The following is a 69,110-nucleotide window of genomic DNA, read 5'->3' as shown; positions in this document are numbered from 1 at the left end:
TTCCTATGGGCTGAGGCCTGTGGCATGCCAGCCCATGGAGAACACAGGGCTGGGAACCACTGGCTGCCAGTGGCCCAAGGCCAGGTGCTGGTTGCCCAGCTCTGTGCACAGCCCTGCTGAAATGGGTGATTTCTCTCACAGAGAAGGGCAGTGCTATTTTCCTGTTTTCCATGTCAATGCAGCATGGCCTGACACTGCACTGATTTGGAGGCCAGAGATTGCCCAGGCAAGTCTTCCTGAGATCTGTGCATATCCCAAGCACAGATCCCACTCTGGGTTTCCTAACTGGGCCATTAAATAAACAAACACAGCATAAATCCAGTGTGGGCAGTAAAGTCCTCAAGCTGGAGAGCCCAGAGACATTGCATTGCTGCAGGGCTCTTCTCAGGGCGAGGGAGGGAGTTTGGAGTTAATGCAGGAGAGGAGGAAAAAGCTGCTGCAAGGCTGGAAAGGAGGAGGGAAACAAAAGCAGGGAAATATCTTGCATTTCTTTATTATGCATTGGATTCTGTAATGCAGTTCACCTGTAACCCAGAGGGACATGGTTGGGTAGGAACAGCACGTAGCACCCTCAGAGTGTGAATCCCCAGCAGCTGCTTGGGCAGTGGGGCAGCTCCCCTGGCTGGAGAACACCAGGGGACTGTGCCAGGAGCCCCTTCAAACAACCAAGCACAGACCCAGAGCTTTTTCAGCCCCTCTGGGCTCGAGGGCCTCTGTCACCAGTGCTGGTGCTGCAGCCCTGCCATGGGTGAGGGGATTCCCTGTGCACAGGGGTCCTTGGGCTGTGTCAGCTGTACAGGCAAACCAGACAGGGAGGGCAGAGCAGCTGCCAAGGCCTTTGTGTGCCCATGGGCTGGTGTTTGGCCCTGTTCTATCCCAGTCCAAGGGCTGTGCTGGAGGCTTTGGGACTGTCAGCTGATGGCTTTCTTGCCTGTGCTCTGGTTGAGCAACGTTCTCAGCCATTCGCTTGGGGCTGGGTAAGAGAGTTTGTGGCATTACTGTGAATAGAGGTCTTGTTATAAGCACTGGGAGGGAAAAATAGACTGCAACCCCCCAGAAAAATAGCAGCTAAACTCTGTTCATGACCTGAAGGGGAGCAGGATATCTTGGGAGTACCATATAGGCAAAAAATCCACCTCTGGCTCTGGTGTGGCGTTGCTCACCCTGCTGCTGTCACACACAGAGCTCCACAGGCCATTCTGCCACCCAGCAGAACAGAGCAACTCACCCTGGAGCAGGTTTTACTCAAAACACATATTCCCAAGGAGTCTTCATTTCTGAGAAGAAAATTTGGGAGGGTTTGCTGCTATTTCTCTGCAGAGCAGCCCATTTTCTCCCTTTTGCAGTAACCACTCACTGTTCAGCCCATGAAGGTGTTTGTCCTGCCAGGAGCTGAGGTCTGTCCGTGCTGGCCATGATCTGCAGCTGTGTCACCAGGTAGGGAAAAGCCTGTCCCATTCCAGGGTGGGCTGCCCCAAATCCCAAAACCTGATGGATTGGCCTTTTCACTTGAGGATTCCTGTCCTGACTTGTGGGCACAAGTCAAGCCATTTGGAAGTGGAGGAAGGTACTGCTGGTTGGTACTGATTTATCTGGGACTGGCACTTAGTCTGAGAATGTTGCTGGATAGAGTTTGGAGAAGATCCCAAAAGTGTTGCTGCTAGCAATGGAATACTGGGATATATGGCTAGTGGGGGAAAATTCCTCCACTGAGAGTTGAGATGTGGCAACCACAATTGCCAGTCTTGGGAAATTTGAGCCACTCATCAATCTGTGATAATTGTCATATTTATGAACTTTTTAGGGGAAGTTATTTTGGAGTGAGAAGCTGAAAAAGTCCTTGGCTTGATGTAAACACTGCTCAGCAACAACTAAACCATCAGAGCGTTATCAGCATAAGTCTTATCCTAAATCCAAAGCACAGCCCTGTATCAGCTACTGGGAATAAAAGTTAACTCCACCCTGGCAAAACCAGGACATATGATGGTGAAAGCTTCTTCAGGCAGCATACTTTGTTCATTTAATATCACATGCAAATGTAGAAACCTGAATTGGAACCTCAGAAAACCCCCAGAGAAGTATTTCTCTGTCTTATCCTCAAGAGGGTGAATGGGAAGCTCTGGCTGAGGAAGAGGTGCGTAGAGATTATAAATTAACTTATGCAGTCTTCTTCTGATAAGCTCAAACTTCAGTCCACATTTCCAAGATTTCATGTCTTGGAGAGCCTGTTCTCCCACTTGCCTGACTTTTGTCCCTTGAATGAGGAGATTTGTTCTGCATCAAGTCACACAGATGAGGCTCGGAGTCTTTTACTCCCAGTAGCAAATAGGGAGTCCCTGTGCATTTCTCTCCTGGCCCTGCCATGGGACTGTGGCTGGATGGATTTGGCAGTGCAGGTGCTGGAGCCTTGAGCATTCCTGCCTGGTTTCACCTGCTCCCCTGGCATTCCCCAGGCACCAGGACTGTCTGGCACTGCTCGCTTGCTCAGCCGCTGTGATTCAGCTGTTGATGCTGTAGTTAAAGCAGCATTTAATATCTTCCTTCAGAACTTGGATTAAAGAGAAATCTATCTGATGTGTGGCACTGGCAGAGGAGGCAGCTGGGTGGTCCCAGCCCGGTGCCTCAGGTGGCAGCAGCTGGCCTGGGGCAGCCACCACGGCTCCAGCTGTGGCAGCAGGGCTGGCGTGACTCTCGGAAGTCGTCTGGGAAGGGTGCAGAGCATGAATCAGTCTGGAGTTCTCTGATGGTTTCCTAGCCAGAGTCTTCAGGCAAATATGTACTTTTGCATCATAACAGCTGCTGCCCTTTCTGCCAGTTCCTAACACTTGCGGTCACCGGCTTGGCTCCCGCTCGTCCTTCCACCCAGTGTAAACAAATCCCACCCATGTTATGTTTGGGAGATGAAAGCAGAGATCAGTGTGTGAGGCAAGGAGCTGTGAGTGGGATGTGTGCTGCTCAGTCATGTGGCCAAGCGTGGTTATCAGGAAGCACGTGAGCTCCTCACCACACCATCCCTGCTCCCAAACCAAGGGTTAAAGGTTGGGCTTGGTGATCTTGGGGGTCTTTCCTTACCTAAATGATTCTGTGAAACTCAAACTCAAGGTCTTGAGCAAAAGGGCAATGTTATTGTTAATGCAAAGTCGTCCCTGTTTAAAATAAGGAATTGAGACGTCTTTGTGGCTTAAACATCATAGCTATGGTTTGCCTCAAGTTTTCCTGGGAAAAGGCATCCTTTGTCTCCTTACTTCAGGGCCTTGGAGAAACTGTTCTTAGATGTCTTCTGATGTCTTGTGCTTATGACTTGAGGGAGCACTAAGCAATTACACTCTGGAGTAATAACTGCTCCAGAGTGTCTGGAGAGAAAAGTATATGGCAGTAACAGATGAGATATGAGAGGGGATTGGGAAAGGGTCAGGGAGGTGACAGAGCAGGTGAGAGAAGGATGCTGCTCCTCTGGTGCAGAAACCAGGACAGGAGCTGCTGGGAGCAAGAACTCTGTAGGATCACCACAGCTTCTCCCTGCCCTAAGAGGAGTGGGAATGTTGGAGTTCCTTACCACGTGTGTATGAGTTGATCCTGTTTTAATGATGCTCAGTATTCGCACATCCTTTTTCTCTCCAGTAATGTGGGGGTTTTTTTTGCTGTGTAAGGCCTTTAAGTGGGTTAAGAGAAAAAGAAGTGTCGATCTCCTATTTTTTAATTTTGCTGCACAGTGATTTCTGCATCTGCACTGGGGGTTTCATTGGTGTTTGTGCCCTGGACTGGGTTGGAGCCTGATGGAGCCAGCCCGGAGGTGCCGGCTGGCTCCAGCCATGTTGGCAGCTCCCTGCAAGGACATGAAGGGGAATATGTTTGAGGAATGACAGTCAAAGCTCTCCTGTGACGGTCCCTGTGCTGTTATCCAAAGGGAATTCCCTGCATTTGGAAAGATTATTCAGGCTCAGGAACTGCAGCCAAGATCCTGAGACAGGCAGCAGAGGTCCCAGTAGCTGTGATGGTAATGAAGGAGCAATAGGGACACTCTTTCCCTGGCTGCAGTCCCGAAAGCATTGCCAGATCAATTCCAGAGAAAAAAAAGGCTTTATACCTCAGAACAAATGGCCTTGGGAGGCAGTTAATGCTGGAAAATTGGCCAAGGCAAAGCTTGCTGCTGGGAGGTTGGTTGTGCCACTGTCTGGTCCCAACCTCAGGAGCAATGGGAATCAGGAGCAAACCAAAACTGGGGAGCAAGGGAAAGGTGGGGAAAGAAATGTGAGATGTGAGAAAACTAATGGCAGTTCTGTGTAGTGTTTTGCATCATCAAAGGGGTCATTTGAGCCCTTTTGCATTTTACTTTGGGTTTTTATGCCCCTTGACTCTCTTGTGAGATGCACACCCAATGTGTTTCTGCAGCCCATCATCACAAGGAAGTTCCACAGAAATTGTGCCTTGTGCAATCCCTTTGCCATGGGTCTGACCCATCCCAACTCCAAAAAATTATAGAATGGTTGGGTTGGAAATGAGTCATAGAATGGTTTCATTTTAAAACTTATCTCACTCCCTGACCTTGAGCACTTCCTGGGATGGGGCAGCCACAGCTTCTCTGGGCAGCCTCACCACCCTCACAGCGAAGAATTTTTCCCCATATCCAGTCAAACCCTGCCTTCAGTCATCTTAAGTTTATTCCCCTTTGTCCTGTCACTCCAGGCCACTGTCCAAAGTCCCTGTCCAGCTCCCCTGTAGGCCCTCTAAGCAAGGCTGATGGGAGCCTCCAGAGACACATCTCAAATTCAGCAGAGGTTTCCCAATTATTTGAAATTTTTTTCCCAGAAAATGTTCACTGGTAGAGAAGCAGTGCCTGGCCACCATTGGCAGCACTTTGGAGTCAGCCATTCCCCCACTCCAAATGTGTATGGGAAACACTTGGAGAGACTGGCAAAAGCAAGGAGAAAGCTTTTTAAAATTACCTGGGCTTCTGGTTTGTTGTGGTCCCTCTCCTGGTTCCAGAACAGCAGCAGCATCCGGCCAGTGGCGCCGTTAAACGTCTGCATGACTCAAATGGTGTTGGGATCTGCTGGGTCAGGAGGGGACAGGTTCAGGCCTGGGGCACGAGGCTGCTGGAGGTGGTGTCCTGGCCAGGAGACAATCCCCTGAACACCCTCCTGCCCGCCCTGCTCGCTGCCCACTCGGCACCTGCACAGCCCCTGGCGCTTTTGGAGGGACACTGGGATAACCTGGGCACCCCAGAGCCGTGCGCGCCCTCCTCAAAGCCACCTTTTGTACCCAAATGCTCCGGTCAGCCTTGGTGAGGCTTCCAGCTCTTGTTCCCACTTGCTCTCTCCCCTTAATTTAATGCTTTTTTCATTGAATTTTATTTAAATTTAACTCCTGTAACAGTCGCCCACTACAATTCTTTGTTGTCCTCTGGATATCCAAGGATCTGTGGGACACCAGGTTTTGCTGGAGTGAGGGTGAGGAGGAGCATTGAAAGCAGAGCTATTGATTAAATAATTAAATGGATACAAATGAGCTTTCCTTGGGATTTTGTTTAGCTGGGTCTTGGGTGGAAAAAAAAAGTAGGTGGCCTGAGAAGTCACTAGTATCTGCCAGGTCTCATTCCTGTTTGGAAAGGGTCTTTGGGGTTTCTCACTGCAGGAAGCTGCATTGCCATCAATAATTTATTTCTCTTTAGCAAGGAGACCTTTTCTATGGTGATGCCTGTGTTAGAGGCCGGTCCTGCAGCACACCCAGCTCCCTTCCCCCAGCCCCACTGCAGACATCCCACTGATCCCAGGCTGGGATTTCTCTGATTCCCACTGAAAACAGTGTCAGAGTCCCTCAGTGGTGGGGAGGACGCCGTGGGTCTCATGGTGAGCACCCTGCAGTGCTTTCATGGCAGCCTCAGCCCCCTGAGTCCCTGTGTCTCCCAGGAGGGCAGGGAGCTGTTGGCTCCATGGGAATCTGATTTTCTGTGCAATAATGCAAATGTGATCAGTGATGTAAGGATGGGTTTGTGCAGCTTTTAGCAGCTTTTGGAGAAGATTTGTGTTTCCTGATGAAGTCTCTGGGTGCTGGGGCAGTGCTGGAGGCACCGCCTCACATTCTTGGAGATGCTTCAGGAACTGCTGGGCACAGGAGGGTCCATGGAAAAGGTGGATCACAGCCCTGGCACGCCCCAGCGTGAGCTGGAGCTGTGCTGACACTTCCCACAGCCTGAATCTGTCCAGTCCCTCCAGGGCTGGCTCTCATTTTGGGTTCACCTGTTAAAGAGTGAGACTCAGACACCTCATGAAATAGGATTGGTTTTGTCCGAACACGCACTGTTCCCTCTAATGTTTCTTTGGAACCCTCTTTTACCATTAAAAACAGCTAAAATGAGGAAAAAATTGCAGAAAGATTTCAATATTAAACCAGGGCAATTTTTACTGTCTTTCCCCCCTTTTTAATTTTGTTTAGAGCTGATGGGAACTGTTTGGGAAAAAAAAGCTGGAAAAGTTAATCTTTGAATAGGAAACGTCCCTGAAGGGAGAAAGGGGGGAGAAGAAAGGGAGAATGGTCCTTTCAAAGAATCATTGACCTAAATTGCACTTTAATGCACATACCACGCTGTCCACACCACCTACGTGTCTCCAGGAATCCTGCTCAATAACAAGCACTCAATGTTTAGTCATTTCCTGCAGCACGTTTGCAGGAGCCGGTGGCTCCGTGCGATCGCATGTGTCAGTGCTCGGCAGCTCCAACAGTTGCTTTCCATATCAGCAGCTGCTGGCTTCCATCTCCTGTTGGGAAAGGTGCCACGGCCAGCCCAGGTTAATGTTTCAGCTGCCTTCCAGCAGGAGCTCCAGCGAAGGCTGCGGTGACGCGGTGACACCTCGCCCCAAACCTGGGCTTTTCAGCTCGCTCTGGGAAATCCTGGCTTCAGAGCCCAGCGGGCTGCACGGCAGGAGATGGGTTTGTCCTTTCCCTAGCAGGGCTTTTAAGGAGGCTTTCTGTGTGTGTTTATGAATCTGGTGAGTTTATGGGCTGGGTGGCAGCGAGTCACGCAGGGGGAAGCAGGGGCTGCTGCGACCTGCGCAGGGATGCCAGGGCCCCCTGCCCCAGCTGCCTGCCAGGGATGCCAGGGCCCCCTGCCCCAGCTGCCTGCCAGGGATGCCAGGGCCCCCTGCCTGTGCCAGGCCTGGCTTCCCTCCCCTCACATCAGCCCCAGCTCACTCCCTGCTCCATGGGGGAGCAGAGAGTCAGGAATTTACGCAGACAGGTGGTGCTAGGACGAGAAGGAATGGTTTTAAACTAAAAGAGGGGAGATTAAATTAGGTATTAGGAAGAAATTATTTCTTGTGAGGGTGGTGAGACCCTGGCACAGGTTTCTTAGAGAAGCTGTCGCTGCCTCATCCCTGGAAGTGTTCAAGGCCGGGTTGGACAAGGCTTGGAGCAGTCTGGGATAGTGGAAAGTGTCCCTGCCCGTGGCATAGGGATGGAAAATTAAATGAGCTTTAAGGTCCCTTCCAGCCCAAACCATCCTGTGTTTCTATTATTTTATAGCCATTAGCTCAGCCGTGCAGGGAGGATGATCTTGCCCAGAGAGATTTGCAGTTTGTGCACTGCCCTTTCAGACAGGCATTGGAGCTGCTTTCTGCCCAAGGAATCGAGGGCTGGATCCTCTCACTTTTTAAAGTGTCTGCCTTCAAAATGGTGGCTGCTTCTCACTTGAAGTTCATGAGAACAGATGGCTGGATCTCAGAGACAGGAGTTACAAGCTATAGGGTGTTTTTCACCACATGTCTTGCTAGTTTCCCTCCTAAAAAAAAAGATCTGTGTGAGAACCCTCCCAACATGCCAGGCCAAATCTGACCGTCTGTTAAGTTCACTTTATATAATCTCTGTTTAGAGCTGAGTGCCCTTTAAAAACCCAGGGAGGGCTCCTCACTGGGAGCTCCTGGAGCCCAGGGCAGGCAGCAGCTGCACAAACACCCCTACCCTGAGCCCAGCAGCCTCTCTGCACAGAGATTTGATTTTTAGCTCTGGAGGAGGGGGGAGCCAGCCTGTTAAACGTGTGGGGGGAGCCTGTGTGCGTGCTCGGGGCACAGCCAGGGCTGGTTGGCAGCATGTGCATCCCACGGGCACATCCAGCAGGAGAGCACGGCGGGATCTCACAGCTCCAGAGCAGCATATGCTCCGGGAGACCTCGCTAGGTTGCATAAGCCTCCCATCCCGGGAGCTGGCTGAGCACAGCACATGAGTCAACAGCACAGCGAGACTTGTGCCGTGGGAGTCACACCTACTCTTGGCTGCAGAATTATCCAGAGAAGCAGAAGGTTAATAGGAGCAAAATAAAGCCTAAGGAAGCCTTAAAGGTTAGTTGCAGGATTTGATTATGCTGGAAAGAGAGAGGAAAATGGGTCAAGCCAAGCAGGGGAAAGCAGGGTAATGCAGAGCCATGGTGTCTGTCTCCTCGGGAGACAGTCCAGTTCAGATCAGTAAAAATGTGATCAATATAACATTTGTATTTTCAAATTATCTGCTTCTGGAGAGGGCCATTGTTAATCACAGAAACAATGAGAAAGAATGTGGAGTAAAGCTCCAGGATGCTCAAGAAATATTAACACTGCATGAAAGCAGTTCTGCAAGACAGGGAATGACTCCTCAAAGTGTAAATATACAGGTACAACAAACACCTGACCCAGAGCATCAGCACCACCAGCACAGTCCTTGGCTTTGCTTCTGCTCTGTAGATCACTGCTTCATCTAGAGATCATTATTTTATCTTGGGACAGTTTCAAAACTTTGATTGAGACAGGAATCAGAACCAAAGCAGGAGCAGGTCTGTCTGTGGCACCTGAAACCCCTGAGCATCTCTGGTCTATGCAAGGCAGGGCTTGTGCTGCTGTGCAGTGCCAGCAATGCATCCACAGAGGAGGGACAGCGGGGCTGGGCTCCCCAGTTCTCACCAGTTTGGCCCCAGTTTGGCCTCAGTACCCCAGGACTCTGACTGGTCTGCTGCAGTTTGCAGGTTGAGTCCCCACTCAGACCTGATCCAAATTTCCCAGTGGGCTCTGGAGCAGGTGGGAAATGGGGATATCCTGAAAAGATGAATTCACAGGATTTCAGTTTATAAAGATGCTCCATTGAGTAAAATTTATCTTGATATTGAATCCTTACTGTAGGCTCACATAAATGAATTTGGTTCATTGCATTTGTATTTGTCAAGAATGCAGTGGGGCCTCCCTGGCCTCAGGAGAAGAAAAAGGGAACACAGAAAGTTGTGTTTAATTTCCAGGATGTTATCTCGGGTTTTGCCCCCTAAAACAAGATTCCCATGGCCAGAGCTGATATTGCCTGTGATGCAGACTTGCCTGCCCGAGGTTCACCTCAGTCCCAAATCCGTGCTGTAAAAACTGGGGATTACCAAGGTGGGAGTGGAAGCGCTCGGAGGCTCGGAGCTGCCTGGGAGTTGTGTCCCTGTGCAGGGTCCTGGCTGCCGGCCACGTCCCAAGGCTGAGAGGAGCAGGGCCTGGGGGAGGTGTTGGGCAACACAAGGGGTGTTTCATCCCTCGCTCCCGGTGCTCTTGCACAGGCAAAGATCATCTTGTGATCAGGGCACAAGACCAGGAGTCAGGCGATGTGGGTCACTGCAGAGCTGGATTTGCCAACAGGAGGGGAGAGCCCCGACACCTCCAGAGGCACGGGCGCTCTGGGAATGTGCAGGTTGCCTGCTGCCCCTTGGGGCTCTTTGTGATGGTCTTGTTGGGGAGGAGCAGCTGGAGGGATTTAGCACAGTAATTTAAATGGTGAACTGTACTGTGATGGAGCCAAAGAACACTTAGTGGCCTTGGGCTGAACTTTGGGAAAAGGGCCCTTAGGATGGCGGATGAGGGGTAATGGAGGGAGGTGAATCAGGTGTGAACAGTCATCCCAAGTGAGAGGACACTTGCAGGGTGCTTATCTCACCATCAAACCCTGCACCCCAGCTCATGACAGTTTCTCTCTCCTGAAGGTGCCAGAATCCCCTTTCCTTTGCAGGAATGTGGAATGCCTGGGGGCCATCACTGCAGTGTGTGTGAGGTGCTGGGGTCCCGCACACACGGGGAGCACAGGGCTGGCTCCCCTCCTGCCCAGGGCTGTTTGGGCAGGAGGTGTCACCCTGTCCCTCTCCCTGACTCCAGCCGTGCTGGGAAGGGGACAACACACCTGGCCAAGCTTCTGTGACAGGCAGGGTCCCTCCACAGGCACTGGGCAGTCACAGGTGTGGCCATCACCTGTCCCCCACTCAGGCCCAGGTGAGGGCACCCAGCTCAGGTATTGGGGTGCAGATCCCAAAGGGGTCCCCAAAGGGAGAGCTGAGCACAGCCTGTGCTGCATCCCTGGCAACCAGCACAGGCTCTGAGCTCCATCCCTGCCATCCCACAGCATCTGCCATGGGTCCTGGCACAGGAGACTGCTCACTTTTTCCTAAATCTGGCTGATCTGTCTCCTGGGAAATCAGAGTCAGCTTGCTCAAGCTCCTGCTTGCATCAGTCCCAGAGTGGCAGCTGGGAAGTCAAAGTCCCTCTTTAGCTGTAGACACACAGAGGAGCTTTCATCCCCAAAATGTGCAAGGTTTGAAATGTTCATGGGAGAAAAAAAGAACATTTCCTTATAGGGGAAAAAAAGGATAAAATTCATTAAATCTGTTTGCTTCCTCTGGGCCTTCTTTCAGGTGCAGACTTGAGGAGCTGGAAGGAGGCAGAAAGGAGGGAGAAATCCCAACTGAGAAGGTTCTGTGTGGTGTGTCCAGGTGATGGGGGCCCGAGCAGAGGTCCCTGCTTGGCTGTGGGCTCCCTCCCTGCACTGCCCAGCTCCAAACCACTGGTCTTGTGATTCCTTTTTTTCCCCCTTCTTTTATTTTTTTTTTTTTAATTCTTATTATTTCAGTCCCATGATTTTGTTTTCACCATTCCTAATTCTTTGCCTTGGGGAAGGGAGGCAGGGAACAGCACAGATTTGTGCTGCTGTGATTTTCGGGATGTCATGGGCCATAACATGGCATTGAAGTGATGAGGCATTGCCAGCCAGGCTGCAGAAATCAGATTTTTGATGGAAAGGGGGTAATGCACTTTTAATGAGGCTGTGGGTTTACTTCTATTCATTTCAGTATTTCACTTCTTCCCTTACTTTACCCAAGCAGTGAAAATCCATCAGTCGTGAGCCCCACAGCAGAGCCCTGCAGTGCTGGCACTTCAGGGCAGGTGCTCAGACACCTTGGGGAGCACAGGAGTGTGCTTGGCCAAGGGCAGGTAATGATGAAATCCTGCCTCGTGCTGAGGTTCCAGAACTGAAGGGGTTATTTTATTTCCAGGTAATTTCAATGGCACTCAGACAGTTTCAAACTTACACAGGGCTTTTCATCCTAAAGAGGCCCAGAGCAGAGAATTCCATACAGAAACTGCATGGAGATAAAATATGGCAATGGAGTGTGATAGTGCCTGGCAAGAAAAGTAAAGAAGAACTTTCTGGTTTGGATGCTGAGGGAAGGGAGTGTCCAGACAGACAGATCTGTGTGATATCTGTACAGGCACACCCCACGCCCTCGTGAGAGGCACGAGAACGAGCCCTGCTTCCCAAACCCCAGCTGGAAGGCAGCCCAGCAGTGCCCCTGTGCCCCCCTGACCCAGGGCCTTCCCCATCCCACTTGCCCCGGGGCCAGGGGGACTGGAGGGACCCTGTGACCAGGCTGAGCTGCAGCCCCCTGCCCTGAGTCACTGCTGTCCTGCTCAGCTGCCCTGGGGGCATGGCCAGGGCAGGCTCCAGGGGTTTTCCTGTCTTGCAATTGGAAAGGAGCAAGAGAGGACAGTGGTGGATCATCAGTGTCCCGTGGGGAGTGAGGTCTCTGTCACCTCCTGCCAGCCCTGGTGGCATCACCGTGGCTCCATGGCAGCTCTCAGTGTCACACAGGGAAAGCTGTGTGTCATTAAAGGTGCCTCTGAGCCAGGTGGGAGAAGTTCTCCAAATGGCTGGTTGTCCTGGGAGGGTGTGATGGAGGTCAGGCCTTCCTTTGGCCACTGCATCCTGTCCTTGGCTGGGACTGGAGGAGATTCCTGCTGTGGGAGGCCAGGTCCAAGTGTGTCCATGCTCTCCTCACCAGGGATGGGGGCTCTGGCTTCCACCTGTGAACCCCGTGTGCTGTGGCAGGGTGTCTGTGTGTGCAGGGGAGGTGTAGGGTGTGTGACAGAGCTGCTCCTGCAGTGGAGCCTGGGAGCATCCCCGTGCAGGAGTCTGGGGAGCAGCGTGTGCTGCACCAGCACCCTGGTCCCTGGCAGTGCCCAGCCTGAGGGGTCTGAGGGACTCTGAGGGAGGCTGCAGCTCTGGCACCCCCAGCTCATCTCCCAAAACCCTCCCCACCACGTTTCCCAAGAAGACACAGAATAGAAACAGAAGCTCCTGCCAGGGAATTTCCACCCCAAATCAGTAACGTTTGAGTAGCGGGAATAAGCCGCCAAAAGAGTTGATTTTGTTGTTGTTGTTTTTCTAATTTCGATTTTCTGGAAAGTTGGCTGTGCAGATGTGTGATGTGGTGGTGGGTGTGGTGACCCCAGCACAGCACAAAGCCTTGCTCATAAGGGCTGCTCAGTGATGCCTCAAAGGGCTGGAGAGAGGCAACAGCCTGAGGGCTCCCAAATTGTTTTATGGCTAAAGGAGATTTCAGAGTTTTCGTTGCAAACGTAAATAGAATTTATCTGTATTCTTAAGTCCCATAAGAAAAATAAACCCCAAGATATCCCACTAACTTTTTGAGGAAGTTACTTTCTGATGGAAATAGTTTGGTATCCAAAATACACAAGGCTCGGCGGCTCGGGGGAGGTCATGGCAGGCAGCTGCGCTGGTCCTGTTACTCAGTGCTCTGGGAGGGGGCTGCTGGAAGTCTGGAGGAGGTTTCATGATGGAAGATTGGGCTAAATAAAGGTCTTCCACCTCCATAATTCCGGCAGCTGCATTTCAGCACAGGATCCAGTCACAGTGTGACACGGCGTCTCGGATGGAGGAGGGAGCCTCAAACCTCGCTGCGTCTGGGGGCAGCCAAAGTGATTAATGGAGCAGCCTCTGCTCAGGTGGGTTGTTCCTGAGGTCCCTGTCCCTGCAGATTATCTGCCATGAGTCCTGCTCCTGGTGAGCTGGCAGTGATAGCTCAGTTTTTATCCTGTCTGTCCCCAGGAAGTGCCTCCTGGTGCACGTTAGCACCGAGAGGGCTGGAGCCTGGCAAAGCCACAGCACCCGGATGTCCAGCCCAGCCCCGTCATTTCCAGTGAAGCTGGGGTTGTCAGGGGCATTCCGCCAGTCATGTCATGGTCTGGGCATCCTGACAGCTCCTGGCTGCTGGCTGGGAACAATACCACTGTTCCCCAGGGATGGCAAACCAAAGTCAGGGTATTTTAGTATTTCCGATGAGTTTGTAAAGAGTAGCCAAAGTTGACAGGCTCCAGGCAGCTGTTTATAGAGTCATGGAATGGTTTGGGTTGGGAGGGACCTTAAGAACCATCCCATTCCACTCCCTGTCATGGGCAGGGACACCAGGTTGCTCCAAGCCCCATCCAAGCTGCCCTTGGACACTTCCAGGGATGGGGCAACCACAGCTGCTCTGGGCACCCTGTGCCAGGGCCTCACCTCCCTCACAGGGAGGAATTTCTTCCTGATACCCAATCTGAATCTCTCCTCTTCTAAGTTTAAAACCATCCCCCCTTGTGCTACTGCAGCAGGCCCAGCTGAAAGGAGAATGTGGTGGGATGTTTTGTTTCCACGTGCAGTTCCTCATGCCTGGCTGCCTCCTTTGGTTATCCATGGGGTCAGGAATCAGCCCCCACTGATCCCCTCAGCTCACCTGGGGCTCCCCGGTCCAGGCTGTGCAGCCAGAGCAGAGCAGGGGTTAATGGGGGGACTTGGGCTGCTGTGAGTGGGGAAGAGGAAAGCCCATCTGGGGCGTAGGAGAGACTTGGAGGTTGTTATTCCCATCAGGAGAGGTCGGGAGAGAGGGACAGCAGGCCAGGTCCCACCTTCTGGCTCAGCCTCCACAGGGAGTTGCTTGTGAGGCCAACTTCCTCTGGGAGGAAGAGAAAGAGAGCCATGGAAGCTGTCCAAACCCTCTGCTGAGAAAGAGGGTGAGGCCAGACAGGGTTGATTTGGGACTTTATTTGGGTGTGCTTGGAATTGCCTGTGCCGGGGAAGCACCGGGAGCCAGAGGACGCAGATAACCCGAGGCTGCTGCAGGGTGAATCACCCTCCCACACCTGCACAGCGCACCTTGCTGGCTGCAGGGGCAGCAACGCTGCTAAACTGGGCTTTTTTGGGATGTAAATAGGAAATGAGCTCTGCAGCTGAGCCTCCGCAGGCACCGGGGCACAGAGGAGGGAGGAGGCTCGGCCAGCGCAGGCACTTCGTTAATAAGCAAATGTATGTGGCTCCATAGGGTTTGAATAACTCCTGGAAGCAAAGCAGTTCTGAGGGTTGAGTCCTTTGCCTGCTCTAAATGACTGAAAATAATTGGGTTTATTTCTCTTCCCAAGTCACAGAACCCAGACATTTCTGTGTAACACACCTGACCCAGCTGGCTCTTGAGCCTGAACCTGGATGTGTTGGCTGGCCCTGGGGCTGGACCCCACTGACTGTTTTTCCAGGTGTTTGTGTGCCTGCTCTGGCTGGAAAAAGGCTTGGAAAACCCGAAACCTGCAGCCTGTGGCTGTGGGAAGGAGCCATGAGGAAAAGGGACTGCTGGGGGCTCTGGCAGCTCTGCCCACGCTGGGCAGGGGCAGGGGGTGACACTGAGGGGCTCCAGCAGCTCTGGAACCCAGCAGGGGCTTGGCCTGTGGCCACTGGCGTGACCAGGGGACCCTTTTCCATGACACCGTATCATAGGGGTGATTCAGCAGCTTTCTAGAAATGCAAGGATCTAAAAGAAGTGAAGAAGGAAGTTTTCCTTCTCTGTTTTCCTTCTCTGTCTCTTTCTACATCAAGAAATAAGGCAACTTGGGTTCTCCCTTCAGGGAAGAGGGAAATTTGGCACCAAAAAGCCCCTCCATCCCTTCCCACATCTCTCTACCACATGTCTCCGCTTCACTTCTCACTTGTTTTGACATCAAGTACTTTCCCCAAAAAATATTAGTCACAACTTTGGCTTCAAGCAGCCAACTCTTAACCTTCCTCAAAGTGGTTTGCAGGGGTGACGTTGGTAGTGTGTGATGGAGATGGGGACGGGTGGGCGGATTCAGTGCTTCTGGAAGGTTCTGCATCCAGGTTTGGGAGCCCTAAAGCTGCTGCCTGCTGCTCTAAGGGAATCCCAAAGGACCTGCCAGCAGATCCAAGGAGCTTTGGTGGGTCCTTGGAATAACACAAAGTGTGAGGCTGGAAAACCAGGACATCTGGTGGGGGTGAGATTGTCAATGGAGGCTGAATGAACAGAGTGTGAGTACGGTGTAAAGCTGACTAATCCGTGCTGGGGGGTGTCAAACTTGAACCAGCTGCCTGAAATCTGGGTTTGGAGCAATAACAGCTCTATTGAGCAATTCAGCACCAACAGGAGGGAAAACCCCAATGGCATGTGGGATCAGGTATGGATTCCTGGGAATTCCTGGGAAGGAAGGGGTGAGGGACGCTTGGGTTGGGCAGAGCTGTGAAATCGTGTTCCAGACCTGCAGCAGCTGCACATGAGGAGCCTGCAGTGGCTGTGGGATCCAGGGTGAACCCAGCCCTGCCTTGCCTGTGCTTCCTCAAGTAATTATTCACACACCTTAATGAGAACCTGCTCCATTTTCTCATCCCTCTGCTCCGTGGCTCTTCCCTCATGGCTGCTCCTTCAGAGCTCTTTGTAAACCCCATCTGCTAAAGGGCTCGGATTTTCTTTTTAAAAGGAGAAATCATTGGAAATTAGTAGTTTCTCTGTGCGTTATTATGCTTATAATCCTCTAATTTGGTAATGGGGCTGTAATCACAGCCATGCAGGGTGAGGAGCAGAGCCAGCCCGGAAAGGTGCCCTGGGGACTCCCACGCACAGCATGCCTGGACAGAGCATGATTCCATGGCAGGAAAGGCAGGGAGAGAGAGCATGGAACTCCCAGTGATGGAAAACCAGAGTCAAACACAGCTCCTGGGTGAGGAACCCTGAAACAAGAGATGTCACCGTGGGCAGCAGCAGACCCTGTGCCCAGAGCCTGTGGCTGTGAGCAGCAATTGAGCTCGACAGCCCCATCCCTCCCCAAAAAGGCAAGAGAAAACAACAAAGTCAAGGGAAAACAACAAATGCTGTCCCTTTGCCAGGGATACTTCCTGCTCAGGAACATTTTTGAAGGCAGGTGAGTTCCCAGGATGCAGAGGAAGGTGAGGTCAGGGATGTGAGTGAGGCCCTTGCAGCCCCAAATCACAACATGCTGTTCCTGAGGCTGCTGGCCAGCCCAGCCCATTCCCACTGCAGGATTTCCCCCCTTCCACCCCATAGTGAGGGAAATTGGTGCAAATATGCAGCTTGCTGAGGGTAGTGTGTGGTGCTGAGCCACACCTGGATAAAAAACCAAGCAGGGACTTCCAGACTGTTAGACTGGAAAGGTGAGGGGAGCTAATTGGGATCTGCAGAGCCTGGCTGTCCAGCAGAAAATCCACCTGTGCTGGGGCTGGTGGCTGCTCAGGGAACTGCTCATTCCCACATCCTGCATCCTGTGAAAGGTCTCCTGTTGTGCCACCCTTGCAGGCTGCAAGGTGCTGGCAGCAGGGACCTTGCTCTCAGCAGAGCTAAACCCTGAGTAAAGCCCTGTAAGCACCATAGAAAGGAGACTGGAGCAGGTCTGGCTGATGTTGGAGATGAGTTATATTCCAAATAATGCTGAAACTCAGTCCCCGTGCAGGAGGGGTGGATGGGAGAGGTTCCCAGGGATTGAAACCTCAGCCCTGATGGGCAAACTGGAGTCAGGGATGTCTTCACTCAGCACAGCTGGCTCAGAGATCCAGGGAAAACCCTGAGCCTTGAGAACCAAGGGACTAGAAATGCAGAGCAGGGATGAAAATGATGAAAATGAGACAAAGTCACCACTTCCCAAAACCTTCACAGTGAAGGAAACACCTCCCACTGTCTGGAGGATCCATGGGAATATTACAATATTTGTTCCAAAAACATGACTGGGTGGATCCAGACTCGCTGACGCAGACACAGGCAGCTAATTGAATTCATACGTAGGAGCCCTGGCCACCATCTGGCCTCAATAAAACGTGGGTCCGGAGCTGCTTCTTAGCAGATGGTTCCTCATTTTCATAATCTGAAATCAAAAGATCATTTTTCTATCTGGAGATCAAAGGCACCTAATGTCTCCTTGGTCGAGGGTTACAAAGGGAAACCTGTGCCCTCTGGTTTGGCATTCGGTGCGAGGCAGACGGGGTTTTCCCCTGAAACCTCTGCTCAGGCTCTGGCAACCACATCTGGGCAGCAGCTGCAGATGTTCACAGCTCTCCAGGGCTGGGCTCTGTTTCCACGATAGGGACGTGCAGTTTGTAAAATCAGAAGGGACAGCTGTAATAAGCTTGTGAGGCCATTTCTGTTTCCCCAGACTACTGCGGTATAGCCCGTGTGAATATCTGGGGATGAAATGATTCCTTTTGCTTTAGAAGAGGAGCTCAGAGCCCTGTCTGACCTCTCAGAGCCCCCAGCCCTGCAGCCCTGTGTGTGGGGCCAGCTCGGTGGCCACTCTGAAGTGGTGGTTGGGGTGTCCTTTGCAGGGCCAGCAGCTGGACTGATGATCCTCGTGGCCCCTCCCAGCTCGGGATATCCTATGATTTTCTGATGCCTGTGGGAGACACCCCTGCAGAGGAATGAGATCAGCCTGGAGCAGAGGAGGCTCGGGGGGACCCTGTGGTTCTGCACAACTCCCTGACAGGAGGGGACAGCCGGGGGGGCTCAGCTCCCAGGGACAGGAAGAGAGGGAACAGCCTCAATTCAGGAGGAATTTCTGCGTGGAAAGGGTGGCCAGGCCTTGGCAGGGGCTGCCCAGAGAAGTCTGGAGCGCCCATCCCTGGAGCTGTCCAAGGAAGGGCTGGATGACAGGGTGGGGATCGAGCGCAGCTGGCACTCGGTGATCCCGGAGGCCTTTTCCAGCCTCGGTGGTTCAGGAATTCCTGGAGCCTGGGCTCCTCCTGGGCTGGTGCGGGTGGGCGAGCGCTCGCCTCCCCGGCGACGTCAGCGCCGGCGGCAGCAGGGGAGGAGAGGGGGGCGAGGTGCGCTCCTGCGCCGCGGAAAGCGCTTCCACACCCACCCCGGGCCCCCGGGACAGACGTGATCTTTGCCACCTCAGAGCCAGAGCTGCGTGGTTACTCCGAGCAGGTTGTAACAAATTGAGTCCTGCTCGCGAACCTCATTTTCCAGCGGGTACCTGTGCGCTCAGGGCCGTTCTCATCGGCCCGGGTGGAGCCCAAAGCCCCTCCCGTGCTGCCAGCCCGCGCTGCCCCAGCGCTCCCTGCAGCTCAAGCTGATGCTCGAGGTGAATATTTGCGCCGGGATCAGCTCCCAGAGGAGCTGGAGCTCTTCCGTGCTGTATGGAAATGATCCTCCCGGCAGACAGCTGAGTCCCACCTCGGTTCCCATTCACCTGGAGATGAAAGTGCTCTGGCTGCCAGTGTAGGCGGGGCAAAACTATTTAAAAACCTCATTAGAGAAAGTATTTGGGGAAGACAGCAACACCCTCAGTTGTGGTTTGCTCCAGGACTTCTCAGCCAGATCCCTGCTGATACAGAGGGAAGGGCACTATGAGAGACATTCCTGTCAAATACTACTCCTCGTGGGGATGCCTTGGGTGTCCTTTGCCTTTCTCTCTGTCCTGGTGGGCTGTGTTTTACCTAAACCTAAATGTTCCCCTCCAGGTGGTGTTCTGGGGGCTGGAATCGGGGCTGTGTTTGGCACGGAGGGGTCCACGAGTGATGTAGGAGGGTCCTCACAGTCAGCAGAACTATGTGTGATCTTGATTAGGCAGAAATCCACCGTGAATATTTCCTATTCCATTTAATTCCTGTTTGTGCTTATTTCAGCTGAATTTGCAGCAGGAGTAATGCCCAAGCCACATCTGGCTCGTGATGCACATGGGATCAGACTGGGAGTTTGGGAGGAGGTGGATCTGGATTCAGAGGTTTGGCTTCTTATTTAGAAAATGACGGGTTGCATTCTCCCACGGCTGCTCCAGACTGCCCCAGAGCTCTGTGATATTCCTGGCCAAGGGTTTTTTCAGTCTGCCTGACAAGGAAACAATGTCATGTGTATGACTTGTCTGGCCTCGTGCACCTGCACTTCCCCTTCTGCCTTCATTTTCTTTGCATCCCATTTATTCCAAGGGCCCAAATATTCATTAAATCCTGATGAGTTGGAGTGCCAGGAATCCCTTTTCCTCTCCCACCCACCTTAAGCAGCCCCAGTCAATCCAGACAACTGCAGCCCTCAGCCAGGTGAGGGACATCCCGAGCCCTCCCAGCAGGTCCCATGGGATCACACAAAGACCAGACTGAGCTAAGGAAGGCCACCTGGGCTTGCTGTCCCTTGGCTCCAGCCACAGGAGCTGGTGGCATCTTGGCAAAGCCCATTGTGTTCCTGGTGTGCCCCTTCCCAGAATCACATGGAATCACAGAATCCAGGTTGGAAGAGATCTTCAAGATCCTCCAGTCCCACCACCCAGACAGCTCTTGAGCACTTTCAGAGGTGGTGACTCCAGCACCTCCCAGGCAGCACTGCAGCCCCTAGCTCCCCACTCTGGCCTGCCACACTCCCACCTGTGCCCCGTGTCCTGAGGAGCAGCCCCTGCTGTGCTGATGGCTTTTGCAGCTTGAACCAACTCCCCCCAACCTGGCCCTCGAGTGCCTCGCACCCCATGGGCAGGGAGGTCACACAGACCTTGTCCCAAATCCTTGAGTTGAGAGGCCAAGCTTTAACTCACTCATGTCCTCACATGAACTGCAGGAGGGACACACTCCTGGGCTCTTCTGCTGCCTGTCCCAGCTTTATTTTATTATTATTTTTAGGGGTGGGTGTGTAATTTTTTTGACTCAATTAGCAAGTTGAGAATATTCTCTATGTTAATAGTTGAGTCAGCCCCGTAGCTGTTGTTACCTGCATCCCCCGAAAGAACAACATCTCTCCAGCCTGGGAGCCTCAGTGGTGTTGATTCCTGCCGGGGTACGTGGGTGCCAGTGGAAAATAAATAACGTGGTATTTTCCAAGTGGCAGATCTGAAGGCACCCTGCTTTCCTTGCTTTGCATACTCACAGAGCACCATCCTCTCTGCTTCCCAGATCTGAAAGCCGAGGCAGAGACATCTGATGGGGCTCCAGCGCTGACTCACTGTTTGATGTGAGGCAGGAGGAGGGATGTGATCAGATCCCATTGTGCAGAGCATCCACCAGACGCCAGCAGCGGGAGGAGAAGCCATTCCTCATCCTCCCTGCCCCTCCAAACCCTGCTGTCACCCCTTGCTGCCCCCTGCCCCACCTGCAGCAGCCAGATGTCACCTCTGAAATGGCTCTTGGGTTGAGGACTCCCATCCCTGGAAGTGTCCAAGGCCAGGCTGGATGGGAGCAGCCTGGTCTGGTGGGAGGTGTCCCTGCCTCGGGCAGGGGTGGAGCTGGATAACTTTAAGGTCCCTTCCAAGGCAGCCATTCCATGAGTCCCTGATTCTGTGGTTAAGCCGTGTGCAGGCAGAGCTGGGGCCTGTGCAGCCCCGGGGTGTGCCGGGTGTGCATGCCCGGGGTTCTTTCTCACGAGATGGTGCAAGAGCCGGGGGGGAACTGGTTAAACAGCGTGAGCTGCCGGGGCTTGGCAGGGCAGCATGTCACCAGGAAGCCTGTGTTTTATTAAACACACTATCAAAGTGGGCTAAAGTCTCTTATTAATGTCCACAAATTCTGCCACTTCCAAACAGTTTCCACCTACATGTTCCTCCCACTGCTGCACTGGGTGCTGGCAAACATCTCCGCTCAAAGAGGGGAATGGCTTTCATTTGAATAGTCCTCGGGCGAGTTTCACTGAGCAATGCCAGCGTCATTCCCCATTCCCGCAGCTCTCACGTGCCCGGCAGCGCTCCAGGGTCGTGCCGGAGGGAGGGCACAGAGACAACAGCTCCTGCTGTGTTTTCCCAGTGCTTTATCCAGCCAGAGCCCATGGCAGCCTAAACCAATGCAATTAAGCAGCGATGGATGCACATATTTGCAATATTAAATCTCGACTTCTGACTCGTGACGGTTCCTGACGGTTCCGCGGCAGTGAGCACGGCCAGCTGTGCTATCGAGAGTCACACAAAGCTGAAACCGCCCAGCTCCACACCAAATCGGGCTTTTGCAACTCCCAGAAGGCTGAGGCAGAGCCTGGTGGGTGTCAAACTGCTGCTCACACCCTGCGCTGTGAGGTCCCATGGTGTCCCTTGGGACCGGCTGTGGCTGAGGGGTGTGAGCTCTTTCTCCCACGCCTGCCTTGGACACTGTGGGTGGGAAAAGAGACGTGCAGCTCTCCTGGGAGCTCCTGGCTGGCTGCATCCCACACTGACCAGGACTGTGCAGGACACAGACCCCGTGGGGATAGAGGCCCACAGTGCCTGCAGTGTGCAGAACACAGACCCCATGGGGATGGAGGCCGACACTGCCCTCACACTGTGCAGGACACAGACCCCATGGGGATGGAGGCCCACACTGCCCACACTGTGCAGGACACAGACCCGTGGGGATGGAGCCCCACACTGCCCTCCCTGTGCAGGACACAGACCCGCGGGGATGGAGGCCCACAGTGCCCACACTGTGCAGGACACAGACCCCATGGGGATGGAGCCCCACACTGCCCGCACTGTGCAGGACACAGACCCGTGGGGATGGAGCCCCACACTGCCCTCCCTGTGCAGGACACAGACCCGCGGGGATGGAGGCCCACAGTGCCCACACTGTGCAGGACACAGACCCCATGGGGATGGAGCCCCACACTGCCCTCCCTGTGCAGGACACAGACCCGTGGGGATGGAGGCCCACACTGCCCACACTGCCCGCACTGTGCAGGACACAGACCCGTGGGGATGGAGCCCCACACTGCCCACACTGCCCGCACTGTGCAGGACACAGACCCGCTGGGATGGAGGCGCTGTCCCCCGCCCGAGCCTCCCGTCCGTGCCGGGGGCGGGAGCAGCAGCTGCGGAGCTGCCGGGCTCGGAGCGGAGCCGTCACGTTTGCTGAGCACAGGAGAGAGCCCCAGCTCTGTCACAGACAGCCTGGCTCCCGCAGGAACTCTCCCTGGTGCGGAAAGCACGGGGTGTTCCTGCCCTGCCGGCGGCTCGGGGCCGAGGATGCCGAGCGCTGAGCGCATCCCGGCGCGTCCAGCCTCGGCAGGGCTGAGCTTTCACCTCCGGTGCCAGTAACCCGAGCCGGGATTGCTGGAAACGGGAGAGAGGGAGAGTCAGCGATTTGATTACAGGCCACAGGCACATGCCTGGCCTTCATGGATATATTAAGTAAGAGACATTTTAAAACAAAACCACCCTCAGTAACCTTATCGTAAGCTCGAATCCACAACCCATCTGTTAACTCCCGGCGCTGCCCACATAGGCTTCCATCAGACAGCAGTGCCAGGGATTTTTGGAACGTTTTCCCCCAAATCCCTGCGGTCGGAAGGGGACAGTCCCAGGGAAGGGGCAGATCCTGAGTCTCGGATTCCCAACCCACCCCCAAACCAGCCCCCAAACTCTCACCTTCTCGTGCCTCTGTAAATAACTGCAAATCCCCTTGGACACGAGCTGTCGCGGTCCTGTGACTCCCAGCCCTGCTGGAGGAGTGCTCAGGAGAGCTGCTGCTCCACGGATGGCTGGAGGGAATTCAGCCTTTTTAAACATTTTGTTACTGCCTGAGTCGTGTGGTGTAAAGGAGCCCTCCATGTAGAAATAATTCAGCAAACACAAGCGAGAAGGCAAATTGATGATTGCATCAGTCCTTGCTCATGAAAACTGATCCCCAGGAAAATGTAACTCAACTCTCGAGCAATCTCACTTGATGCCCAAGAATGCCATAACTTCATTTGGATCCTCCTTTTAGGGGGACTCCTAAATCCTTGGCAACATCCCTTAAGGTCATGAGTAAATCCTGATATGGAGAATTGTTTGGCAAGCATGAGAACAGTAAAAGGGCTAAATAATTGGGGATTACCTCTGACCCTGATTTGTGGCTCACCACCCACTGCAGGAATGTACCGAATATCTGAAGGAGCATGCAGGAGTCAGACAATCCACGGGCATGAAGCTGTCCACGTACTCTTGGAGCCTGAACTTCAAATGCAGAGCAGATTGGCCCCAAACCTCATTTTTCATTAGCAAAAGGCTGCAGCAAGCTCTAATTATTTCTGTTGCCTTGGACAAAGGGTCAGTGATGGGACAGATGAAAAATTGTCTGTGTTTTTTTCACCCTTTGTTTGGAAAATAACATCTTTGGTCTTGGGGGCACAGAGAGAACGAAGCGTCTGCTCCAGGGCTCCTTCCTGAGGCTGGTTACAGTCCCCTGAGCAGCAGCAGGGGACAAACACATCACCCCCACGTCTCCTGGTGGTTATTGCAGAGTCTGTTCAGTGCCTGCAGGAAAGAGCAGCTCTGCTGTGGGAGGTCACAGCTCGGAGCTGTGGGTCTGTGCTACTCAGAGCTCCATGCTCAGCCCCAACTCCTCCATGGTGCACCAGGGCTGTGGCACACAGAGACCCTCAAGGTCCTGCCCATGGCAGGGGGTTGGATTGAGATGTCTTTAAGGTCCCTCCCAACCCAAACCATTCTGGGATTCCACGATCCTGGCCATAATCACCGGGTTTGCAGGCTTGGATGTCAAACACTGAGAGGACCATGCTGAGTGGGACAAGCCAAGCATCTGTTTTGTGGGAGCCCCGTGTCACTGATATAGTGCTGTCTGTTCACACTGGAGGGGATTTTGGGCTTTTATAGACCTTACATTTATAGCTAGCATTTTTCTGAGGCTCCGACTTCCCTTGGGATTCTTCCTGGTAACAGCAGACACCTTTGGACAGGGGTAAGCCTTAAACAGCCTGTCTCCATCACCCATGTAAAACCTCTCTGTGCTCTCATGTAGCACCTCCTGCCCTCGGATTCCTCCTGAGGTGGAGCAGCCAGGACTCTGCAGGAAATAGCAGCAGTGCTGGAGCTCTGCTGTTCCCTTATCTTGGTAAATGCACCTTTTATCAGCTGAGCCTGCCTCTACTTGCTCAGCACTCAGCAGGGAAGTGACCACGGCCCTTCAGGAGAGCTCTGCCTTGGCAGGTACACACAAACCATTACCATTGCTCAGCGTTGTGCAACCGCTGGCATCCACAGGCTGCCACGGGCATGGCATCTCATGGAAGGGTCTGGGCTGGAGGGGACCTTAAATTGTCATCATTCCACCCCTGCCATGCACAGGGACACCTTCCACAAGACCGGGTTATTCCATGCAACACTTCCAGGGATCCAGGGGCAGCCACAGCTTCTCTGGGAAGCTGTGCCAGGGCCTCCCCGCCCTCACAGGGGAGAATTTCCTGCTGATCATAGAATCACAGAATGGTTTTATTTGGAAGGGACGTTAAAGCCCACCTCGTTCCAACCCCCTGCCATGGGCAGGGATGGATACTTTTCACCGGAGAAAGTTACTCCAAGCCCTGGATACCTCCTTTGGGATCCTACCACCCCAAAACTTCCCTGCAGCACCACCACTTCCCCAGAGCTGCATTTTATCAACTCTCACTTATTTTATTGTTTCCCCCACATTTCCAAACTTCAGCGGCTGCAGCTTTCTCAGCTTTCTCCGGATCCGTGTTTTGTGCCTGTGTTGCTTTGGGGGGGGGGGGGGGGGTGTGGTGTGATTTTTTTTTCCTTCCCCTATGTCGGGACGCAGCAGTGGTACTGCACGGTATGGCAGGGCACGGTATGACACTGTATGGCATGGTATGGCACGGCATGGCACGGTATGGCACAGCAAGGCACTGTATGGCAAGGCACTGTATGGCACAGCATGGCACGGTATGGCACAGCACGGTATGACACTTTATGGCACGGTATGGCACAGCAAGGCACTGTATAGCAAGGCACTGTATAGCAAGATGCTGTATGGCACGGCGCTGTATGGCACGGTGCTGTATGGCACGGCACGGTATGGCACGGCACGGTATGGCACTTTATGGAACGGTATGGCACAGCAAGGCACGGCATTGTATGGCACGGCACTGTGTGGCACGGCCCGGCCCGGCCCCGCGCCGCCAGCTCCGGCCCCGCCGCGCCGGGACACACGTGCGGGGGGGCCCCGGAGCCGCGGCCCCGCCTCCCCCCGCGCCGCCGCCACGTGAGGCTCATGTGACGGCGGGGCGGGGGCGCCGGGGCCGCCAGACGTGCCGGCGGTCACAGGGCTCCGCACGTCGCTCCCGTCCACCCACTCGCCCGCATTTAACCCGGCCCGCGGCCGCCCGCCGCTCCTCAGCCCGCGCGGCGCGGGCGCGGCATGAGCAGCAGCAGCAGCGGCACCGGCCCCGGTACCGGCAGCGCCCGCAGCCCCTGCCCGCCCTGAGCGCCCCTGCCCGCCCTGAGCGCCCCCCGCCATGGAGCGCATCCCCAGCGCGCAGCCCCCGCCCGGCTGCCTGGGCAAGCTGCCCGCCCTGGAGAGCGGAGACCTGCCCGGGTAAGCGGGGCTTCGGGGGCTCGGGGGGCTCCGGGGCAGCGGCCCCGCCGGCTCCGGGACGGGGGTAACGCGCTGCTCTCCTCTCGCCCGTGCAGGCTGGACTTCGCGCACATGTACCAGGTGTACAAGCCCCGGAGGGGCTTAAAGAGGAGCGAGGACAACAAGGTAAATGGGGGGTGACGGGGTACAGCGAGGGGCGATAAGGTAGATTGGGGGTTAACGGGGTGAACCGGGGGTTAACGGGGTGAATCGGCCGGTGCGTGCCCGTGACAGCGCTCCCGGGGCGGGGGCTCGGCCGCTCCCGGCGCGCTCGGGACGGGACGGGAGCAGCGGGGCTGGGCTGGGCTGGGCTGCGCTGTCCCCCCGCTGACCCGCTGCCCCGGCCCCGCAGGAGACCTACAAGCTGCCGCACCGGCTGATCGAGAAGAAGAGGCGCGACAGGATCAACGAGTGCATCGCGCAGCTGAAGGACCTGCTGCCCGAGCACCTCAAGCTGACGGTAGGTGCGAGCGGAGGGACGGGGCTCCCCTGCGGCCGGCGCTCTGCTGCCGCTTCACCGCCGATTCGGGGTGGGTTTTTATTTTATTTTTTTAAATTTTTTTTCTGTGGTGCCGCACGCCCGGGTAGGCTGTAAGCACATCCCAAACTTCCCCGGGAGCTGCGGGAGCTGCCCGCCGGGCCGTCCCCCCCGCGCCGCTGCCGGGCGAGAGCCGTCCCCGGCCGGGCTGCCCGGTCACGGTGCCAGCAGGGGCTGCAGAACCGATAAATAAAACGCTTCTCTCCGGGCTATGCGGCTGGTCCCGAAGCACCCGCAGGGTTCCCTGAGAGCCTTTTCTGCAGCCTGCTTTTTAACTTATCTCCGTGCAATGTTGCCGGTGGTGATCCTGCCTGCTCAGGTCTCGCCGTGCCCGTCCTCCCGCGGCTCCCGGGAAGGCGCTGGCAGCTCCTGCCTGCGTGGCCGAGCCGGCGGCGGGTGCCAACCTGTCCCTGTGCTCCCAGACTCTAGGTCACCTGGAGAAGGCTGTGGTTCTGGAGCTCACCTTGAAGCACGTGAAGGCACTGACCAATCTCATCGAGCAGCAGCAGCAGAAGATCATCGCTTTGCAGAACGGTTTGCAGGCGGGTGAGTGTTGAGCCGGCAGGGCGAGAGCCTCTGTGTGTGTGTGATGGGCTTTCCCTGGGGAGCCTGTGAAATGCGGTTGTGACACCTTGTTCCCGAGAAGGGAGGAGGCAGGAATCCTGGCCTTTCATGCTGTCATTTTCTCAGGCTTTGCTTGTGAGCTTTCACAAAAAAAGATGCCTTGCTCGAGATGGTCAGTGCAGAGTGCCCTGGGAGTTGTTTGAAATTAAACTGGGTTTTAAGTAGTTTTAGTTACAGCCCAGGTTTGCTGTGAGGTTCTCTCTAAAGCCATTTGGTTCTCCCCATTTGTGTTTGTGAGCTTTAGATAACTCAGTCTGGTTTATTTGGCTGTTTTCTCTGGAAATAGATATAAATCTGCTTTCTATACACACCTTTTTAAGTTTCTTTGTAACCGACCTGGCCTGTGCTCTCCAGGCAGAGGGGACCCGGTGCTTCAGCTTATCAGCCTCAGATGCACTTCCTCCTGCTGATTTCACATGTGGCTCTCACGTGAATTGGATACAGTAAACCCGAATTTTTCGGAGGCACGGTCCGTGCCCCGGCAGCCACAGGGAGTGCAGTGGAGCTGCGGGAGCAGCCGAGTCCCCTGGGGCTGGCGGAGCTGCGGCAGGGCCGGCAGCTCCCTGCCCTGAGGTGCAGGGCGAGGTGCACCCTGCCTTCCCTGGGGGTTTCCTGGAGAAGCCACAGCTTGACTCACTCCCCTCTCCACACTCCAGTACCTGCTGAAAGTGGATTTTACAGTAAACAGCAAAAACGAGCAGGCAGCGCTTTTACTTATTACGTAAAAGTAGACAGGTGGATGTTCCAATGGAATTGTCCTTTTCTGCAGAATCTGGGGATTTCTGTCCATAGAGTCCAGCTTGGCCATCGCGTTCCCCTCAGGCTGTGCTGTAACCCAAGTCCAATATCGCCCGCCTCGGAGCTGGAAATGGAACTATTTAGCATGTTGTTAATTTTTAATTTCTTTCTGTTAATGTTTCCTTAGGTGACCTGTCATCGAGAAACCTCGATTCCAGCCAGGAAATGTTTCGATCCGGTTTCCAGATGTGTGCCAAGGAAATGCTGCAATACCTGGCAAAGCATGAGAACGGCAAGGAGCTGAAGTCGTCGCAGCTGGTCAGCCACCTGCACCGGATGGCCAGCGAGGTGCTGCAGGGCGGGGCGGCCCGCAAGGCCGGGGACATCCCTCCCAAAATGCTGGACCTGAAGGAGAAGCCGGCGCCGCTGGGCGCGGCGGGCGAGGGCCACGGGAAGAACTGCGTGCCCGTGATCCAGCGGACATTCGCTCACTCCAGCGGGGAGCAGAGCGGCAGCGACACGGACACGGACAGCGGGTACGGGGGAGAGCTGGACAAAAGCGACTCCAAATCGGAACAGCCCTATTTCAAAAAGGATACCGACCTCAAGTACGCTGTCCAGGAGAGAATAAGCTCTATTAAGCAAGAGACTGAGGACCCGCCGGCCAAAAGGAGCAGGCTGGAGTCGCCGCAGGACGAGGGCCCTTTTGGCAGTGACATGATGGGCTCTGCCAGCAGCTTCCTGGGCCCCCACGCTCACCAGCCTCCCCTGTGCCTGCCTTTCTACCTGATCCCGCCGTCCGCCACCGCCTACCTGCCCATGCTGGAGAAGTGCTGGTACCCGGCCTCGGTTCCCGTGCTGTACCCCAGCCTGCCGGCCTCTGCCGCGGCACTGACGGGCTTCATGAACCCCGACAAAATCTCCCCCCCTCTGCTGATGCCCCAGAGACTCCCTTCTCCTGTACCGGCCCATTCCCCCATCGACTCCTCGGCTCTGCTTCAAGCTTTGAAGCAGATTCCTCCTTTGAACTTGGAAACCAAAGACTGAGCACAGTGTGACTGGTTTTTCTTTTTTTTTCCTTTTTTTGTTTTTTTTTTTTAGTTTGAGAGACTGTTTCACTTTTATATATTGGCTGGACTGAGGTGTGGGGACGAGGTTCACTGTGCGTAGGAAGCTAAATCCCCTTTTCTCTGACTTGTCAGGTAGCTTGGAGAAGGATGAAGGATGCGCCCAGGTTAGCGATTGACAACTACTTCCAAAAGATTAAAGAAGGATTTTGTGCTTGGCCCCTTCCCTTCTTCCCTCTCCACATCTACAGAGCAACAGTTGACTCGGTCAGCTGTGAATCTCTTGCAAAGCTGTGAAGAAATATTCCATTGGGCGGACCTGGTTTGAGGGTCTGTGAATATAAAATACATTAATATAAACCATGGTACTTCCCTGAGCAGCTCTGGAGGAACGGCCCCGCTGGCTCACCTGAGCTGGGCTGTGTCCCAGTGACCCCACAGGCGTGGTGGTGGCAATGCCACCGTGAGCACAGCAGGAGCAGGGCAGCGGTCACTGTGGTGTAGTGGTGGCAATGCCACCATGCGCACCGGAGGGCAGTGGTCACTGGTGGTGTGGTGGTGGTGGCAATGCCACGATGAGCATGGCAGGAGCAGGGCACTGGTTACTGGTGGTGGTGGCAATGCCACTGTGAGTGCAGGAGGAGCAGGGCAGTGGCCGCTGCAGGGGTAGCAATGTCACCAGGAGGAGCAGGGCAGTGGTCACTGGTGGTGGCGGCAATGCCACTGTTGGCACAGGAGGAGCAGGGCAGTGGTCACTGTGGTGTGGTGGTGGCAATGCCACCAGGAGACCAGGAGGAGCAGGGCAGCAGTCACTGCCTGGTCACACACAGATCAGGCAGACAGACCTAAGACGGGTTTCTCTCCACACCTTTGCTGATACATAGATATTTTTTTACAAAATAAAAGGTAGCTGCTGCTTGGAGCTTTCCATGGCGTACATCTAATAAATAAATTAACCTGCGCCCTTCGTGTAACTTGAGCTGCTCCGTTGGGCCGGCTCGGGAGGAGCTGTCCCGGGATGGCCGGGTCGGGAGGAGCCGGCCCTGGGACGGCCGGGTCGGGAGGAGCCGGCCCTGGGGTGGCCGGCTCGGGAGGAGCTGTCCCTGGGACGGCCGGGTCGGGAGGAGCCGGCCCTGGGGTGGCCGGGTCGGGAGGAGCTGTCCCTGGGACGGCCGGGTCGGGAGGAGCTGTCCCCGGGGTCGCCTCGCTGCTGGCACCGGCCCCTGCGGCTGCCGCTCCCTCGGGAGTCACCGCGGCTTTCCCGGCCGGAGGGAGCGGCTCAGCCCGAGCCGGCAGCGCCATCCCTGCCCCTCCCTGCCCATCCCTGCTGAGCGTGGCCCTGGCAGTGCCTTTGGAGAATGGCAAGGCTGGGATTTCCCAGGAGCCTGATCCCGGCGGGGTTGGAGCAGCTGGATTCCTCCTGGCGCACCTGGCTCACATCCCGTGTTAAGGGGAGAGGGGTCGGGTGGTGACTCTTGTCCTGTGAGCTGCAAGGGGCTTCCTCCACAGAGGAACATCCTCTCCAGTTTAGCTTCTTTTTAATTAAAAACCCCCAAACTTCACTGCTAAAGGCAGTGCTCTTTGGTGGTTTTTTTCTTACTGGTTTTGAGAACTGGTGAGCAGAACCCCTGTCTGGATCCTCATGTCGCCCTCCCATTGCACCAGCTGTTGAGATGCACTATGCTTGATTGCAGATTGTGTTCTAACATTTATTTTGTTGTTGGTTTTTTGGGTTTTTTTGGTATACAGTTGTTGCCTTTATTTGTAAAATCCTGTTATAAATATATATATATATTATATAAATATATTAAAAGTTAAAATGTTTCAGATGTCTATTATTTGTATAACTACTTGAGCATAAAGAAGTGAGAAATATGAATGTATTCTTGTTTCTGGGTTGTCTTTTTTTTTTTTGAAGAGAAGAATATTCCGTTTTTCTCTCGGGAGAGGTACAGTGTTTATATTTTGGAGCTGCCTTCAAGGTGGGATATTGTACATATTTTTATCTTGAGTAAATGTTAAGTAGCTGTTTAAAAATGCTTAATAAAATAATTCTTTTCCTGTGGAAGATAAGGGTTTGCCTCCTTTGCTCTGAAATGTTTGAGCAGGGTCATTCCACATGGTCTGGTCCTGCAGGGGATGGCACCGGGGGGAGCAGGAATTTGGGATGCAGGGGGGAGCAGGAATTTGGGATGCAGGGGGGATGAGGGATTTCAGGGTGCAGGGAGGAGTGGAGATTTTGGGGTGCAGGGGGGAGCAGGGCTCTCCTTGCTCCCCCCAGCTCCTCTGCTGTCAGTGCCTGCAGGAGCTCAGGGTCCCATTACCCGTGTCACCAGGGATATTTATTTATTTTAACTCCCTTGGCACCTTCAGGGATTTTTTTCCTTCCGGACTGGAGGGAGGTGCCAGCAGAGCCTGGCTGGCTTTCCTGCTCTCTCCTGCTGTCACGTTGTGCTCCCTGTGTCTGGCATTTGGCTCCTGGGCCCTGTGGGGAGGAGGCAGCCCCTCACCCAGAGGATGGAGTGTCTCCCCAGGCTTTGCCCAGTTCCTGGAGGATAATGGACTTGCTGCAAACTGCTTTTACTTCAGCACTTTCAGCTGTGTCTGAGGTGCCCAAGCACTGCCAGGGATGGTGCCCAGCAGGTCCCTGGGGCTGAGGGCTGCGAGGGTCAGGTCCTGCCTGTGCTGGAGTGATCCCTGCCACCCCCACCTGTCCCAGGTGTCCCTGATTTGGGAATTCCAGCTGGCACTGTGGGTGGTGGAGCCGCCTGCTGCCTCTACTCTCATGAGCCAGAGGGCAGGGTCCTCATCCCACCACGGCTCCCTCCCAGCAGTGATGCTGGCTTCTGGTCTCCAGAGGAAATGACAAAAACCCCAAACCTCCCCCAAAGGCAAAAGAGAGGTGAACCAAAGGGATGGGTGGGAGGACTCTGTTTCCCAGTGGTGCTGCCTGCGTGTGGATGGGACACGGGCAGTTCTGAGGGGGGATTTGGGATTTGGGATTTTCACTGTGCAGATGAATCACAAAATGTGGGGAGTGGTTTAAGTGTCCAATTGAGCCAGCTCTGCTCAGGTCTGGGCTGAGCATCTCCAGGACCCCACATGGAGGGGCTGATGCTTCTGTTAGACTGTAGTTAGAACTAAAGAAACCTTAGCTTAAGTAATGCTAGAAAAAAGCGCTGCTTGGTTTAATCTATTTGGGGTCTACACATGTCTCAGTGTTCATTTGCTTTAATTAGGGCTAAATATTGATCTTACTGAGGCTGACTGTGACAACCCCATTTGGGGACAGCATTTGGTGCTCAGTGCAGAGGTGTCTCCAGCCTCAGGACCCCCTGGATTTCTGGCTCCTTTCCATGGCTCTCACTCCTCTTTGGTCCTCATATTCTGCCCCCCTTGTCCTGTGGTGGGACAACTTGCAGGATTTCCAGATCCTCAGTCTCAGAGGGAAAAAAAATGCAAGAAAAGTGAAAGAGAGAACATTTACTCAGGAAGCAAAAGATTATTATGGACTGGGAATTTTCCCTGCCACCCTGGCCTGGTGCCAGCAGGACAGGTGAGTTCTGTGGGGCAGGGGCTGCACCCGTGGTGGCACCGGGTGGGGACCCAGCAGCCGGAGCTGCATCCCCGGGCTCTCCATCCCAGCCCAGGAGGATAGATGGGTGGATGGATGGATGGATGGATGGATGGATGGAGGGATGGATGGATGGAGGGGCGACCCCCGGCACGGCGCCAGCCCGGGACAGCCCGTGCCGCCCGCCCCGCCGGGGTGTGCTGAGTTCCCGGGCTTGTTTTCATGGTCTCACCCAGCTCTGACCTGCCTCAAATGTTGACACAATGTCACGTTTCCGACTGCAGTCTTTCATGTGCAGCCGGAGGCTAAATACGGCTGCTGGTTCCTGGAAAAAGACGTGCCTGGCACCCTTTCAGCAGAAACCCGATCCCCATGCAGGCTTGGCACAACAGCTGAATAACACAGCAATAACTCTTTCAGCAGCATTTCAACCCATAAATAGGGCTTCCCGAGCGACTCCTTGAAGTCAGACGAGGAGGATACAATGATTTTGGGCAAAAAATTAAAAATAAATGAAGTTAGTGTGCGTGAAGAGCAGGTGGGAGGGGGCAGCGGGGTCAGGCAGATCAGAGGGTGCCGTGGAGGTGCTGAGTGAGGTTTGCTGAGTGGGAGCGCAGGATTGCCTCAAAAGGAAAGAAATGCTCCTGAATTTTTTAATGTCTCGGTCCTGTTTCATACCAGCCCCGTGGAGGCACAGGGAGAGCCTTCCTGAGAGCCAGGGCCTTTCCTAACCCCGGTGAGGACACACAGACACATAATTTTAGCTTTTCACCACCTGTTTGGAAAGCTCCCGTGGCCGGGCGCAGTGGGACTGGACGGTTTTTACAGGCATGTACCCCGGGAGCTGCTTATTTGCATTATGCATGGACCAGGGCCTAAAATAATCTGCAGTGACGCACTTTTTTTTTTTTTTTGCTGTGATTTTCACCCCCCCACCCCCCCCCCCCCATCCTTTTCCAGGACTCCGTTTTTCTGAACGTGCCGTGACTTTTGAGGACCACGCGTGGCTGCCCAGCCCCGGGGCTGCCGGGCCCTGATTCAGCCGTCGGGCTGAGCCGGGGGGAGCTGCCCCGGGCCCGACACACGCAGGGAGAGGAGAGGAGAAGAGAAGAGAGAAGTGCCCTTGTGCTCCGCCTCGGCTTTCATCTGCAGAGCGTGTAGCTGCAAGTGCGGCGTGTTTACAAATGCAGGCATTGCAAGATCCCTTGAACTGTGTCCTAGTACAAAAGAGGCTTTGAAACGAGAAACACGTTGTCATGGCATGTTCCAGGCCAGCAGCACCAGACTGAACCAGATAATTGCTGTTTCTGCTTCAGCGTGGAAAAAGCAGCAGGTCTTGAGCAAGTCCTTTTTTTCCCCTTAGACATTTCGTGTGATGCTCGGGATGGGAGGAGAGGGCTGGGAATGCCCGGGCAGCGGGGGCAGAGGCGGGATGAGCTCCCCAGGGCTGCCGGCAGAATGACTCTGCTGGGCTCAGCCCTTGTAACCGTAGCCCGCGGGGCTGGTGACACCGACCCTGGCTATGTGACACGGGCTGTCCGTGTTTTGTAACCCTGGCGCGCTGCCGGGGCCGGGAGATGTGGCTCCCGCTGCTCCCTCGTGTTCCAGACCTTTCCCACTGCCCTTCTGCGGGCAGTTCATGGCACTCGAGAACGCTGCCGGTGCCAGGGAGAGCTGCTAATTGCAGTGGGCACTGCTGGCCCTGGGCAAGGCACCTCTGGGAGCGCTGGGCACGGCTCAGGGGTGCCTGTGCCCTGGTGCCCTCACTCCTGGCTGTAAGAAATGGAGGGGAACATTTCTACCTATTTTGGAATAATTTATTTCTTAGACACGTGTCCTTCTCCCAGATGTGTTTCTGCCCCAGGCACGTCACCCAGTGGAGGCAGTTATTGCCATCACAGCCAGGGCCTTTGGAAATGGCCAAACAGGAAAGCTCTGCACGGGAAGGGTTTTTCACCACATGTGCCTTGTTAAAACTGCAAATGGAGCAGGCTGGGTAATACCACACAGCTGATGGAAACAGGAATGCCTGGAAATAAAAGGCAGCTCCCCCAGCTCCTCTTGCTGTCCTTGGGCTGCTGGGAGCTGCCTGGGCTCTGTCCTGGGCTGGTTGTCCCTGGCATCCAATCCTTGCACCCACACAGAGGCAGGCCTGGCTAAGCAGGTGGGTGTTTGCCCTGGGGTGGGCCCTCAGCCCTGCCCATGTGGGGTGGCAGTGCTGATGGGAAAGGGCTGGCTTGCCATTTCAGCCCTGGCCTTGCCCCCAGTGCTGCACTTTCCTCCTCTCTGACCTCTGCTCTTTATTCCAGTACCCAGGAGGGGCTCCCATGTTGTTGTTTTCTGAGCACCAGCTCAGCCCAAGGATGATGGCCATGGTCTGTGGCTGCCAGAGCTGTTGCACCAGAGGAATAATTAGTTTCTCTCTGGAGCACAGCTTTATCCTCCCTTCAGCCCCTGGTGCTGCTGAGGTGCAGCAGCTCTCCCTCCTCTCCGTGCTGTGGCAGAGAGAGAAAAGGCCGAGCTCTACCCTGCTTTGAAAGGACTGATGAATATGCAAACTCTCAGGGCTGAAATATTGCTTATCCACGTCACGGGGTGTGCATGGAGCTCTGCTTGTGCTGCTGCTGAGGCTGTGGACACCACCAGAGTGCAGCTGAGCAGCTTAGGGAAGATTTAACTCCTATTTCTATTCTCGACACCGAATCATTAGTAAGGTTATGGCCATGTTGGGGGCCTTTCCCAGTGCCCTCCTCCTGCTGTGGCAGGGCCTGGGGACCTGCTGCTGGGCTTGGCTGCAGCTATTGATCAGGGTAAAGCTCCAGCCCCAATGGGAGCAGTCACTGATGATTATCTCGTGGTATTAGTGCACGTATTGTGAAATTGGTGTGATCTGAGATGAAATGTGACCTATGGGCATAGGCAACATGTTCTAATGTATTCAGAAATGCCAGGGCTGACGAGCTGTTGCTGCTGGTACCACACTGATTAAACCCCAGCTCACCCTGCTCCCATTGAAATCAGTGGGAGGTCTGTCACTGCCTTCCCTGAGTGCTGGACTGCATCCAGGCTGCACTTCATGGGATGCATTATTCCACAGGATTAGAGAGGCACAGGGAGTGGGATTCCTCTCTCTCACTGATCTCTGTGCTCAGATGTTTGCCTTGGAGCTGGCTGGGACATTGAGCACCCGGCCTGGCTTTGGTGTCAGCCTAAGGAGGAGATGAGTGGTGTTTGCTCCAGGTCTGCCAGGGCTGGGGTGCTGCTCTGGGAAAGGTGAGGGGCTGGGCAGCCCCCTGTGATCCAGAACTCCTGCTGGTGTGGGGATGAAGGAGGCAGGGTTCTCATTGCCTGAACCAAGTGTTTGACCCAGCAGTCCTGGTTCAGGAATGAAAAGCCCAGTCCCACCAGAAGGGCCCTGGCTCTGCACACTGGTCAGAACGTGCCTGGGGAGGGGTTTTCTCAGGTTCTTCATTTCAGACAAACGCTTGACCTCAAAGAGGTGCCAGGGGCTGGATTCCCCCGTGGCATGGGAGGTGCTGGGGCACCTCTCACAGCCCATCCCAGCCCTGCCACACTGGCCCAGGCTGAGCCTTGGGTGGAGGATGACTCAGGGCCCCGTGGAGGGAGGGGGTGGCACTGACCCCCCCAGTGCTGCTGGGGAACTGAAGCAATCTGTTTATCATGGAAAAACTGCTCTTTGCAGCAATTCAAATGGAAACTTCCCAGAATGAGTGTTGCAGAGCTTTCCCCTTGAATCACCGGGCCTCCCAAGGGCCGCTTTCTAAGACGATGCCCTCGGGAGAGCTGTCACCGTCCCTGCTCCCTGCCGTGCGAGCGTGGAGCTCCCTCAAACAGCACAGCCGCTCTCGATCCCTCCTCGGGCCCCTTCCACGGGAGCAGTGCCCTTCCCCAGGCGGGACACGCTCGGGACCCCCGGCCCGCAGGAGTGCCCGGAGCTCTGCTCAGCTGGTGCTGGGGGGCTCTGCGGTGGTGCCACCCCCAGCCCGGTGGAGGCTCCCAGGGCAGCACCCGCTGCCATCCTGCCGGGCCATTTGCCCGTTTCCCTGCCCTCTGGCTGCCCATCACCTTTTCCGTGGCTGAAATGAGTGTCCAAAGGTCACGGGGAATTCAGGCGCTGCCGGGTGAATAAGGAGTGAGTGAGTGAGGGAGTGAATGAGTGAGTGATGCCTGACTCGGTCCCCTCCCGAGGCTGCCTTGCCCCCCCTGTGCCAGCCCGGTGCTGGGGGGCACGGTGCCCGTGTGGTGCCCCCCGTGCTGTGCCCGCAGCTCGGGCTGCCCGGGGATGCTGCCCAGGGATGCTCCGGGCAGGGGGCACGGCACAGCCACAGCTGCGTGTGAGCCCTGAGCTGGCAGCCTGGCAGATCCGGCCGAGATAGCCCCGGGATGTGTCGCAAGGGCTGGGAGGGCACCGAGGCAGGCCAGGGGCAGGGAGGGACGGCAGGTTCGGGCACCCTGGTGATCCCACTGCCACCCGCGGGGCGAAGCTGCTGATTTTTATACATTTATTCCTGTCGGCCCCGTGGTGCTTGTCCCCATAGTAACAGAGCAGGCTGGCACTGCAGCGCTCGGTGACATCCCTGTCCCCAGGGAGAAGCCAAGGACCTGCGTGGTCCATGTCCCCAACTTCTCGGCGACGTGCAGGAGCCGGGGACAGCTTTCCTGAGCCTGTCAGGCTTTCACCGCGTCCCTGCAGCCCCGGGAAAGCAAAGAACTGTTGGCAGGAAGGGCAGAAAGGGCAGGCGTGGGGCTGGGCCAGGACGGGGCAGGACCGTGCTGGGCTGGGGGCCGGTTTGGTGGCGGGTCCCCGTGCCCCGGGGCCTGCTTGGTGGCCGGTCCCCGTCCCCCGGGGCCGGTTTGGTGGCCGGTCCCTGTCCCCCGGGGCTGGCAGCAGCGGCCGGGATGTGCCGCACGTGTGAGAAGCACGGCCCGGCTGGGGCAGGAACCACAGAGGGGTTTTCCGGGCTCCAGCGAGCACCTGGGCACTTGAGGTCAGGAGGCATCTGCAGCGCCAGCTTTTTGAACCCAGCAGCGAGGCAAAGGTGTTTTGAAGGAGACCGGCAAGACAGAGATCTCTGCTCAGATGCTGGAGCCGCTCGGAGGATGAGTCAAAGGATTCCTGAAACAATTAGAGCTGCGAGGTGCAGCAGCAACAGCACATCCACCGTCAGCAGCCCTGCCAGGCGCCCTCGGCCAGCTGTTCGTGCTTTCCCTTTAATAAGGCACATTAGGCAATTTCCCATTTAAAAATGTTTATGGGAATATATAAATATTCGCTTATACAGAGCTCGCCTGGCCCTTTGTGCGCAGAGCGGTGGCGAGAGTGACTGGAATTGTTATAAACCCATCCAGACAGCTTGAGATGGAGCCTTCAGCATGGGGAGAGGGACGTCTCAGAGCCCCCGGCGCACTGAGTCCTGCAGTGCCAGCACGGGACACCCTGCTCCGTGGCACACAGTGTCCCCCTGGGCGGGACAGACCACCCCAGGCTGTGTCACATCCCCTGTGCCCAGCCACAGGCAGCGTGGGCAGGGTTTTCCCTCTGTGATTTCCCGATGGCCACAGGAAGAGCTTGCACAGACCCGATCTGGATTTAATCAAAGGAATTTTTTTTTTTTTTTCATTTGCTGTCTTATGTGCTGACCACCAAACCACATCCTTCGAGCCTGAGCCCAGCACAGTGAAACAAAAACTAGGCCAGGGCTTTTTGCTATGTTTTTTTTTTTTTTTCTTTTTTTTTTTTCCCCTTAGTGCATCAGTTGGGTGCAAAGCTGGCACACACCTCTCCTGCAGCCCCTCTGCTCCCACACAGCCCCTTCCCAGGGCAGCCTGGCATTTCCACCCCCCTGAGCCAGGCACTTGCAGCTCCACGTGAAACCTGGGAACTATCCCGATGATGTGAACTGAGCACAGTGGCAGTGGGAAGCAAATACAGAGGAATAATGAGTAATGACGTGCTGGCAGACCACGTTGGGACCTAATAAGGCACAAGGTGGGGACTGTCCTTGGCTCTCTTGGTTGGTGCAGCCTGCCTGTGGGGTCAGAGGGGCCCCTGGTGCTGGTGGGAGCAGTGGCTGTGGTGTGAGTGTCCCTGGCAGCATCCCACAGCATCCAGGGGCGAGGTGCCTGCGCAGGGAAGTTCTCACGTTCACAGAACAGAGAGCAGCTTTATTGTTGTATTTTGCAAACCAAAACCAGCCGGGAGTTTCTGAAGCGTCTGCCATCCCCGCAGAGAGCTGTTTAGTCATGCCTGGTGTGTGTGCATGTGAGACAGCGAGGGGAGGGAGGCTCGAGGACTTTGCAAAGATTAAAGATTTATGCTGACCCTTGAATCTGATCCAAGGCTACTAATCTGCCCTGATCCTATCATCTGCTCAGGGTGGATCTATTTCACTTTCCTTTATGGTACTCCTGACTCATTCCACTCCCACTCCAGGCCAGTCCAGTGGGAATGGGAAGCGCTACCACATATTTGTTTGGGTTTGCATTTAAAGCTCTGGACCTGTAGTGGGTGCAGCTCATAAAGGAAACCAGTGTGGATAAGATATGGGTGAGCTGAATGCTTGGAAACCACTCCCAAACGCAAGCTGAAGTGGTTTGAAATCAAGGTGGAGTGATGTACTGAAGGCACAATACTTGGCAGCTACGCCCAGCGTGTGAGAAAGGCATTTAAATCCAAGGTGGTGAGGTAGGCAGGGCACCCCGTGTGCTTCCAACAGGACAGCCAGTGCCTTGCAGGGTGTGCAGGGCCAGGAGCTGGTACCCACCCCTGCCTGCCCCCTGCCCTCTCTGCCTCCGTGCTGGGCCTGCAGGAAGCTGTGCCAGGGTTCTGCTCTGCCCTGGCACAGCTCCACCTGGGCAAGGCCTGCTCGTGCCCCATCACCCTGCACTGAAATGGCTGCTGGGGCTTCGGTGTAAGGAGCAAGGTGTGGAGGAGAATACAGACCCGATTGTTTGGAGGGCAGAAAAAATCTCCTCTTCCTTCACAATAAAAAATAGCGTGGCAGAAAGAGAAATAGGAGCTTTCCACCCCTCAGCTCTTCTCTGCTGTAGCCACACGTGTCTGGAGGGAGGCTGGGGATGCCACAGCAGCCTGGCCTGCGTGCCAGCCGGGCTGGGGTGGGTGACAGCAGCGGGCAGCCCCGGCAGACGGGCAAACAGCATCAGTCATAGGGCCTGGCCGCGGCTGGACCGGCCGGGAGGTGGAGTGTGGTGTATCCTATTTCAGATCCCCTGGGACATCCTGTTCTCCTGATAACTGATGATATGTAAATATAGCAAATGCAAAGCCAGGCACTTTCCTAGGGTGCCCGGCCCAGGCTGCTTATAGAACAGGGCTGAGCCCCAGCGGCGCTCGGGAACGCCCATCTGCAACTGCCACACGGGCATCAGGCTTTATTTTTAGTTTAAAACCAAGTTCCTGTTTGTAAGGCCAGAAGGGTTACAGGAAGAAAAATTATGAAGTGGGATCATTTACTGCTATTTTCTTTTCACGTGTCCTTCCTTCCTTCCTCCCTCCTGAGAAATGGGATGTAGCACATCGCTATTCCAGGCTGTGATGTTCGCCGGTTCCTGCTTGCTCCGAAGAGGCCCGTTTAGCCTTGTGTGACAAAAGGCTCCGTCCTCCCCGCCCCGCCAATTACCCCCGGTTTCTGCTGCTGCACGGAGCTCTTATCTCATGGTGCTGACTCGCACCTCCTTTCTCTCTGGGCAGAGTTGGGGCCGGTCCTGGCGGGCAGGGTGACAGACAGGGCATGGGGATCCCTCCTGGCTCATCAATCCCTTCCTCCCCGCGCCGCCGAGCAGCCCCAGCGGCCACGGGACTGAGGGAAACAATGGGAAGTATTTGGTCAGGTCAGCCAAAGGAGCCTCTTTAATGAGCAGAGCCGAGCACTAATTAGTCTGTGAGCAGCCCCCTGGCCCATGGCTGTCCCCTGCAGGCAGGGTCACCGTGCGAGGGGAGCCGCAGGGATGAGCTTGGCAGGTGCCCACATGTGTTTCTCCTTCCCTGCCCTGTTAGGGAAAGGTAATCCCGAGCTGACAGGAGGGAGACTGCGAGCTGCTGACGGGAATTCCCAGCTGAGAGGTTTTGAGAGCGGTGGGAGCTTTGGCGTATGGATTAGGTTGCTTATATATACTGCAGTGCGAAGGAAAGGGGCGGTTTTGCTAATTCCTTTGCACTTTGGTTTAATAAAGCAGGATTTGTCTGGTGGGAAAGCGTAACAGTGGGATTTGGGCTGTGTGAGTCTCATGACTGGTGCTCGCCTGGCTGGGTGGGAAGCAGGGAAGCATCGATTGCATTCTGTCTCTCCTGTGTTCTGGTGTTTTTAAACATGATTTGAGTGCCCACAGCTTTGGATGAGAGCTTTATTTGGGATGGGGTTTATTTAAAAAATCCATATGCAGATACTTGCACTAAATTCTGTTTTCCAGGAGTGTGGTGCCCTTGGGAGAACCAGGACTGCTCAGTTTGTCAATGCCTTGTGACAAAGATTCACCTAAAGTGAGGAAGGATAAAGAGGGGGTGGCCAGGACACAGGGGGAGAAGGGGCAAGTTAATATCTGGTACAGCCTCTGTAAGCAAACAAGATCCTTCTGCTTCTGGTTCTAATGGGAAAGGCCTCAATGGAAATTTAAAATCTGGATCTGCATCAAATCCTCAAAGTTCAGGCAGTTTAGAGCGAGGACTTCAGTCCATTCCATCGCTCGTCAGAGCTGTCTGCAAAATTCACATCCCGATATTTTTTTCCAATCGTAAATTCTGCCAAAGATGCGTGCTTGGATGCGAGATATTTTTCTTCTTTTTCATCCCTTTTGCTAATTTAATTCCCAGATCTAAATCAAGTTTTCCATGTCAGACTTCCAGGAGCTGGGATGCCCTGTTAGCAGCGGGGGAGCTGTGCTGTGCCCTGTGTGGTGTGCTGGGGCTTGGAGAGCTTCACCTGCCTGCAGGTGAGCAAGGGAAGGGAGGCCTCGGGGTCAGGCTGCTGCATTGCCAGAGCCCAAGTTTTGGGATGTGCTAGGGAGCAAATTATTACAGTGCTCCTGCCCTTCTCCCTGTTATTATTAAGAGGATAAAACCCAAGCCATTTTTGGGATATGCACAAATATGCTCCTGATGAGGGCCCTGAGCAACCAGGCAGATTTTCTGAGCAGCCTTGAAGCAGCAAGGCACAGCAGCCACATGCTGGGCTCTCCCTTATTCTTATTCTTTTCTGTTTTCTTGGGTGTACAATAAGAGCTAATCAAAGTGATGCTCTCCAGCAGGCTTTTGTGTATGGCATTACAGCAAAATCCTAAATTCCCCTTCCTGCTCATGCATACAAAGCAGGAAGAACGAGGATGGCTGCAGTCTATTTTCAGATGATTTAGCCAAGGAGAAAATAACTGGATGGCTGGGAGAGGAGCATTTGATAGGAAATAACCTTGAAGCACAGCTCTGCCATGATGGTGTGGGGTGCTCAGCTCCTGCAATGGCCCTGCTCCATGAAATGCTAGCAGGGAAGGTGACTTCCAGATATGACAAAGGACAATACAGACAAGCAGAGCACCCAAAATCCAATGCAAGGGAGACTGCAGAGTGGGCTGGGTGCTCCCTTCTGCTCCTGGTTTCAGCACTGACACACGTGAAGGTCCCCTGCTCAGCTCAGGACTCTCACCAGGTGCTGCTCTCAGCAGGTCATTGTTTGGCTGGAGTGTAAATGAGTGCAGCTCGGCTGGCTGGGCTCGTGGGAGCCTCTTTGTACCTGTAGATTGCTCCTTCTTCCCTCACTAAAAGCAAAGGCACCAGCTGGGATTTGCCCCTCACAGCACCTGACACAGGTTGGATGCTCCTTCAGCACAAGGTGAGAGTGTGGTGACACCTGTGACACCTCTGGGGACAGCTCCCCTGGGATGTTCCTGCCAGCCGGGCTGGGGCTCACACGGGATTGGCTTTGCTGCTCCTGCCGTCCATCTCTTGGGAACTGCTGATAACATTCCTCGCTTTAGATTTATCCCGAAAAATAGAGAGGAAGATTTGCCGGACCCTGTGGTGCCCGTGTGCCAGGGGAGGGCTGGGTGTGGGTGCTGGCACTGCCAGGGCAGGGGCTGTGCTGAGCAGGGAGCCCAGCCAGGGGAGGGTGAGGGTGAGGATGAAGGTGAGGACACGGCTAAACCCTTCAGGGAAGGAGGACGGCTTTGCTGAGGCTGCATCCCCCTCTGCTGGAAAATCCAAGCAAAGGCAGCAGAGCCGCTGGCCAAGGAGAAAACCTGAGAAGAAAGAGGGAAATTAATGCGCAAGGAACACAAGTGGGGCCCGATGGGACATCGCAGCCTCCAGTCTGGGCTCTGCTGGGGTTCTTCCCGTGCCTCTCACAGTGAGAGGGCTCCTTCTGGGGACAAGCTGTGCAGAAACTGGGACGCATCACCTTTGTGCCAGGCACAATCCCATTTCCCAGGGTGGGAAGGGATAAGTGAGGCAGGGGCAGCACCCAGAGCCGTGGCTCAGGCTGGTCCTGGTGCTGTGGCAGAGTCTGACAGCAGGCAGAGAATCCTGACTGGAATAAACGGGATTGCACAGGCAGGCTCAGTGCCATGCTGCTGGGTTCAGAGCAGCTCCGTAGCCTGGGTGGTGCCCAGGGTGTGCCCAGGGGCCATGGCTGATGGGCATGAGCTGCACAACTCCTGGTGGGACTGAAATACACAGGGCAGCCCGGACTGTGGGCACTGGGGCTTGTGGGGAGAGGGGCTGCAGCACTGTTTGGGTATTGCCTGGCAGCTGGGAGGGAGCTCTACCCCAAAGCAGAGGCTGCAGAAATGCCTCCCCTGGCCTGGCACCATGCACATGGTCCCTGCTGGGCAGCTCTTGGCTCAGTCTAACCAAGGAGTCCCTGCTGTGGCCTTCCCAAGGTGCTGCTCCCCCTGAATCTGCTCATACAGGTGTCTGTGCAGAGCTGGAGCCCAGGGCTCTGTGCCCACCTTTCAGAGCCTCACTTGGAGGCTGTTTGTGCTTAGGCTGGAAGAATAGGTTTGTTTCCTTGTAGGTTGAAAATCTAAATCACAGAAAGGGTGAAATGTGGTGACTGGGCTGGCCAAGGCCCTGACTGTGCACTAAATCTGCAAGCGTGGGCCTGGCTTTTGTGCAGGGGGCTCTGCAAGTGCCAAGGTCACTGCTAATAAATCTGACTGGAGGACCAGGAGAATTTTATTTAACTTACTGCTAACAGCAGGCTCCTTTTTAACTATCTTTTTTTTCTTTTTTCCCCTGCTTCCTTCTGCTGATTCATGCTCCTGCTCCTTCAGCACTGGGAGATGCCAGCATTCCTAAAGGTCATCACTTGCATGCAGCAGCTCCTGCTGGGGAATGTTTGCCAGCACCTACGAAACCAAAATGCTGAAGTGAGTGCCATCATTTATATTTTCCCTGGCAGTGACAGACACTTGCACAGCTTGCCAGCCACCAAGCTGCCACGTTTCCAGCCTTGGGGACTGCTGCAAGGTGAAGGAGGTGTGTGGAGAGCGGTGCCTCCCGATGAAGCTGATAGCAGGGCACCTTGGGATGAGGACTCTCACCTGGGCTCACCTGCAGGCAGTCCTGGAGACACCTCGGTGTCCGAGCGTGCACCCCCTGAGTTACACCCGACCCTGCTGCAGGGCTGCGATCCCGTGGCGCTGGGAAATGAGATCCTGCTGCTCACGTCAGGCCTCGCGCAGGAGTCACGCTGCTGCCCTGGCTGGGCTGGGCTGCCCTCCCTGCCACCTCCCTCCCCTCTCCTCCCCACCTGGTGCTTTCCTGGGCTGCAGAAAGAGGCAGGATTTTATGGCATGCTGGCAGCCTGCAAACACCTCTGAGGAAATAAGTTATGGTTTAATTTTCATGGTGCGTCTCACTCTTCATGGCAAAGGAATGCTTCTGGTTTAGCTCAAGCAGTAACAGCACAACTGACACGTTTATTTTTTCAGGGAAGAAGTGAGGAAGACACAGAGAAATCCTACCTTTGCCTCCTCGGGTTATTTAATGACTGTTTATGCTGTGGCAGTACCAAAAATGCTGCATAAAATGACAGGAGGACACTTACAGGCTGTGGCAGGTTTAGGAACCAGCTATTTAATGTCCATCTCTCCAGAGGTGATCACTAATCTTACCCTTTCCTTTAAGAGCCTGTAACATAAGAAGACACATATCTTGTATCTGCTATCATCTGCCTCCGTTTCTTTTGATATTATTTTCAGTGAGCCTTGAAAGAGCAGAGCTGGAGAGAGCCCCCAGCTGCCTGCTGGCACTGCACAGTGAGGCTCCCGTTTGTCCTCACAGCCCTCAGATTCCCCAGATCCAAAAGCTTCTCCCTCCCTCCAAAAGGGAGGATCCTGACCTAGGAGGCACCCGCAGTCTCTAAGACATTTTATAACATTTTTATATTATTACACTTCACATAATTTATATTCTTAAATTAAAATATTATCTATTTTATAATAAATTATATTATTTATATTATTGATATAATATAAATTTATAGAAATTTTAACTTTATTAATTCATAAATTAGTATATGAATAATATCATTATCAATTTATTAATTACTATATTAATAGTTCATATTTAAATAATATATAATTTATATTATTATAGAACAGTAGATAATTCATATATAAATATTATATATTTTAAATATATAATTATATAATATATTATATATAATTATTATAATAATTATATATTATTTATTATACATAATATATAATTATTATATATTAAATATTTATATAATGTTTACTCTATTTTATATATACAATATAAATATATAAATTATTAAAATTTGCATAATTTTATATTATAACATTTTATAACCCAGCTGGATCCCTGAGAGAAAATCAGCACCCAAAGGAGCAGAGGGCACTACCAGGGCATGTGTTTGCCTCCTTAGCGCATGGACTGACTGTGAAGGAGCAGGAGAGCAGAAGCTCGGAGCAATATTGTCACTGTGTTTTGGCTGCAGCTCCTCGCTGGGCAGTAGGGGAGGTGCCACACAGCAGGATCTGTAACTCATCAAATCAATTAGCTCCTTTGTCTGTGGGAGGAGGCGTCAGCCAGAGACAAATTAAAGGAACGGGCAGTGAGATATTCTGCTCTGAGAGGAGCTGTCCTATTTTCTCATACTAATGACAGGCTCTGAAATCTGTGCACAACTTAGCTCGTTATTAGAACTAATTGGTGGCAGGCATTCCATCCTCTCTGATAGGGCTAACCATGGGATGAAATTTTCTGAGTTAATGAACCAGAGAATGCATTAAGAACTTTCAGAGTGCAGTTCATATCTCAGCTTAATTGGAAGGAGTATGTTAGTTGGCTTTTTTTTATGGATACAAAGGAAAGCCGTCTTTTGGGGTGGAAAAGCACAGGCACAAATGCCTTCCCTGCCGCTGGGGAGCTGGGAATTCCTCATTTCAGTGTGGCAGAGCTCTGGCATTTGAGGCAGTGCCTTCCCCAGCCTCGTGAGCCCGAGGAGGGATGGAAATGGGATTTATTCTCTGCATGCAGCACTCGCTGCACCTCCTGTGCAAGGCCCTGTGAGCAGACACCAGTTAGTACCATCCTGTAGGTTCCTTGTGATTTTTTTTCTGCTACCTCTCCATTTGTTTCTGCCTGGCCTCACAGTGCACAAGCCACTGTGTAACTCCCCACGGAGCTGGAGCCACAACATTTGTGAATTTGGGCTTACTTTGACTGCGAATTGAAATAACCCCAGTTACAGTGACAAGAACCCTGGTGAATCACCCAAAAAGTCCATGCAATGCATGCTACTCCTTCAACTCCACTCGGAAGTGCTTCCTGGCTGGAAACTAAAGTGACCTCAACTAAGTTATAAATGCACCTAATGGAGTGGTTTGGTCAGTGTTACCTATTTATCTACTACTTATAGTTTATTTGGCTCAAGCAGAAAATCAGTTTAACAAAGTCCATGCAAAAAACTTCTGGAGAACATGTGGTTTATGTGAGGTTAGGAATAATGAGGTGAAGTGGCTTGTCCCTTTGGTTTTGGAAGTTCTGTGGGCACAAAAAGGTTTTGTATTTCACTTGGGTTAACTGGGAATATTGCAGTTGAAGTTTTTTTAATCCTAATTCCTCTGCAAACTGGGATTGGATTTGTGGGTGGCCATGAGGGGCCCTCACAGCACCGCAGGGATGGCACATGAGGGGTGAGGGTTGACACAGGACGATAGGACACAGACAGAATCTGTGCCAGGGGACGCTCAGGTTAGACATCAAGAGGAATTTCTTCATGGAAAGGGTGGTCAGGTGTTGGAAGGGGCTGCCCAGGGTGGTGGTGGAGTCCCCATCCCTGGAGGTGTCCGAGGAATGACTGGATGTGGTGACAAGGTGGTGTTGGACTTGGTGGCTGTGGGGGTCTTCCCCAACCTAATGGAGCCTTTGATGGAGAGGGCAGGGCAGAGCCTGCTCCATGGTGGGCTCAGGGGTGTCACCACTGCCTGCCCCGCTCCATGGCGGGCTCGGGGTGACACAGGCCTCCTCACCACACCCACCATGGCGGCTCAGGTGTGTCACACCCTCCTCACCACACCCAACATGGCGGCTCAGGTGTGTCACACCCTCCTCACCACACCCAACATGGCGGCTCAGGTGTGTCACACCCTCCTCACCACACCCAACATGGCGGCCCCGTCCCGCCCCGCCCTCTCCCGCCTCGGGTCCTCCGGCCGCCAGGGGGCGCTGCGGGGCGGGGCGGGGCCGGCGGGGCCGGGTGACCGCGGCGTCACGTGAGGGCGGCGGGGGGAGCCGGGCCCGGACGAGCGCGGCTGTCCCGGAGCGGCCGAGAGCAGCGCCCGGCACGGCCCAGCGCGGCTCGGCACGGCATAGCCCGGCCCGGCACGGCACAGCCCGGCCCGCAGCGTCCCGGCCCGCCGGAGCCATCGCCCGGCCCGACCCGCAGCGTCCCCGGCCCGGCCCGCAGCGCCCCCGGCCCGCCCGCCCGCCGCCACGATGCTGGCGCTGCTGTCCCGGCTGCTCGACTGGTTCCGCTCGCTCTTCTGGAAGGAGGAGATGGAGCTGACCCTGGTGGGGCTGCAGTACTCGGGCAAGACCACCTTCGTCAACGTCATCGCGGTGAGCGGGGCGGGCGGGGGCCGGGCCGGGCCGGGCCGCGGGGATGGAGCCGGGCTGGGCCGGGCTGCGGGGATGGAGCCGGGCCGGGCCGGACCAGGCCGCGGGGATGGAGCCGGGCCGGACCGGGCCGCGGGGATGGAGCCGAGCCGGGCCGCGGGGAGCAGCGTGTGAGCCCTCGCTGGGGGGGATGGCTGAGCCTCGGGGGCCGCCGGCCCTCCGTAAACCCTTGGGGACCCGCGGGGCCACCGATCCCGCAGCAGGCTCGGCCCACAGCGGGCTCGGAAGGCGCCTTTCAGTCAGGGTGTCGGTGTGGCGGGGCTCTGTTAGCAGATGTGGAGATAACATTGTGTGTCTTCAGCTGCCGCCTCCCTTTGACTGCTTTTCGGTTGTCCTAAATCATTTAAGTGTTAGCACCTACTCACGGTTCTCCTCTCAAATATTTGCTTATCGATTGTTGGAACCCATATCAAATAATCTCCTTTCTCCTAAGGTGTAACTTAGCTAAGAAGTACAGCTCACAAGCCCATCAGCAGCCCATCAGCACTGGGGCCTGCTGATCTGGTGATGTGCCTGGAGCAGGTAAAGGAAGGGTGTGGGAATACTCCTACACGAAGCTTTTCCATTGTTGAGCGAGATAAAGAGTGGCTTTGCCTAAATGGCGTGTTCAGCTTCATCAGTGCCCTGCTCTGCTGATTTCTGGGATGAAAAACATTCCAGGAGACAAGCTGGACTTTGGCAGCTCCTGAAATCGACAGCCAGGGTGTCTTGGTTTTTTAGGGAGTGTGAGTGACCTGAGTGCAGTGCACCTAGAATGAGAAGGCTGATGTCTCCAGCTTTAGAGTGAGCACACCTTCAGCTTGTCTCTTGGCTTTTGAGGCTGTGTCCTTAGCACCATGGAATACTTGTAAGAATGTATTTATTTAAGTGCCAGTTGAATGAGTTAGTGGCTGGGAAAAGGACTTTCATTCTCTTTCAGTTATGTATCATCCTTGCACACTGACAAACATCCTGGCAAACCATAACCAAGCCCTCGTGTAGCTCAGGTGTGAGCACTCAGTGGGCTCCTGATGATCATGGAAAATGGGTTACTTCATGAAAGGTAACTTTTCTGACTAGTTGTCAGCTAAAAGTTGCTGGAGTAACCCAGGAATGCCAGGAGCCTTTTTTTTCACACTTTGCCAATACATCTGCGCTTGGATTTGTAGAAATGGAACTCTGAGAGGGTTGTACAGCCTCAATCTGTGGCTGCTGAGCTGGTACTGCTTGGAGTGTTTCTGCAGCTGGGGGCTCTGGGGAGGCTTTTCATCCTCTGGAGTCCTCCTGGTGATGGCACTTGACAAAAAATGCTTTGCTTCTGTATAGTAGCAGCAGCACGAGTTTGGGGAGTAACCTGTGAAACTCAGAGCTGCAGTAGCTGCACATCAGTTGAGTCCATCTAAGTTGTCTCCAGTGGGAGAAGTTTCCCTAAGTAAAGCTGGAGTCTGTTTCCAACCTCCTGTGCGGGGGTTGAATCTTGCAAGGTTTCAACCACATGTTAGGATCACACCCAGGCATTTATCTGAGTGAGTGCCATTCAGGGAGCCTTGCAAAACCCCGGGCAAGGAGGAAGCTGCTGGGCGTGCTGACACAGCCTCCTTAGCTGGTTTAGTTTGGAAGCATCAGGTCACATTTCTGAAGTTTTTAATTAGGAAATCTAGTGAGTCTTTACACAAAAAAAGCAGAGGGAAAGGGTTTGCCCAGGTCTGTATTATTGGTTTAAACAAAATAATGGCATAAGTTTCAGTTTCCAGTGCAAAATCACTTTTTAGAACAGTGCAGTTGCAGAGCTGTTTTCTTATTTGCTTCCTTGACTGACTTTAGTTCAGAGTCTGCATCTGGGGATGAGTGCAGGGAAAGAACAACTGCTCTCTGCAGGCCAGTTAATGGTTTGGGTGGAGGAGGCTGTTGGGATTCCTCAAAACTGAAATGAAAGGAATGACACAGCAAGATGTCCTGTAGGACAGCTCTAAAGGCTGGAGTGCTCACCAGGAGCTTGGTGTGGCTCAGGAGGTTGTGTGCTGCCCAGCAAAGGGCTGCTGCCAGTCTGACAACAGCGAGTTTAATCTAATATAAATGTCTAATGTAATCTCTGCCCATCCAAGCAGGCATATGGAACTAGAGGGAAAACTCTACCAGTTACACAGGGAAGCTGGTACAAGGCCTGACTGCTGCTGAAGTGGACAGGCCAGGAGAGGCAGACAGTCCAGGTCTAGAATAATCCTTTTCTAGATTGGTGGTGGGTTTTGATCACATTTATTCCTCCAGTGTAAACTGACACTTGATTTGTTATCAGGCTAAACAAGGGCCTGGAGAGAGGACAAGAGGGAATGGATTTGAACTGAGAGATGGAGAGGTTAGATGAGATATTAGGGATAAATCCTTCCCTGTCAGGGTGGGCAGGCCCTGGCACAGATGCCCAGAGCAGCTGTGGCTGCCCCTGCATCCCTGGAAGCATCCAAGGGCAGCTTGGACAGGGCTTGGAGCAGCCTGGGATAGTGGAAAGTGTTCCTGCTATGGCAGGGGTGGCATTGGATGGGCTTGAATGTCCCTTCTAACCCCAACCAACCCTCCTGTGTTCAGTTTGATGAGGAGGTTTAAAACCCAATGTTAGCAGTGAAATCTCGTTAGAGCTGGATTCAGCTAATGCAGCTTCTGCTTTTCTAAGGCTCTGCATTAGTCACTGTCTCTAATTAGATATTAAGCATAAGTTTTCCATGTGTGTGAGTAAACTTGCTCACAAGGGAGGATATCATTTCTTCCTGGTCCTAATTTCAATAATGTGGATGGCCTGTGGCCCTTCTTCAGAGAAACTGCACGTCATCCCGGGATCGCATGTGGAATTGTCGGCTCCCGAGCCGAGCCCTGGAAATGCCCATTATTTACAGCCTCTGCAGGATCTGGTGGTGTTTGCAGCTCCTGGCCATTCCCTCAGCCTGGCAGCTGGAGCTGAGAGCCACGGCTGTGCTGCTGAGGGGAGCACAAGGGGCTGCTGGGGCCGTGTGAGGCCACTGAAACACGACTCAAGTAAGCTGAGCCTGCCCACAGCCCTGCAGGCCTGCAGCCAGGGACAATGGGGCACCCCTGCAGCTGGGGGACACTGGGGCACCCACCCCTGCAGCCAGGGGACAACGGGGCACCCCTGCAGCTGGGGGACAACGAGGCACCCACCCCTGCAGCCGGGGAGAACGGGGCACCCCTGCAACCAGGGGACAACGGGGCACCCATCCCTGCAGCCGGGGGACAACGGGGCACCCACCCCAGCAGCTGGGGAGAACGGGGCACCCCTGCAGCCAGGGGAGAACGGGGCACCCCTGCAGCCAGGGGAGAACGGGGCACCCCTGCAGCCGGGGGACAACGGGGCACCCACCCCTGCAGCCGGGGGACAACGGGGCACCCACCCCTGCAGCCGGGGGACAACGGGGCACCCACCCCTGCAGCCGGGGGACAACGGGGCACCCCTGCAGCCGGGGGACAACGGGGCACCCCTGCAGCCGGGGGACAACGGGGCACCCACCCCTGCAGCCAGGGGAGAATGGGGCACCCCTGCAGCCAGGGGACAACGGGGCACCCACCCCTGCAGCCTATTGCATGGAAGAGTGGCATGCGCTGGTGTTTCTGTAGAAGTATTTCCTGACGCCTGGTAGGCTGATCCTTGCTCCAGGTGTTTGGCACTGAAGCTCATTAGCCTGATAGTCAGTGAGCAGAGATCTGGAGGAGTGGGAGAAGTTGGACTTTTCTGATACAGTTATTAGGCTCAAAGAGCTAAACTCAACCTGTTTGTAGTGACAGGGTAAATAAGGTCCCTCTTTAGGATTTGTGTCAGAGCCTGAATTAGTGTGGTTGGTTTTTTAACTTTGGAATATCTGGCAAGTGTTGGAATGAGACTGTGGTTTCTAGAGAGAGGCAATTCCTGAAGTGCCTCTCAAAGAAAGATTCGTTTGGCCAGCTGGGAGCTGCAACTTCCTTCTGTTCTCATGACTGTTAGAAGTAACTTTGACTTGAAGTCACACCAGAGAAGTGCAGAAAAATATTGCTCCAAAGAGCTCCACTGCTGTTTTAATGCCTTTTGAACCACCCAGGTAGGCCATAAATCCCGTGTGTTGTCACTTCATACACACCATGGCTAAGGGAGAAGGCTGATAATATTTGAAGTGTTTCTTAATGGCAGAAGTCTCTTGAAATGCATTGCATCACTTCATTAGCTAATAAAGCTCCTAGGAGGTGACTCAGACCCTTTCTTTGAGGTCCTGCTGGCTGTACCCTAGATGGGCTAAAACAGATGACTGAAATCAGAATCTCCTTTTTCCATCTTGGTTCTGAGTTCCTGTAGAGCACTTTGTAAGCAATGGCAGAGCTTTAAGTGGTAACATCTGGATAAGGACATTTTTCTTGACTATCAGAAACATGAAATGTCCTGAGCTCTTACTTGACTGCCTTCTAGACAGACATATGCCTTCTTTATGGTAGGTATTTGCTAAGCAGTCCATGTCCTGTTAAATATTCAATTAAACTCAGGGCCGGGGAAATAAAAATGCCTTTTCTTGTCATATACCACGTTTTGGAATCATTCCTGGAAGTGCTGTTGGGAAGCCTTTCAGGGATTGAAGTTTCTAGTCTGGAGTTCAGGCTTCTGGTCATGATCACAAGTGGCTGGAAAGCTGAAGCATTTCCTAAAGAAGGAAGCTGGACTGTAGAAAGTTGATTTGTCCATTTATGAGGCACTGCTTGGTTGAGGCTATGAGTGTTGCAGAGGAGGCTTAGTGTAGGGGTAGCTTGATATAATGCTAAAATTGCACTGCTTTTTAAATAATTTTTTTAAGAAGACATTTTGGAGACATGCAGCATTTTTTCTTAGTGCGAAAAGAAAGAAATTTTTAGGAATGAGCAGCAGGGTTTAGTGTAATATTCTGGTTCAGGTGGATTGGGAGTGTCCTGGCTGGATTCCATACTCCAGTGGTGTTGTCTCCTACTTGGTTAAGCTTGTTTGTGATCTCATCTAGCTGGATGTAAAGTATTATGATTAAAGATAAAACAATCTTTCCTGTGTGATAGCAAAGTTCCTATGAAGAAATTGGTCCCATAACAGTAGTGAATCATGTCAGCTTTATGAGATGCAAACTAAAGGCTGCCCTGACCTTCTCTGATGATACAAACAATGTCCTTGTGCAGACTGTGGAATCAGAATCAAGCTGCTTAGGGGGCTGACAGCCCCTAGAGCTGTCCAAGGCCAGGCTGGACAGGGCTTGGAGCAATCTGGGGTAGTGGAAGGTGCCCCTGCCCATGGCAGGGGGTGGAACTGGATGGGCTTTGAGGTTCCTCCCAAGTGGAACCACTCTATTATTCCATAACTGCCTGGAATTTGAGTTTCTGGCTGTAGCTTATGGTTTCGGAGAGGCAGATGAAGAAACCCAAATGTGTTTTGTTTGGTTTATGGTTTGACTCAAGACAACTGGAAATGGTAGGTTTAATAAGGTTGTTGTAATATTAATTAAATTATAAAAGGGACCAAACTTGCATCCTTTATACACTTCTGGAATGTCAGGGGATGACAAGTTGTCACTTGTCCAAAGTTTTCCTCTGGGAAATGAGCTGTACCTGTAGCTGGCTTGTTCAGAAATGCTGCAGTCTGTGATTTATTGCTGCCACGCATACAAGGTGAGCTGAACCCAAACTGATCCATGGAATAAAGTCCCTTAGTTCAGTCTGGATGCAGTTTTGCTGCTCTGAATAATAAGTACTCATCTGGGCAAGTGGGTTCATGCTGCACTAAAATCTCATGTTTGGGTTCTCCAGGAGCTTTGAAGGGAGCATCTCTCCAACCAGGAGGCTGAAGGATTAGTTCTGGGGGCTCTTTGTGCATGTGGCCTCTGAAATCGGCTCTGTTTAGTCTCCCTGGCCCTTATCTCCCACAGGCTTGGAATTAACTTTGTTTGGTGACCTTCGGTTTGTGCTGGTGCTGTGCTGGTGCTGCGTGGTCTGTGAGACCTCGGGGCTGGGGCTTCCAGCAGGATCCCTGCTGGGACAGCTCCTGCCCTTCCAGGAGCCTGCAGGGAGCTCAGGGGCTGCCTGCTGGGGTGGGCTCCAGGGCTGAAATCAAGGCTGCTGTCCTTGAGGAGTGTTGGAGCAGCGCTGCTGTGTGTGACAACAGCCAAAGGCTTTCCCATCGGGAACATCGGGAATTGAAAATAGTGCTGTGCATATCACACTTGTTTTAAAGCTGGTGCTTTAGAAGGAGAAAGCATCTTCTTGTGAGCACACAGGCATAGCACCGAGTACTTTGCTCTGGGAGGGAAGGCTGATTCAAACCAAGTGACTGCTAGTAAAAGTATGTTCCTTTTGTGCTGCTCTTCGAGTAGTTTTTGCATATGAATGCTCTGAGTTGAAGCTGAATTCCTGGCTTTTTTCCTCTGAGGAGGTAGTAAACAAAAGCCCTCTAAATTCTGAGTGTAGAGAACAGTTTCTGGGCCAAGGCAGTTGAATGTGGTAGCAGAATCCATCAAAGGAGATCACTGTCTGCTGCTAAAATCCTTTACAATAGTTTTAACCAATTTTTGACCTGTCTTAAAAGAGAAGGGGACTTCCAATAGCTTTCTTTGGGTCCAGTGAGCAGAGGAACACCCACACTCATATCAGGGGAACGTCTTTCAAATGAAGACCTGAGCTGACCCATGTGTTCATCAGCTCTGGATCATCCCTCTGCAAAGCAGAGAACAGCTGAAACTCAACTGAGCGACTGCAGGTTTAAGGGTTTGAGGTTTTAAGCAAGTCAAAACAAGTTAGGGGATGTGCAGCGTGGGTAGTGAGCACTTGGGAAGGAATCAGATGCAGCAGCTTTCCTGAAGATTCCGTAAAAGTTTCCCTGTGGTGGGTCACAGTAATTTCAACATTACATTAAAGATGTGGCAAATGAAGTGCTGCTCCAATCTGCAGGAATCTGGGACCTGAAAGAGCAGTGGGAGAGCATGAAATGGGTACTGCAATTAGTGGGATGACTGGCACAGGGAGTGCTGCAAGGGAGGGCTGTAAACCCTCACAGGGATGGGCAGGGAGGGTTTGGGCAGCCTAGATCTTGATGAGGATCATGATAAGGTGGTTTATGGGTGGGAATCAGGCCAACAAGGCAGATATCCCTGTGGGAGTCTCTTCTAGACCACCCAGGCCAGGATGAAGAGGCACCAAAATCCTCCTTAAGCTGCCTGGAGAAGTCTCACTGTGGCTAGGCCTTGTTCTCATAGGGCACCTCAGCTTCCCACATGTCTGCTGGAAATAAACCCAGCAGGGAGGTGATGAGTCCAGGAGGTTCCTGGAATGTGTTCCTATTGATAAGAACAGCTCTGGAAGGATCTGAGTGGGAATAGTTGGCAGCATCTGGGGTAAGGCTCAGCAGCACAGAGATGGAGGCTCAGGGAGTGCTTGGGAGACGCTGGGATAGGAGCTGTGGGTGTGGGGTGTGACTGTGGAGGTAGGAATGTGGAGGCAGGAATGCTGTGGTGCTTGAGCAACTGGCAAGTGACCCTTCAGAGGCAAGATGGGTTTGAGGAGCTGAGCTGAGCTGCCCCAGGCGTGGCAGCACAGCTGACCACGGGCTCTGAGCTGTGCTGGTCACTCTGGGCAGCTCAGGCCCTGGCATTTCGGGCAGGAATGGGCATTTCCTGGACTGGCATTCCCATTGGGCACCCACGCTGCCAGAAGGGGTACAGTGGCTTCTGAAGCAGTGCTGCAGGGTCTGACCCAGGCTCCTCGTGCAGCCCTGGTCCTGCTGCCCACACTGTTCCTGATACGAGCCAGGAGCTGCTGCCCTTCGTGGCCAGCTCAGGCTCATGCTCAGGCTCATGCTCAGGCTCAGTTGCTCTGTGCAGCTTGAGGGCAGTCAGGCCCTAACTCTGGGTGGTGTGCATGCTTCAGAGATCCCAAAAGGCTTTGAACCCCAGGGAACTTCTCTGGCCAGTGGCAGGGGCGAGATGCAGACTTTGCTGCTGTGATACCAAACCCTAATTAAACAACTGAATGCTTTGGGATCAACCCTAATTTTTCCAAATGTGCTTGACTGTCTGGTTCTATTACACATAATGGATGTAGTGAGCTTCATAATGGCCACTGTGGCTGATTCACCTTCTGCCAAACAGCCAAGGGAGAAATCTGTAGTAGCGTTAGAAACTCTTGTTATGGCTGCAGGAGATAGCTGGGAACTTGGCTCTCAAGCTGCTGCAGATGGAAGTGTTACAGACAGTCAAACATCTGCCACTGGAGAGGCTCTCCAGTGCAGTGCTGTTTGCAGCAGTTCTGTCCCAGCTGGGAGTGCTGTTGGAAACAAGCTCAGATCCTCTGGAGCTGCATTTGCCACTGCTGCACATGTTGGACACTGGCCTGGCAGGAAGCTGACCCGGCCCGTCCTTCCACTTTGCAGCCTTTCACACTCCTCAGGGAGTCACCCCATACCTGTGGGTTGGAGGCTTCCTCCACAGGAGTGATTTATTGCTGCCAAGGCTGGCCAGAGAGCAGCTTGCATCAGAGGGAGCCCTTCTGGAAATTTCTAGCTCCCAGGTAAGTGGGAGATCCCGACGGGCAGGCTTGGCTCCAGCAGAAGGAGGTGAATGGCTCCTTCTCCCCTGGCCCTGGCTGTCCATCTTTTAAGCTGTGCAAAGCTCTTTCCCAGGTGACTTTGCTCCCCTGGCTGCCTCAAGGCTTGAGAAACGATTTCAGTGTTTGTAAGAAACGAGTTGTCTGACTTCACACAAGCTCCAGTACACATGGATTTAACATCCACGACTTCTTGGCTGTAAAACCTTCAGTTGGAAGGTGAATGGTTAGAAAAAGCTTGTGATATTTTACTATGTAAACCAGTTGTGTCAGATAAGCACTAAATTTAACTTTCTCTTTTCTTCTTTTTCCAGTCAGGTCAATTCAGTGAAGATATGATTCCTACTGTGGGCTTCAACATGAGGAAAGTTACAAAGGGTAATGTTACAATAAAGGTATGTTGCCATTGTTGACTGTTTCCTTTAGGTTCTGGTTTGAAATTTACGTGTTTGCTCTGTTTTGCTTCCAGCCTTGAGACAAATATAGAACACTGAAGAGGCTCAGCTAAATCTGTCGAGTAGCTTAAGAAGACATTTATGTTTATTTATGGAGTTTCTGAAATGAGAATCTGTGTGTGATTCCCAGGTTCATGGACTAGTTAAAGCACTGTTGTGATAATGCTGTCTGGCTTAGATCTGAGTGTTTGAGGGCCAGAGATGCTGCTTTCCTGCTCATCAGTTTGCTTAGGGGAAGGGTTTTTAAGTGAATACATTGTGTTTTCTTGTGTAGCTCAGTATGTAACCTTCATACACAGGATGATGTTCTTACATCTGGTGCAAGGTGCTCCAGTTTGCACCTCCTGCTGCTGGGCCCTAAGCTCTGAGCAGCTGTGCAAGGGGTTATTCCTGTTTAAACATGGGAGGGGTCAAGCAGCTGCTTAAGGAGAAAGGAAAAACTGTAGTGATTTCTTGTCTTATCTTTGCTTGACAAGTTTAAACACAGTGCATGGCTAAATTGTCTTTCTCCCCTTGCCTTAAGATTTGGGATATAGGAGGGCAGCCCCGATTCCGGAGCATGTGGGAGCGATATTGCAGAGGAGTTAATGCTATTGTGTAAGTGTCCTTCCTTCAGCTCTGCTTCCTTCACACGGCCTTCTCTTCTCTGGGAGCCTCCCTAACACTGCATGCCTCACTCTCTAGTTCTCCTTGTGGTTCTGAACCTGCACTGCAACCACACTGACCTTGTTCACCCTTCAGTTCAGGGCTCAGGATGGGTTATTTTATCAGTGTCTGATCTGGAGTACTAACTCCTCCCTGTCTGAACTGGGTGGCAGTGCTAACTCAAAGCATCTTCCTTCTGCTCTGGTCTTAGAGAACTTTTTTTAAAGAACTAAATTCTTTGCTCAGAAGTCCTTTTTTGAAAGCCTTGTTGAATGTGCCCAAAGCTGTCAGTGTAAAAGGAAAAAAAAAAAAAAAAAAGAGTGATGTTTCTGTAGGAGCTCAGTGTCACTGACCTAACCTGAAATTCTCTTTAAAGCTACATGGTAGATGCTGCAGATCGTGACAAAATAGAAGCCTCTCGGAATGAGCTGCACAATCTTCTAGATAAGCCCCAGTTACAAGGAATCCCTGTAAGTAACATCACCTTAAACACCATTAAATGTCTCTGAGGAATGTGCATCACTTGAGCAACTCTGAAATCTGCCTTGAACTCTGAATTATAAGGCCCAACCTTACTGGTCAGTATAAGCATGGACAGTGCCTGCCCCTAGTGCCTTAAACCAATTTTTGACCTTCAGTGGTCTTATTTCACTCAGTGCTCACAAAACATAATAAATGCAATTGAAGCAGTAGTTTAGAGGATTCCACAGTATGAGTTTGTGCCATTGACTAAAGGTTAACCACAGTGTAGTACAGAAGTGTAGAGTACATTTGGGGAATCTCAATGAGTATGCTGCAAATATTCTCAGATTTATCAGCTGATGTATTCTCTTGCTTGCTCTTTGCACAGAACAGTTTATTTGTACCCCCTCTTTCCCTGTGACTATGTCACTCTTCTTTCTTGATCTGGTTTAACTGTGAATATCTCATTCCATTACATTTAATAGGCAGATGCAGACTGCTCATGAGACTCCCCTAAAGTTTGTTGGTTTTCTGGTTTTGTTTGGGGTTTTTGTCTGTTTGGGTTTTTTTTTAAGCAAAGCCACAACCATTTCCTTCTCTGGATTTCAGGTTCTAGTACTTGGAAATAAGAGAGACCTTCCTAATGCTTTGGATGAGAAACAGCTAATTGAAAAGATGTAAGTCTAACCCTTGCTAAGAAACATTTCTCTTAATAAATTCATGTACATGGGGTTGTTATTAGATCAGGAAGCTCACATTTATGAGTGGAAAACCCAACAACAGCAGGTAACTGAATACTGTACAGAACAAGTTGTGTGGGGAAGGGGAGGAGCAGCAGCTCAGATTGTCAGTAAGATCCCTTGTGTCAGTGAAATGTGTGCTGACATGTGCTCTCTTTCCTAGGAATCTTGCTGCTATTCAGGACAGAGAAATCTGCTGCTACTCAATTTCTTGCAAAGAGAAAGATAATATAGGTAACTATTAACCCAAACTCCTGAGAATTATGAAGTGCTGTCAGAGGATGGACTGGGGGGATTTAAAGTTCTTAAACACAAACTTCTTGTCTTCAGGAAGCCAGGAACAAATCAAAGACCAGTGTGTGAGTGCATGGATTAAATTCAGTATAACTCCTGATGGCAGTGAGGAGGCCTGACTGGTGTTAAAGTTTTAGGGGTTGTAGTTACCAAAAATGCCAGTCCCTGTGAAATCTGCTCCTTTCTTCAGTCAGTTTGCAGGAAAGAGCTGACTAGTCCATTGGCTTGGCCTGAATGATTTTTTACTTCTGTCAGGTGCTGTCACCTCTGCCTCACTTGGTCAGGATGCCAAGTACTTGCAGCAAGTTTTGTCTCAAGTTTATTTCCCAAGATTATTTCCCTTGAAATAATCACCTTCCCTTGCTATGTTATCAGAGCAGTTTGTGTTGTGGCATCTGCCAGTCCCCTGCAGCCAGAGAGTGCCTTTTTCTGGCACAGACATCATATGCTTCAGAACTTCTGGAGTTCAAAGCAGAAACCATGCCCTGTAATCTCTGGTATTTGCCATAAGCTTTGTGAGTAAACTGAGTAATCTCAGCTGAGTGAAAACAGAATTAACAACACTTTCCACCCTTTTCCTGATGCCTTCTATGGCTGCCATGGGATTAACCCTGGTGCATTGCCTGGGTAACAGGAGTTTGCTGATGAGGAAGCTTCAGAGTGATGCCCCCAGGAGAAGCTCTAAAGGATACCAGGATGGCTTTATAGGGGAAGAAGCTTCTTTCTAGGAAAATGGAGTAGTCTGTGGAGCAGTTGTGGCTTCCAAGAAGCCTCTGTCACCTTAGCATCAGTTAAATGTTCAGACATGCTGGATGGAAGCAGAGAGTCCCTTGTGTGGAGATCCACACAGACTTTAAACAAGGGAAAGGCAGGGCCTTTGCCTTCCTTAGGAGAGCCTCTTCCAGGCAGGGAGGAGCACCATGCCTTGTACCACAGGGCTAAACCAGCTTGGTTCTCATCTGAGCAGGAGCTGCAGGCTGGCTGAAGAGAGCAGTGCTGATCTAAAATTAATTATTGGAGCCACAGTGATGTGTCCCATGAAGGAATATTTTATTCCTGGAAATGGACTGAACTGAGGAAGCAGGATGTGTGGGGCAGTGCCTGCCATTGTTACCTAAAGGATGCTGAACAGTTACAGGATCAAAGCATGGACAGCAAACATCCAGAAAATCATTGTGTTCATCTGCCCTGGGCCACCCTCTAGAGAAGGTTTGGGATATTCCTGTCCCATTTTTGGGACACTGGAATTCCAAAGCCTTGCCACTCATACCAATACAGACACTTGAATGTGGAACTTCTCTTCTCTCTCCCTGTAGATATCACGCTTCAGTGGCTTATTCAGCATTCAAAATCTAGAAGAAGCTGAAGTCTTCCTGGAATCTCCAGTACCAGTTGGCCATAATCTCAATTGTCCACTTCCCTCCATAATGAGATACTACCCCAAAATCCTGTATCAAGAATCTGCCTTTTCACGGTTCATTTCTCATGTGCACTGCTGAAGACTTGTATTCCTATTCTGTCACAAAACAACTAGAGTTGTCATGATAAAGTCAGCACAAATATTTATTTTACAACCATCTGTGGTGGGAGGGTTGTGGGGGGGGCTTTTTAAAGAAATATCTCTACCATGTTAACTACGATGGTACACTCTGTTCTGGTTTTTCAGGGCCAGGTTTTTATATGATTTTCAGCAAGTGTTTTATTTCTAGTGTTTAGTGGCTTGAAGATGCTGATGCTTGACAGCATTAAGATTCTGTAAGATGCCACATACAGTAGTTAGAAAACATTTAAGCGTGAATTGTGGGATACTGATTGATCTCACAGATGCATGTGATGTGTGTATGTAAGCAGAGAAATGGAAACTGTTTGCAGAGGGGAGCACAAGGCATAGATCAGCATCGTTAATCTGCAGCTGAGATCCTGTCACTTGAAAAGGAAAACTCTCGTGATGAATTAGGAAAGTCATCTGTTTAAAATCATTCTGTTGCTTCTGTTTAACATTTATGTGGGGGATGGGAATGGACTGTTCTGTCAAACTTTCAAAAATTGGAGTATTCCAGCATGAAAACAAATCACTAGGAACATCAGGCTGTGTTCAAATACATTTTTCTATCTCCAGATACTCGTGGTCTCTCTCTGAAACCAGAACATGCATTCTGAGCAGCTGCATGACACCCAAATTACTGATGCTCTTGTATCGAGGCAGTTGTTGACCTTTAGCACAATCTGTGTGTAATTGTCAGTGTCTCTCCTGCTCCTGGAATGGCTGGGCACAGTTTCACCTGGTGCTATGGAATACCTGGGCTATTGTGACAACTCTAGACCCGCCTGCTTTCTCGATGTAACCACGTGCAAAGCCTGTCACATGCAATGAAATGTTTTGCTGTGTCAAAGCACAAGAGAGCCAATGAATTGATCCTGTCTCTTGACTAGCTCCTGCAGCTTAGGGAAGTGTGTATAAACTCAAGACTGTAACGTTTCTGTAGCTTTACTTTCTCAGTGACTTCAGCATATTTAAAGGGACAGCCTTGTTGAGACTGGTTTGTTCATCCAGCAGTGTCAGTGTAGCTCCTGGTGTGTGCAGATCCATGTGCAGCTGCTTGTGTTGCCTCACACTGTGTGTGACTCCTCACCTCACGTGGTTTGCATCCCTGGGAGCCCCGGGCTGGGAGCAGCCTTGTCCCCTCTGTTCTGAGAGCCAGTGTTACTGCAGCCTGCCACGGCCTTACTGTCCTGTCCCAGCTCTGGCACTGCTGCACAGACACTACACGCTGCCTGCCTTCAGTCTGAAGTTACATTTTACCTTTCTGGCCCCTTTCAGTTCTCTGAAGCATGGTTTCAATTAATCCATACTCTGGTGCTGTAGACGAGAGAGTGTATTAACTTGCTGCTGTAGTCCCGAGTTCAGCAGAACTGCTACAGTTACTTTTATTTAGCAAACTTGCTTGTGCCTATCATGAGGAAACTAAACTAGAATGTGTGAATCTTTGTGGGGGACCAGGTCACTGTTTAGTTAACTGGCCTATAGCTAAACTTGATGTGTTTGGTGTTTATCTACTTCACTGCTTTCAGCATTTATGGCATCCAAACACTACCAATTGTTAACCTGTGCATTACTCTCTGCATGTGAACAACTTATACAATTACTGAACTTTGTAAATACGTGATTTTTTTTTATTTAGGTGGATGCATATGTTGGTTTACTGCTCTTCAGCTTTATTCAATAAACTTATGTTTTGAGGGTTGTATTGACACTTAACTGCCTGACTTGAGTTGGTGTGGCTGAAATCATGGAAAAACACAATGGGATGTTTGTCTCCTCTGCCAAAGATTCCAGTGGGGGAAGAAAGGATTGGTAAATACCTGAGCTGGTTTATATTCTGTGGTTCAACTATTCCAGTGAAATGCTCACAAAAATACCTTTGAGGCCTGGGGCTTGCTCACCTTACCTGAGCAAGCTCGGATAGTCAGTCTGAGCAGATTGTAGGGCTTTTTTATGTGTGTGAAAAGCACTGGTCAGCTGCAGGGTCTGAGGCAGGGGCAGCCTTCTGGAGCTCAGTTTTCAGGACAGAAAGAAATGCATGTGTCTGCAAGCTTGGTTCTTGTGTTGAGCCTAGAGTAAAACCTTTGTTTTTCTACACAAGTGTCAGATCTTGCAGTGCCTGATCATTCACTGCCAATTAAAGCAGAAGGATTCTTAGCTCAGTGGAAAGTGAGGCTTTTGTTGACTGAGGTCTTGAACAAAATCTTTGCTGTGATTTTAATCTGAAGTTTCACTGATTGTTCTTCCCAAAGGTTTTTGTTGTATTAATTTCTCTTAGGACACTGATTAATTAATAGGAGTGTCTGTCAGTATCTTCCAATTAATATTAAGAAATTGGATGTCTTATTTCAGGCTTGTCTCCATGTAAGCTTTCAGACTTCCTGAGCTGTGTCAGGTTAGTTTTTAGTCCTGAGTGCAGGTCTTTGAGCATCCTTCATGTGTAACTCAGCTGGTGGGAAGGACTAGTGACCTGTTGAAGATCCTGTGCATATGTCTGGGAGTTTCCTGCATGCAAAACAAGCTCCCTGCAGTTCATAATCAAAGTAAAAGGTCTCCAGACAGAAATGTGAAAACAGTGTTAGTGCACTAAGCCTTGTCAGCCTGGTTGGTGTGATAGCAGCACCAGTCATTCAGTAAATCAGCTGTGGTATGAACTACCCCACAGCTCTTTGCTTGATGTGGTACCTCAGTACCACTTTCTGTTTCTAGGAGTAAATAGCAGGGAGAGACACGGGAACCCCCATGATGAGTGTGCTCTGAAAGGAACATTTGCAACACTCCCCAAATGCCCCAGCTGGGTTCCACAGCTGTTGTGGCACTGCTGTGGCAGGAAGGAGCCTTCAGAGTGGCTGCACTTGTTCTGTTTCTGGCCTTGAGTAACTTGCCAGGTACCTTTTCTTTGAAAAGGGGAGGAATTGTTTCCTTCTCAACACCTTCTCAGCCTGGGACTGAAAACAGTACTCATCTGGCACTTTATGTCCAAGATTAAATCTTTTCTGGCCTAATAAAGGTGTGGAGCCCAGCACAGGCATTAGCAGTGGTGTTTGCTGAACTTGGGTGCTGCAGCTGTGTTCTAGAAATGTAATCTTACAGGGATTACTTGTCTCAGGCTCTGTAGGGAGCATGGACCGTAAATAGAGGCTGATCAAATTTCCCATTCTCTTCACAAAAGTTGCTTTTGAGGATGCATTTTAGTTTCATAAATTATTGCATTTGACATCAATTTAGTCATATTTATGTCACATACTCCTGAAACTCCCCTGATGCAGGTCTTGACTGTTGGCATGTTAAGAAAAGCAGCTCTTGTGAAAAGGCAGACACTGTGTGGTGGTGAATAGCTGGGAGCTGGACAGCAGTCCTGCCTGTGTGACCTGGTGGGGTGTGGGCACTCTGCTGTCCTGGGGTTTAATCAGCTCTCAGGGTTTAAATCAACCCTTGATGGTGGCTCTGTTCAGTGCAAGTGCTCCTGAAGCAGCAGAGATGAGATGAGCAGTGGTTGTGCTTGCCCCCACAGCTCTGCAGCAGAGTTTCCTTAGAGTGTCCCTGTCCTCCAGCTTCAGTGTGGGTGGTGCTTCCTTAGAGTGCAGTTACAGAGCAGGGGAGCTCCCATCACCCAGGGGCAGCTGCACAGAGCAGCTCTGTCCCACCACCTGGCAACAGGAAAGATGCACAAATGTGGAGCTGTTCCGTCATCTGTGGAACCAATAATCCAGTTCCTCAATGATTTATGGTTTCCCTTTGCATCTTGATGAAACAGGTTGGAAAGATTTTGGGTGCTGACATATCAAACTGCATAATCTTCACTTTCTGGTAGAAGTAAAGGCCAAAGAAAATGCCTTAAACAGTCTGTCTGTTGGATCTAGGAGTGCTATGCAGGGATCTGTAATAACCTGAGGCATGGCTTAGCAGGATTATCAAGCTTTGAAGTCCCTGAGGTTTCCCTTGTGGTTTGTGGCTGTGCAGTGGCACGTCCTGGTTTGCTTTGTGCAGGAACTGTGCTCCCCCCGCATGCCCACATGCTCCCCTGCCTTGCTCCTGCACTGACCTGACAGGGTGGCTCCCCAAAAGGGCTGCAGAACAGGACATTGTGCTGTGTTTCTAAGGTGACATGGACAGTGAATCATGTTAAGGGAGAAATAATGTGAGTGAGTGCCTGAGCTTCAGGGCTTTAGTTCCCAAAATGTGAGTGCAGAACTTGTCTCACCAGAGCATGACCCTTGAGAGAGGGCTCTGCTGCTTCAGGGCTGCAGCTGCTGCTGTTCAGCATGTCTTGGTGAAACAGGGGCTTTCTCCTTGTGTCACTCCAATGACAAACACAGAATGGCACTCACAGGGGCTTTTGCACATACTCTGTAAAAGGAGAAGTGAAATACTTGATGTTTTTATTTCCCTCCCAGTGGAAGGTGGGTAAGTAGACCTTTGTGCCAGGATTAGTGCCTTTTAATTATGACATGACAGGTTTTATTCTGTTAAAGGCAACATGTATCATTGTGATAATTTTGAAGTGCTTCAATAAAGTGTTGTTGAAAACCACTTTTTTGCATATTCATCTGTAGTAGGGTAGCTGATTTATTATTGTTAGAAATATCTAAGAACCCTCATTACCTAATTTAACTTTAACTACATAACTTCATCTGGAGAATGACTGTAAACCTTGTGCTCAGTGGGGGCAACTTTGAAAGGCCAGGCTGTGAAATTCCTGTTCCTGATTGTTTTTTTCTGGTACTGGAAGCATTGGTTGGTCTCATTTGTGTTTCCCTCTGAAAAGACCCATTGGGTTGAACCATATTATTCAACAAACAGAGCAAATTTGTCAGTAGAGGAAGAAAAAATTGTGGTGTGTGAAATTTAAAGCTGAACTTGGTTTTCTCAAGAGTCTCAAGAGTAAGTAAACTGTTAAGGTGCTTTTGTGTAATTGTGTTAATTTGGAGTGTGGATACTTCAGTCTTTGCAGCAAGAAGGAATTTTCCTCTTGTTAGAATCAATAATGAAGTCCCTTCTTGGTTTGGGTAACATTGAAAAGATCCATGAATTCTGCAGACTGAGGAAGTGAACTGAAAGATTGTCCAGGCTAGAGGATTTTATCCAAAGTCAGCATCCAGAAGTCTGGATGGACCACTGAGTTGTGACACTTGGTTTGAATTTATTCATTCTAGTGTTCCTGTTGCAATAATTTGAAAACAAAGACCTGACTTGTGAACTACTCTCCAGTACAGGCTGAAGACAGATCATTATTGTCTGCTTGTCTGTCTGTGCATAATAGTCCTTTATTTTTTTTTTCTTGTGCAGGCATTTTTCACGTTCTGTTCCATTTCCTTGTAACAAACCAGGCCCTTTGGTAAAAGGATGCAGCACCAGCGTGGAAGGACAGCTCAGCTGGGTGACAAGTGACCAGTTCACAGCCAGTGACTCGGATGCTGCTGAGGTTGCCGGGGTAGCTCGGAGCTGGGTTTCCTCTTTACCTCCCCTGCCTGTGGTTTCTTTCTGTTCTTTTGCTTATCTGCAAGAGGTTTGGTTTTACCAGTACTGCCGGAGTGTGTTCACTCACATCCACATCCACACCTGGCATCTGTCAGCTCTTTTGCTGCAGCTCTGTCCCTGAGCCAGTGTCAGGGGCCACCAGTGCTGCGGTCACGCCTGGTGTGAGCTCTGCTCGCCATGTATCGTCCAGTCACTGCTGGCACTTCGGGATGGAAATCCCTGTGTCCGTCTCCTCCAGGATCCTGGCCCGGGAGCGTGGCTTGGCTTCCTCCCACCGCAGTTCCCGGGAGCGCGGCTCCTGCCCCTCCGGCTCCTTCCCGGCCGCGCTCTGTGCTCCAGGGCAGGCCCGAGGGGCTCCGAGCCGGCTGCAGGAGCCGCGGCCACGGAATGCCGGAATCACTGAGGCTGGCACAGCCCTCCCAGCCCAGGCAGTGCCAGCTGTGCCCATCCCCACCTTGTCCCCAGCCCTGAGCTCTGAGTGCCACCTCCAGGAATTCCTGGGACACCTCCAGGGATGGGCACTGCAGAGCTCCCTGGGCAGTGCCAATTCCTGAGCACCTTTCCACGGAGAAATTCCTGCTGCTGCCCAGCCGCTGTCACCGGCACCCCGGGGCCTTTCCGGGAGAGCTGTGGCGCGGCAGTGCCCGCAGGGCAGGGCAGGGCCCGGCGCCGAGCAGGGCTCATGGCCCGGGCCTGTCCGGGGAGGCCGCGCCGCTGCCGGCCCCGCCCTGACCCTGCGCCGGCCGTGCCACGACAGCCCCGCGCCGCCCCGCCCCTTTAACGCCGCCGGGCGGTGCCTTTGACTGACACACCGCGCGCCCAATGGTCGGAGGTCGGTTCCGCCTCCGCGCCGGCTCCACCAATAGCAGCGCAGAGTGGGCGGGCATTGCGCCGCTCCCAACCCTTGTTTCCCTTCCGCTCTTAAAGGGGCCGCGGCGCGGCGCGGGCGGCGCCGCTGCGCTATGCGCGGGCGGCCATGCGATGGCGGTCGGTGGTGCTGGGGCTGCTGCTGCTGCGGCTCGGGCTGCAGGCGCTGCTGGCGCTGCTGCCCGCGCTGGCCCGTGGGCTCTGCCTGCACCCGCGCCTGCCCTGCCCCGGCCCGCGGCCGCCAGCCCTGCCCGGCCCGCCCGCGGGCGCTGCGGGCCGCGGGGCCCGGCTGTGGGGCGCGGCGGCGGGCGGCGATGAGTACGAGCGGCGCTACAGCGGCGCCTTCCCGCCGCAGCTGCGGGCGCGGCTGCGGGACGCGGCCCGGGGCATGTTCGTGTTCGGCTACGACAGCTACATGGAGCACGCCTTCCCCCGCGACGAGCTCGACCCGCTGCACTGCCGCGGCCGCGGGCCCGACCGCCGCGACCCGTGAGTGCGGCCGGGAGAGGGGAACGGCTCTGGGGGAACGGCTGCTGGGGGGACGGGTTAATGAACGGCTGCTGAGGGGACGGGTTAATGAACGGCTGCTGGGGGGACGGGTTAATGAACGGCTGCTGAGGGAACGGGTTAATGAACGGCTGCTGGGGCCGGGTTAGTCAATGTGTGCTGGGGAATGGCTGCTGGGGCCCTGCGGGGTGGGCATCGCTCCGTGTGTGCCTCCCTGGGGCCAGGCTGGGCCCAGCCAGGGGACAGTTGGTAATGGCTATAAGCTAAAATACTAAATGGCTATAAGCAAGGTCCATCTCTGTATGAATCGTGGAATGGTTTGGGTGGAAGGAACCTCTTAAAGCCCACCCAGTGCCACCCCTGCCATGCCGGGGACACCTCCCACTGTCCCAGGTTGTTTCAAGCCCTGTCTAACCTAGCCCTGGGCACTGCCAGGGATCCAGGGGCAGCCACAGCTGCTCTGGGCACCTGTGCCAGGGCCTGCCCACCCTCCCAGGGAACAATTTCCTGTTAATATCTGGTTTAAACCTATTCCCCTTAAGCTGGAAGCCATTTCCTCTTGTCCTGTCACTCCAGTCCCTCTCTGTATTTCTTGTAGTCTCCTTTCAGGTACTGAAATGAACTTTCCATAGTGGGGCAGAGCTGTGGGACAGCTGCCCAAGGAGTCGTGTCTCCCCCTTTGGAGACATTCCAAACCTACCTGGACAGTTCCTGTGTCACCTGCTCCAGGTGACCCTGCCTGCACAGGGGCTTGGACTGGATGATCTGCATGGATCTCTTCCGACCTTAACAATTCTGTGATTCTGCTCTTCCAGTTCCAACCTGAACATCAATGATGTGCTGGGGAACTACTCCCTGACGCTGATCGATGCGCTGGACACGCTGGCGGTGAGTCCTCGTTGTGGGGACACTGCCCTGGCCACCCTGGGACTGCCCTGGCCACCCTGGGACCTGCCCTGGCCACCCTGGGACCTGCCCTGGCTGGGGCAGCTCCCCAAGGCTTGCCCAGGTGGTGCAAACAGCTGGATCACGAGCTAACAGCTGGAGCATGAGCTAACAGCTGGGTCATAAACCAGCAATGTCACATGGGGGTAACAGAATGAGAGTAGTTGGAGATGGCAGCAGAGATTTCCAGAAGAGACAGAGGAAATTTTGGAGCTCCTCCCCAAGTTTCAGACGAGATCTCTTTGGGATATGCCCAGGGTGGGTGGATTTGAGCTGGAACTGCTGTGAGTTGCTGAGAGGTCCATCAGGAAGAGGGTTCATTGTGGGCACAATGGCTGGAAGAGCTCTGGTGTTTCACTTGGCAGAGAGGGCCTGACTGACACACAGATCTGTGTGAAGTGGTAAAAGGAGGGAGGGGAAAACCTGTAAAGCTGCTTCTCACCTGCATTTCTGATAAAACTGGAAGATAATGTGAGGAGCAGCTCATTTCTGTGTTAGTGCCAGGGTATGGGGTCCTGAGGAAGAGCTGGGCATTTTCAGAGAGCCCAGCAGGTTTCACTGTTCTCATCTGTGCAGCCAGGGCAGGTTTTGTGCCTTCTGGAGTGTCAGGGCTCACTGATGTGCAGGAGCCACGGGCACGTGTATCTCCTCTGGCTCTTTGGGATATAAAACCCTTCCCATTCCACCCTGGGCTGCAGCATTTGTTAGGACCTGCTTGAGCAGAACTGAAAGCAGAAGTGAGGGAAATGTTGGGTTTTACTGGGAGAGAAGTTTGGGATCTGTGCTTTGTGCCTGGTAACAGTGCCTTCCTGTCCTCCATCACCAATGGGGCTGTGCTTAACTTCTTTTCTCAAATGTAAAGGTTCTGGTTGCTAAATCTTGTGTGTTTCAGAAGCTGCTGCATGGGGCAAGCCTGTTCTGCTCCTCATTGCTCAGACCAACACGTGATGTTTCCCCACTGGGTCTGGGTAATGGGGACAGCTGGCACCTGGTGCTTTGGTTAGAAATGTAGGTATGTCCCAGCCTTTTCATGAGCTTAGGCAAGCAGGAACCTGTGTTTTCCTTCCACATTCCTGCTCCCTAAAGCTCAGACTGAACTTATATCTGTCTCTGGATGCAGTGGAAATCACGTCCTGGGTTAGACCTGTGGGAAGCAGGCACAGGGGAACTCCTGAGTGTGCACTGCTGTGTCGGGAACCTGAAAGGTTGG

General features: G+C 52.9%; 3 protein-coding genes across 5 annotated transcripts in view; all 3 read left to right on the top strand.

Annotated features, from left to right (window-relative positions):
* Positions 1–25,329: 25,329 nt before the first annotated feature.
* BHLHE40 (basic helix-loop-helix family member e40) lies at positions 25,330–30,720 on the top strand. Its single transcript, XM_071439290.1, has 5 exons — positions 25,330–25,641; positions 25,737–25,806; positions 26,033–26,140; positions 26,641–26,764; positions 27,768–30,720. The coding sequence occupies exons 1-5, from the start codon at positions 25,562–25,564 to the stop codon at positions 28,625–28,627; spliced, it is 1,242 nt and encodes a 413-aa protein (XP_071295391.1). The 5' UTR covers positions 25,330–25,561; the 3' UTR covers positions 28,628–30,720.
* Positions 30,721–46,975: 16,255 nt separating this feature from the next.
* Positions 46,976–64,633, top strand: ARL8B (ARF like GTPase 8B). Its single transcript, XM_071439289.1, has 7 exons — positions 46,976–47,342; positions 56,276–56,356; positions 56,940–57,013; positions 57,438–57,531; positions 58,133–58,200; positions 58,427–58,497; positions 59,874–64,633. Exons 1-7 carry the CDS (start codon positions 47,220–47,222, stop codon positions 59,921–59,923), a joined length of 561 nt encoding a protein of 186 aa, XP_071295390.1. The 5' UTR covers positions 46,976–47,219; the 3' UTR covers positions 59,924–64,633.
* Positions 64,634–66,502: 1,869 nt separating this feature from the next.
* The window catches only part of EDEM1 (ER degradation enhancing alpha-mannosidase like protein 1), a 13,694-nt gene continuing 11,086 nt past the window's right edge, over positions 66,503–69,110 (top strand). The window contains exons 1-2 of one of the 3 annotated variants that reach the window (XM_071439287.1): positions 66,503–66,937; positions 67,771–67,843. In XM_071439287.1, coding sequence (XP_071295388.1) covers positions 66,558–66,937; positions 67,771–67,843 — 453 coding nt within the window. In that variant the 5' untranslated portion in view covers positions 66,503–66,557. The remainder of the gene's footprint in view (positions 66,938–67,770; positions 67,844–69,110) is intronic. The other 2 variants (XM_071439285.1, XM_071439288.1) reach the window with 2 other exon arrangements.

This window comes from Agelaius tricolor, unplaced genomic scaffold (genome assembly GCF_023055355.1).
Source record: "Agelaius tricolor isolate 1412-34295 unplaced genomic scaffold, bAgeTri1.0.p SCAF_14, whole genome shotgun sequence".
Classification (NCBI taxonomy): Eukaryota; Metazoa; Chordata; class Aves; order Passeriformes; family Icteridae; genus Agelaius; species Agelaius tricolor.
The sequence above is the reverse complement of the archived record's forward strand: the minus strand, read 5'-3'. Positions and strand labels throughout refer to the sequence as shown.

Excerpts from the sequence above, each read along its gene's own strand:
- BHLHE40 (XM_071439290.1), top strand. The coding sequence starts at position 25,562 with ATGGAGCGCATCCCCAGCGCGCAGCCCCCGCCCGGCTGCCTGGGCAAG. Across the intron at positions 25,642-25,736 it reads GAGAGCGGAGACCTGCCCGG|GCTGGACTTCGCGCACATGT; the intron begins GTAAGCGGGGCT and ends TCGCCCGTGCAG. Across the intron at positions 25,807-26,032 it reads AGAGGAGCGAGGACAACAAG|GAGACCTACAAGCTGCCGCA; the intron begins GTAAATGGGGGG and ends CCGGCCCCGCAG.
- ARL8B (XM_071439289.1), top strand. The coding sequence starts at position 47,220 with ATGCTGGCGCTGCTGTCCCGGCTGCTCGACTGGTTCCGCTCGCTCTTC. Across the intron at positions 57,014-57,437 it reads AGAGGAGTTAATGCTATTGT|CTACATGGTAGATGCTGCAG; the intron begins GTAAGTGTCCTT and ends TTCTCTTTAAAG. Across the intron at positions 58,498-59,873 it reads CAAAGAGAAAGATAATATAG|ATATCACGCTTCAGTGGCTT; the intron begins GTAACTATTAAC and ends CTCTCCCTGTAG.